Source organism: Mauremys reevesii, linkage group 23 (genome assembly GCF_016161935.1).
Source record: "Mauremys reevesii isolate NIE-2019 linkage group 23, ASM1616193v1, whole genome shotgun sequence".
In the NCBI taxonomy this organism is placed as follows: Eukaryota; Metazoa; Chordata; order Testudines; family Geoemydidae; genus Mauremys; species Mauremys reevesii.
The window spans coordinates 346,990-417,400 of NC_052645.1; the positions used below are offsets into that span (position 1 = coordinate 346,990).

Genomic DNA, 70,411 nt, shown 5'->3' on the forward strand with positions numbered 1-70,411 from the left:
AGAGGGGTGTCTCCTCTCCCAGCCCCTCTCCTGCCCCCATATCCCGCTGCCTCTAGGGTCTATGGGGCTGGGCCCTCCTCCATCTCCTCCCCTGCCCGCAATATCCCTCTGGGGCTCTGTGGGGCTGGGGCTCTCTCCCTGCCCCTGTGCTCCCCCCTGCACACGATGTCCTGGGAGTGACTCACATTCCCTGGACCAACATTTCACACACCCCACCCGACATGTCTCCCTCCACCCCACCCCATTTCCCCTGCACCCCCGGCTGGGTCTCTGCCAATCCCCCTTCTCCCCTCCTGACCCCAATATCTCCCTGCCCCTGCAGGTCTATGGGGCTGGGTCTCTGCCAACCCCCCTTCTCCCCTCATTTCCTGCCTCTGGGGGTCTAAGGAGATGGGTGTCTCCTCTGCCATCCCTTCTCCTACCCCCCCATATCCTGCTGCCTCTAGGGGTCTATGGGGCTGGGTCTCTCCCCCCTCCATCCCCTCCCCTGCCCCCAATATCCCTCTGGGGCTCTGTGGGGCTGGGGCTCTCTCCCTGCCCCTGTGCTCCCCCCTGCACAACATGTCCTGGGAGTGACTCAGATTCCCTGGACCAACATTTCACACCCCCCACCCCCACCCGACATGTCTCCCTCCACCCCACCCCATTTCCCCTGCACCCCAGGCTGGGTCTCTGCCAATCCCCTTCTCCCATCCTGTCCCCAATATCTCCCTGCCCCTGCAGGTCTATGGGCTGGGTCTCTCCCCCTTCTCCCCATCCCCTCCTCCCTTCCCGCAATATCTCCCTGCCCCTGCAGGTCTATGGGGCTGGGCCCTCTCCCCCTTCTCCCCCATCCCTCCTCCTTCCTGCAATATCTCCCTGTCCCTGCAGGTCTATGGGGCTGGGTCTCTCCCTTCCCCCTTCTCCCCATCCTCCTCCCTTCCTGCAATGTCTCCTGCCCCAGTCTGTCTATGGGGCTGGGTCTCTCCTGAAGCCCTGCCCAGCGCGGGGCTCACAGACAATCCCCGCCCGGCGGCTGTGACGTGCGCTGGGGCTGTGACGTGCGCTGACGGGCTCACTCCCCGCAGGCGACTCATTCACTTGAGACCAAAACGACAGAAGGTGTCACGTGTCCATGGGCGGGGCTATGCAGATGAGCAGTGTCTGGCGGCAGGACGGGGAGCAGCGAGAGGAACCGAAGGAGCCCGGCGGAGAGAATTCTCTGCGTGTGGACAGAATCCGGTGTGGGGAGTTCGTGCTGTGGGTGCCTGCGCCGGAGTCACTTCGGGGCAGTGATTGCCACTGAGCTGCATAGTGACCAAAGGGGTGTGAATGGGGTGTGGTGCCTGGCGGGGAGCAGCTCATGGTGATAACGAAAAGGTGGGAGCAGCAGATCCTGTCCTAGCAGGGGGCTGGGTGGGGTTTCTTTGCAACCATGAGTGGGATTGTTGTGGGTGCAATTTGACTCCCCCTTCTGTGGTGGGCGGGGCTTCTACTGTCTGCCTTGGGGAGGTCCATGATGTCACAGCCCATGGTGGAGGGGAGTTTGAATCATGTTTCTGAAGTGGGAGAGCAACTTCCCCGGCTCCCACTCACTCTCCACTAGGGGGCTGGGCTGGGATCTCTAGGGAGGGGAGCACAAGAAAAAACAGTCTCCCCTATGGAACCCAGGAGTCCTGGCTTCCAGTCCCCCTGCTCTAGACCCCCTCCACTCCCAGGACCAGGGTAGAACCCAGGGTCCTGCTGCCCAGCCCTCCCTGCTCTGACCACTCAACCCCACTCTCCCAGGGTGGTGCAGGGTCACTGGGTCCGTGTCTCAGCTCCGCTAAGGGCCGGGACTGATATTCCCAAAGTCCTTCCTTTTGAATCCACCACATCGGCCCCCCCCCCCGCCCGGTCGCTGCCCACCGCCGTGGGGCACCAGCACTGTGCCGGGTCGTGATGGGAAATTGTCCAAGCTGGCCCAGGAGAGACGTGTGTGTCCCTGCTGCCCCTGCTGGTGGGGCTGAGCCCCACTTGTGTGTGTGTGTGTTGGCGGCTTTGCAGAATTTTGTATCCTGCAGCAAGTGACACACACATATTGACGCACAAAGACACTCACACAATCCCAAGAACACTCACACACAACACACCCAGAGGGACATGCTAGCCCAACCCCCAAAGAGAGAAACAATCACACCTCCAGCCACACACACCAGAATATTCACAATCATGCTCAGAGACACAACTGCACGCAGTTCACTCACTGCTCCCAACACAAGGACCTCCTGCCCCATGCAGCCTGCGCCGAGGCCTGTGGAACTCACTGTCACTGGAGTCCCCAAGCACACATCCTCTCCCCTCGTGCTGGATCATCTGCTTGGCCCCCTGCCCTCTCGGGTGCGCCAGCGGCGTGGCTCGGGACTGTGCAACAGCACAGCACCAGGCAACACAGAACGGACACACGCCCTGCCCCACCTCACCTGAGCTGCTCTCCAGGTGCATCGGAGCCCAGCACCCGCACCTGGCCCTCCTGCCCCACAGGGGTGAGCTGCAGCCCCTGCCACACTCCGCAGAGGGGAGAAGGGTCAGGGCAGCCAGCCCTTGTAAGATGGGGAAATCACCACCGGGGTCGACGGTATGGGGGCTGTGACATATAGAGAAACGGTTGTTGCGCAGAAAGAGGGCAGCAGAGCACACGCGCGCACACACACGCACACTTGCAAACATGCACAAACACATGCATGAATCCAGCCACACAAACACACACACACTTGCTAATATACACAAACACCCGCACAAATCCAGCCAACATCAACACAACTGCTAACAGATGCAAACACATGCACAAATCCAGCCACATGAACATACACACTTGCACAGCCACAAACACAACCCCACAGCTGTAATAACACCCCACAAAACCCTTACAGAAAACCACACATATACAAATACATGCAGAAATCAATCCATCCATCCATACACACACACACACACACACACACACACACACACACACACACACACTCCATCCCCATTCTGTGCACACACCTTGGGTCACTGCAACACTGAATACTTCAATTGGATGGGGGGCCCAGCACCATGGCTATTCCCTGCCCCCCAGGGCTCTCAGGGGGTGGATTGGGGCACAGGGGGCACAATCCAGTGCCAGCCAAGGGGAGCGGGGTTAGAGGTGGAGATGAGGCCATGGTTTGTGCACCACTCGGTTCCTGGCACAGTCTCCTTTTAGGATTTGCATTTCTTGGTAGTTTTCACCTCATCACCACTTCCTGCCCAGCTCCCTCCTGCTGTGCAAGATGGTTTGGGGAAGGGGGATGGGAAGAACCCAGGAGTCCTGGCTCCAGCCCCACCTGTGCTAAGCTACGAGACTCCACTCTAACCCCAGTGCTGGGACTGGAACCTAGGAGTCCTGACACCCATCTTCCTTTCCTCTAACCACTCGACCCCACTCCCCTTCTGGGGAGCCAGGACTCCTGTTCTGGCCCCAACTCTGGGAGCAGAGTGGGGTCTAGTGGTTAGAGCAGGAGGAGCCAGGACTCCTGGGTTTTGCTCTCAGTGCTGCTGTGTGACACTGGGTCTGTTTCTCCTCCCACTTTTGGGTATGGAGCCTGTAAACTCTCTGGGGCATGGCATGTATCTTGCTGTGTCTGGGCAGCGCCTGGCCCAACGGGGCCTTGATTCTGCCTTGTCAACGGCAGCGCAGAAAGCCCTAGTGCCAAAAGAAGATGTGTGGGGCGGGGGAAGCTTTGCAAAAATCGGTCACACCAATAGGAAACCAGCCCAAGCAGTTTGTGACTTCACTTCCCAAAATTAGACACACACACACAGAACCCTGCTCAAACCGCCCCCTTTGCCAGTGCACCACCTCACCTCGTCCAGGCAGGTCTAGGTGGGAAGCTCCATGTGGGAGCGGTGATGGACGGCACCATCAAGGCAGGTTCTGCAGATGGTCCTCCAGGTATGGGCGCCTCGGCCCAACTGGCACTGGGCTCACGCTGGGCTGCGCTCAGTTCCTCTCTCTGGTGTGCGCCTGCCCACAAACAACCCCACCCCCTGCTCTTTCCTTCTGGTACAAAAAATATCCTCTTCCTTCGCCCCAGAGAGAGACACCCACGGTGCTGCTCAGCACACGGCTTCCCCCCACCTTCCCCCCATTCCCAGGAGCGTGCGGGAAGGGGGTCAGGATTGGGGAGAGCCCATGTCCCGAGGGGAGGGTATGGGGGGGCTTGTCCCCTCCTCGCAGCATGGAAGTGCCAGTAGACACCTATGGATGGTCCCCCCAAGCAGGGCCAGGACTGAAATGGGAGGCCTGTGCCCCCAACATGGAGAATCTGGGGTGCAACCTTACTTAACGGGTCAGTCTGTCCTTTCTCTGACTCTCCCATTCCAGCTTCAGCTAGCGCTGTGGTTCATCTGCTCTTTTCATTCCTTTCCTTCTCTAGCTTGTATGTTTTTGCTTTCTTTTTCCCTCTACCTTTCATGCTCTTCCTTTCTTTCCTTCTTTTCTAATTTTTTCTCTCCCTTTATTTCTTTCTCTGCCTTCACGTTCTTTTCTCTCTCTCTCTCTCTCTCTCACTCTCACTGGTTATTTTTTCACTCGCTCTTTTCCTCTCTCCTTCCAAGCCAAGTGTGTTCTCTCGCACACAGATTTTGACAGGTTTTCCTCCTGATCAGCAAGTGGATTAAGCACGTCTTCAGTGGGGCTTGGCATGGCAGGAGCAGGCTGGCTGGGTGTCTTTGTGGCTGTCTGGTGGCCATGCATAGGCATGGTCCTGCCCTCCTCTGGCCCTGCCTCAGTTGCTCTGTAGCTTTAAGCCTTCACTTGAGCTGTCAGCACCAGCCGCCTCTGCTCTAGGTGCCCAGAGGAGGAGAGGTGTTGCTGGGTCACTTTACAGATGGCCTCTTCCCTGGTACTGCCCTTGCTCAGCTGCACAGAGGCGCCCATCCCCAATCCCTGCCTGTCACTGCCCAGCAGCCCTCTGGCACCATTCCTGCCTCACTCTCTTCCTGCCATGTTGGGAAAGACAGCTCCCATCTCTTCTTGTTAAAGGTCAGGTGGGCCAACTAGGGGCAGAAGCCCATTCTATGTTTTCCTACTGCAGAGCCCAAGCTCAGGGACTCACCTTGGGTGCAGGCACTGCTGTGCTCCCAGAAAACAAGGCACCACTGCACAAAGACCAAAGAAAGGGCCTGCCAAAGCCTGGGATTGAACCAGGGGCCTTTAGATCTTCAGTCTAACGCTCTCCCAACTGAGCTACTTCAGCAGCTGTATGGAAGTATTTTGGCCTGTTGCTTCTCTGTCTGGGATGTTTTTGTCAGCAGTTGCACACAAAAAGGACAGGAAAACGAACGGCTGCTCCACAGCCCCACCGGAGGAACCCGACACCCTTAGCTGTGGGGAGTAAGAAGTGGCTGTTGGCTGACAGGGCCTGTCCCCGAGGAGCTGGAACAGCAGCTGCCGCCTCCCCCTCGGCTCCAGGCTGTGGGAAATGCTCATTGCCTGGCTGCATGGGCGGCTGCTGCCCGTGCTCTGAGAGCGTCTGTATTGCTCTGTCAACCCCCCGTCTTCACTGAGCCAGTCTGGTAAGGTCCCAAGTGCCCCCTCCGGCCTGGCAGCTGAGAGTCTGTGCAGACATCAGCCCCCCTGCCAGCCCCACAGGCAGCAGCAGCGCCAGCCCCCCAGCACCACAGGGGCACTCAATGCACTTCCTGAGGGGAAATGGCTCCTTGGCATCCAGCTGCTAGAGTGAGAGCCAGGAGAGAGCAGTGTCTGGCTCACCTTGGGGGAGAGAAGAGACCTGGTGAGTGCGGATCTCCCTCAGCCTCCCCCGCAAGGCTGGTCACTTCTATTGTCACTGTGATAGTCAGTGCTTCCCTTCAGGGCCGGACCTAGAGGGGTCTGTGACAAAGCCCCCATTTCCTCCCCAGGCCCTGCCCCACTCCACCTCTTCCCCAAGCCCCCACCCCTATCCCATCTCTTCCAGTCCTGCACCTTCCTGCCCCATTCCTCTCCCTCTCCCACCTCTTCCTCTCCCTGCTCCTCCCCCTCCCCGCCCAGCGCCTCCTGCACCCCACTGAACAGCTGGTCACTGGCAAGTGGGAGGCGCTGAAGGGGAAGAGAAAGAGCTTGGCAGCAAGGCTTCAGGCACTGAGAGTTTGCCTGACCCCTCAGGGACACAGGGTGAGGGGGTGTCCCAGGGATCTCTATGAAAGGAGCAGAACAGGATTTACTTGGGGTGGGGAGAGAATTGAGAGTGTCTCAGGGGGTTGTACAGAGGTATTGCCTGGGTGAGGGATCACAAAACTCAGGCCTCGCTGTGAGCAGGATTTGAACCTGCGCAGGGGAACCCTATTGGATTTCAACTCCAACGCCTTAACCACTCGGCCATCACAGCCGTGAGCACAAAACTGCCCCAATGCCAGAGAAACTGGTAAAGAATCACAATGCCCAGGTGTGAAGTCATCTGAACTACAGGATTCCCACAGCAAACCTGGCTCCCAAAGCACAGGGGGGGATTTGGGGTTTATTCTCTTTGCTTAGCCATGTGCAGTCGCTCATGCTCCAATACGTCTGTTAGTCTATAAGGTGCCACAGGACTCTTTGCTGCTTTTACAGATCCAGACTAACACGGCCCCTCTGATACTCCTAGTGACACTCTCCAATGGACCCCCATCCTCCACCCACCGTGAGGTAGGTAGGAGCGGATCATCATTATCCCTACTTGAAAAAGGGAGAAGCTAAGGCTGAGAAAGGAGAATTAACTTGTCTTAGGTCACACAGCCAGCCAGTGGCAGAGTTGGGAATAGGACCCAAGAGCCCTGATTTTCAAACTAACCATCAGACCTTGAATTTCACACATTGAATGACCTGAATAAAGTGCTCTCAGATGAGCTCCAGACCAACAACAGTGCACAGTAATTATTCAGCAAGCATTTGAGGAGAACTGCAATGTTAGAGAGAATCATAAACTGCTCAGAGACCATTAATGAAGAGAAGCAGCAACATTTGTCAAACGTATGACTGGTTCTGACTTATTTCCTTGGTCTTAAAAGAGAACAAGGACCTGAGTCTCCTCCCTGTCAATAACCCCTGCTCAGCCAATCAGGTAGAGACTGAGGACGGAGGCTGAGGGTTCTCACCAGAGAGCCCAAAGGATGGCCCAGGTCACTGGTGGGGTTCACTGCCCGAGCACTATTTCAGCCCCACATTTTTGGGTGGACCTCCCACAGTGGGAGCTGCAGAGCACTCCCCTGCAACACACACACACACACCGCTCCTGGTGTTGGGAGGGGAACAGGTGAAAGGACAAAAGAAGCAAGAGACAAAGAGAAAGGAGGAAGGGATGGATGGAGGAAAAGGTGAAACAAAAAGGATAAACCCTAATGACCACAGTGATTCTATGGGACAAAATCCCAGGTGCGAAATAAAATTCTGCCTCCTTAAGTTCGTGTTTTCCATGCCTAGAATTCAACTGTCACCAGATGGATCAGACTGAACAGGTTTCAAACCTCGAGGAGGCTCTTACCTTCTAAACTGGGACGTCTGTTTTCTAGTAAAATCACTAAAAGGGAAGGAGAAAAGTCAAAGAGGTTCCTCCTGCGCTCAGGTCCGTGAACCCGAATACTCTCAGTCCTCAAAGAGAGACCTGGAGAAGGAGACTTGCTGAAGCAAAGCCACAGGGTCTCTGAGGTTTCCTGGCCCTCGCCCTGTCCTGCCTGGCTGATGTCAGCATCTCTCTGTGAGGTCACCACCTCCCACCACCTTGACCAATAGTCTGAGGTCCTGCAAAAGCCTTTGTGATGTCACTGACACACCCTCCCTTGTTGTGCTAATGTCCTGCCCCTGGCCAGGCACTTTGGAGGTTTGAGCTACTCCCTGTGGATCACCCCATTCAAGGAGCGTTCGTTCTAGGCAGCAAGCCGGCTAGACAGGAAAACATCAGACGCTGCTCCCAATGCTACACTCAGTTTTTCAGAAATTAGTCGACTTGATGGCCAGAAGAGACCATTAGAGCATCTAATCTGACCCCCTGCATATCACAGGCCTCCTGTATGACACAAGAGCTACTTTGGGGCAAACACATTCCAGAAAGGCATCTAGTCTTCATGAAATGACATCAGGAGATGGCAAATCGACCTCTTTCCTTGGTAACTTGTTCCTGTGGTGAATCATCCTCGCTGTTGAATATTTGCATCTTATTTGTAATATGAATTTGTCTTTTCACCGTCCAGCCACTGGGTCTTGTTATGCCTTTCTCTGCTAGATTCAAGAGCCCTTTCATATCCAATCTTTTCTCTCCATTAAGGCCCCTCAACACTTCAATGAAGTCACCTTTCAATCTTCTTTTGATAAGCTAAACAGGCTGAGCTTGTTCAATAGCTCGCTAGAAGGCATTTTTCTCCAGCCCTCAGAACATTTATTGGCTCTGTTGGTGTCACTAGGCCTAAGTAAACCAAAGTTGTGACTACAGGCCTGAGTGAACCAGAGGTCTTCCATGCTGTGAACTTTAACCAGCCTAAGATGCTAACAGACAGCAAGCAAAATGTGTAACTGTCAGCTGTCTCAGCTTGCAAATGCAGGAGTTTAAAACAGCAGAAGCGGCGGGGAGGAGGGGCAGAGGGGGGAGGAAAATCTGTATGCGTTTGTGCTGTGAAGGCCATAGATAAGCATGCGAATGGGAACTTTTCTAACACGCTGAAATGTAATGTTTAAAGTAACTGCTGTTGGGAAGGGAGGGGTGAGGGGGAAAACCAAACAAAAGGCTTACACAAACAAGTGGGGTATAAATGCTGGGACCCCGCCTGCGCACGGGTGTGCAGGATTTGAGAATGCTTTTTCTCCCTGGCACCTTATTTGGGCTCAAACAAACCTGGTTTTGCTTCTCCACCCTGGTGTGTCAATTAGTGCTACGCACACCGGGCAACGAACCCTGCTGTTGCTCCGCCTCAGGCTCTTTGAGCTGGCAACAGCTCTTTGGTTATCAGACTCCTGAACTGCAGCTGGATGTGACTCTTGTTCTTCTGCACAGCACAGCTCCTGGAGAAGAGGGATCTGCAAATGTACATTCATATGATACCTTTGTTTAATTGATGAAAACATAAATTGACACTTTGAGGACTGAAACTGATTTCAGCTGATAGACAGCTTTGCTAGGTATTTATGCATTTGGACAGTGAAATGTTGAGTGTTTACATCCATATCAAGCAACCCTGTACAGTGGAGCTCCTGAACAGAATGGAGAATGAAAATGAAAATGTTTTCCTTTTTTTAAAAAAAGAAAGAAGGTTATAAGAAAACACTGGGGGTTGAATCAAGGACCACTTGATCTGCAATCAAGCACTTTACCACTCAGCTATACTCCCATGCTGGCAAAAGCATGGACTCATGATCTCCAGGACTTTAAAGGACAGACCCTCCTTCATCGAGGTCCTTTGCCATTCCCAGGCTACAGATGGTTTTAAAAATGGGATTTGATTAAACTTGTTAAATGTGGCAAACACCACAGCTTGCACACCCACCGATATAGCTTCTCCCACTGACATAGCTGCCATCTCTTGGGGAAGTGGATTAACTACACCCACAGGAAAACTCTCTCCCTTTAGCACAGAGCAGTGGTTCTCAAACTGTGAGTCAGGACCCCAAAGTGGGTCATAACCCTGTTTTAATGGGGTCACCAGGGCTGGCATTAGACTTAGGGCCTGGGGCTGAAGCCAAAAGTCTGAGCCCCACCACCCAGGGCTGAATCCCTCAAGCTCTGGTTTTGCCCTCCCCCAACTGGATAAGAGGGCACAGTGTGAAATGTTTGGGGACCACTGGTTTAGGGTGACGTTCTCAATCACTTCTATGAAGTCCAATAAAAGCTATTCCTCACCCACCTACCCCTCCATCAGGACCGACTAGGTATGTTCTGCTGCCCTTCACTCATGCAGGAAGGATAATAACATTTCATTCCACTCAATCCTAAAGTGATTTGTAACCTGCCACCAGCCAAAACTGGTCATTTTTGGGAAAGTGGCCCCATCATGCTGCATATCTAGGCAGAGTAGGTTTGTCTATGCAAACATCGTCTGTTCCTGAAGTCTTTCCCAGCTCCTCACTAGATGTGAGGAGGGAGCCTATTCAGCCCCTGCTTCCGCTTAGTATTTAAAAATGCCTTATTGCCCTGTCTCTGCCGGCCTTAGATTTCTCCTCCTGTCCTTTTCTTTACAGTTCTGATGAGGTGGCTGAGTGGTTAAGGTGATGGACTGCTAATCCATTGTGCTCTACACGCTGTTCGAATCCCATCCTCATCGGATGCATTTAGTCTTCACCCATCCTTTATAGACAACCATCTCCCCCTTTGGTACAATGACAGATCAAACAATGGTACTTCTTGCAAACAGAAACTCAGAACGCCCTTACTTTAAATAAAATGTCTAAATCCCAGATTTCTAAAAAAAAAAAAATTCTCTAGTTCTGTATTTCTTAGTTTTTATCTCAAAAGGGAACATCCTCCTCATCTCCCTCAACCACCCTGGCACCTCCCCAAATTATTAAAATATCCTCAACCCGAGCAAGGCCAGAGCAGTGAACCAGAGCTAGTGTCTAGACCAAGCTGTTCTGAAGGAGGCAACTCCAACATTTTCTCCCTGCTTCCCTTGGCAAGGTCTGACTGAGAAAACAAAATTCCCCAGACTGAAAATTTTCTGCTGAAACACCCATACTAGTCTGTTTGGGGACGTTGATTTGAATCTATTATTATTATTCTCTTCTGATTCATCTCAGTTCAGTGTTTGTCCTCCAGATGTGTTTACAGGTATTGAGGTGTGGGGGAGAGAGGCCAAGTCATGATGTCTCTTCCTCCCTTTCATAGTTTCTTCCAACTTGCTAGGAAGCTCCTTTGCTACGATGTGAGTCAAGCAATGTCAATTTTCGCTGTGCTATCTCGGAGAAGCCTGCATTGTACACGGTTCCTGGGGTAGTCCTTGGGAGTGTGGATCCCTTCAATGGGCCAGCAGCGAGTCCGGCTCCTCCCTTGTCGCACCTGAAAGGCTGGTGGGGGGCATTTCCCAACCTCATAACATATCTCAGTAACGCACACAGAGCAAAACTTCATAACTTCCCAACCAATGCGAGCACACACAATCCAACACGATATTAATGTTCAACAGATCAAGACTTTTGAAATGACACCTCACCAGGCAGACTTTGTACAAACCATCTCATCATTATATGAGAGTGGTGAATATGGGACTTGCAGGGTGCTGCTTTGAGCACAGCGTGCCACACCTGGGCTTCCATTGCAGTGGAGACGTACCCTTAGAGTCCATCTCTCCTGGGATAAAGATGGCAGCAGGGCTGCCCTGGGTCATCTGACTTGGGCTCCTGGAGCTAAAGCTGAGGGGCTAAAAACTGTGGTGCAGATATTTGTGTTCACACTGAAGCCTGGGTTCAGAAACCCTCGCCCCTCATGGGGCCTCAGAGATTGGGCTCAAGCCCATATGTCTGCACTGTAATTTTATAGAGGTTGGGAAGGAGTTTAGCAAGTGGAAATGGTAAAACCTCATTGAGGGGAGTGGATCACTGACCTATCAGCTCTTAACACCCAAACTTTCAGTAACTCTATTATCAGTGCCTGTGAGTGTAATTTAAGCCATAGGTCCATCTAGCTCTGAATCTTGTCTTCTGACAGTAGCCAATACCAGGTGCCCCAAAAGCCACTCCTCAAGGTACCACTGGGAGTTGAACCCAGAATCTTTTGTTTACAGGACAGGTGCTTTAATCAGCTAAACTATGACACCTGTGGTTATTTAAGCCATTGTGTCTGCCCACACCTGAATCTCTGCCAATCCCCACTGGGCCCTGACAAGCTTTGCTCATGTTTGGATTCTGTAAAGCAGAGGAGTAGGTGAAGTTTTGGTCCCAAGGTGTGTGTGTGATTCTTTGGACAGGTCTACACTACAAAATTAGGTTGGAGTAATTACATTACTTAGGCTGACAATGCAGTTATATTAACCTAATTCCAGTGTAAATAGCAGCTCAGCTGTCAGAACTTTCTGGAGCTATGAAAGGGGAGGGACCCAACCTCTGTAGCAGGAATGCAGGGCAGGTGATTTCACGGCAGGCATGGTGGGATACTGGTGGAGGCCAGTTATGGTGATATAATGACCAGCAGCATTTAGACTGACAATTTGTCACTTTGAGTTTGCTGCAAAAAGCTCTAGACCTCTTGTCAAGGTGGTTTTATTTTGTCACCAAAAGAGGGAAGTTTTGTCACCAGACATGGCATTGCAGTGTGTGCACCAGCCACAAGCTGCCGACCGAGGGAGCGTTGTGTGTTTTTCACACACCTGAGCAATATAATGATGCTGAAATAACTTTGTAGTGCAGACCTGGCCAAAGATTCACACACACACACTGTGAAGGAGCAGGGGCTGTCTGTGTGCTGGGTAGGCAGAGACAGGTATGCAGCTGTAACATGAGCCTGGCCTGGGGGAGGGGAGGTCTCACCTCTGGCTGGAGGTAGACAAAAGGGAACGGGGGAGTGGAGGCATTCCTCGGTTTTGGGAGCTGGGAGGTGGGTTTCAGGGGATCCTAGGCTGGGATCCAAGCACCCTGAACCCCCAGAAAGGCCAGATCGAGGGGTCCTGGCTCTGCACACAAGCTGGGCTGTATCCTGTGTTCCGGTTGTTCAATAAACCTTCTGTTTTACTGGCTGGCTGAGAGTCACTGTGAGTTCAGGAAGAGGGGTGCAGGGCCGGACTCCCACACCCGTGACACACACACACAGCTTGCAAGGAAAACCTGACCTGCTCCTCTGCTTCGCAGAATCCAAACACAACCAAAGTTTGTCAGGCCCCAGTGGGGATGGCAGGGAGTCTGGTGTGGGCAGACATGGTAGTTTAGCCACAGGTAGGCACCATGGCTTAGCTGCCTAAAGTGCCTGTCTTGTAAACAGGAAATCCTGGGTTCAACTCCCAGTGGTGACTTGTTGTATAACTCGTGGGGCACCTGGTATTGGCTACTGTCAGAGGACAAAACACAGAGCTAGATGGGCCTTTGGTCCAGCCCAGTATGGCTGTTTAGATTATACTCACAAGCACTGATAACAGAATTACTGAAAGTTTGGGAGTTAAGAGCTGATAGGTCAGTGGTCCAGCTTCTCACAGATGATCCCCTCCTCTGGGACAGGGGCAGGTCTGGGCTCACAGCAAATGCTCATTGTGGCTGCCAGAATCTGTGAGCGGCTCATTTAGTTTACACCGAGGATTGAGTCCTGCTTCGTGCACCGTGTGTGAGAAAGAAAATCCTAAACCGCCTTTGAAATAACGAATGCAGCAGGACGTGTTATTGTCCCTGCCCCAAAGCAGACAGACCAATGGAGAACTGCCATTGAGTCCGGGGTAATACTCCACTGACATTTTACCTTTTTTGCTTGCTAAACTCCCTCCCAACCTCGTGGGGTCCCAGAGCCCAGTATTGAGCTTGATCTGAGATGTCTACAGTGCAAATTTACCACCCCAGAGCCCTAGCCTGGGAGCCTGCACTGGCACAGGGCAGCCATGGGTGTTTCATTGCAGTGTGGACATAGCCTAGCATTATGTCTACACTGCCATTAACACACCCACGTCACTATTCTCAAGCCCTGGGTCAGTTGATTCAGGCTTGTGGGGCTTGTGCTGCAGGGTTATAAAATTACAGTGTAGAGAATTGGGCTTGAGCCCAGCCTCCGAGACCCCATGAGGGGTGAGGGTCTCCAAGCCTGGGCTCCAGTATGAGCTCCAGGATCCCAAATCAGCTCATCCAGGCCAGCCGGGCCAGCGGGATTTTATCACAGTCTAGATGCCCTCTCAGGGTATGTCTACACTGCAATGTAAGCCCAGGGTTAGCAGAAGTCATGTCAGCAGCCCCAACACATAAATGTAAACCACGAGGGAAAGACTCACCCCCCAGATAAGCTGGACAGTGTCCTTTTCCTACAGGTCGTAAGTCCAGCAACCAAACGTCCTTTAACATGAGCCATCCTCTCTGCACCCCACTCACAGCTGTTGTCCTTAGTCAGTGCAAGCCCAGAGGTGCCTCTGTACAGTTCACCCCATCCTGGGTGGAAAAGGGGGAAATAAGAAGGCTCCATACTCACTATGTTGTCTAGGGACTCACTCATCCTCCACAGCCACCCTGTCCTAACGTTGGTCTAACACCTCAATTTTAGTATTGAGACCCAGAGCTTGGCCCACTTGGCTTTGGAACCCTGTCCCCTGCCTAGCAAGTGCTATTGAATTGAGGGTGAGTCCTCAATCGGGGTCTGCCAAGCACAGTTGTGCTGCCCTTGATTCACACAACAAGGATAAAAACCCTTTATTTCTCCTGCCCCTGTAACATGGAGACTGGGAATCCAACACCAGCCACAAGTGATCATTTCGGCAAGCAACCCAACAGATTTCCAACATATTGTAAAATCCACATGCAGACTCCTACACGAAACCTTGCAAGAAAATCTTCCTGAGGGGGTCTGAAGCACCTGCTGCTGGAGGGAAGGAGGGAACCGTGGGTTGGGATTGAGGAGCAGCATGAGGAGGAGGGGGCCTGTGGATGGGGATTGAGGGGCACTGGGAATAGGAGGGGGCTGTGGGTTGGGACAGAGGAGAAGGGTGAAGAGGAGCAGGCTCTGGTTGGGAGTGAGGAGCAGTGAGCATAGGAGGGACTGAGGGCTGGGATTGAGGGGCACTGGGAAAAGAGGGGACATGGGTTTAAGCTGAAGAGCATCCTTGTTTGGGGATCCAACAGGAAAGGGGAAGGCAGCAGGTGATTCTAATTCCTTAGGGATTTTCAGGTGTGTGTGTGTGTGTGTGTGTGTGTGTGTGTGTGTGTGTGTGTGTGTGCGTATACAAGACGCGTGCAGGGGAGGAACATGCTCTATGCCTAGAGACCTTTATTCCTCCAGGCTGCAAGGACAGAGGGGCTGTCAGGAAGTTGCCCCCTCAAACCCACACACAAAAAGGCCCTTCTGAGGAAAGGGAAAATCCTGAAGAGAAAAAGTAACAAAGAGGACATGAGAAAGACAGTTTAAGATCTTGGGCAGTAGTTTATCACCTGACCAGAGACTTGAACTCTGGACCCTCAGATTAAAAGTTTGATGCGCTACTAACTGAGCTAGCCAGGCTGAGAAAGAAACCAAACAAGTTGGTGTAGAGGAGAAACTAATCAAGAAAACAAGAGCGGGAAACAATAGGGGAAACCTGCTGCTCTCTCTGGCCCGGTCAATACTACGATTTTATATCAAATTTAGCAGCGTTAAATCGCATTAACCCTGCACCCGTCCACACAGCGAAGCCCTTTAGATCGATCTAAAGGGCTCTTAATACCGGTATCTGTACTCCTCCCCGACGAGGGGAGTAGCGCTGAAATCGGTATTGCTATTTCGGATTAGGTTAGTGTGGCCGCAATTCAATGGTATTGGCCTCCGGGGGCTATCCCACAGTGCACCATTGTGACCGCTCTGGACAGCAATCTGAACTCGGATGCACTGGCCAGGTTGACAGGAAAAGCCTTGTGAACTTTTGAATTTCATTTCCTGTTTGCCCAGCATGGAGTGCCGATCAGCACAGGTGACCATGCAGTCCCAGAATCCAAAAAGAGCTCCAGCATGGACCGTACAGGAGATACTGAAGCTGATCTCTGTATGGGGAGATGAATCTGTTCTATCAGAACCTGTTCCAAAAGACAAAATGCCAAAGCATTTGAAAAATCTCCAAGGCCATGATAGACAGAGGCCACAACAGGGACTCGACACAGTGCTGAAACTTAAGAGCTGAGAGCTGAGACAAGCGTACCAGAAAGCCAAAGAATGAAATGGACGCTCATGGAGGAGGGGCAACTGACGTCTGTAGCTATCCCACAGTTCCTGCACTCTCCGAAACCATTTGAATTATTGGCTGAGTTCCCAAAGCCTAAAGGGTCAAAAATATTGTTGCAGGTGGTTCAGGGTATATGTTGTCCCCCTTCCTCCCCATGAAAGCAAAGGGAAAAAAATCATTTCTTGCCTTTTTTTCCAATGTCGCTGTATGTCTACTGGATGGTGCTGGCAGATGTGGTGCTGCAGCGCTACACAGCAGTGTCCCCTTCCCTTCTCTAGATGGTATGGTAGGACTGATATCCCTCATCGTTGTCCCATGAGTGCTCCTGGCAGGTCTTGGTGAGGTCAGTTGGGGGTGCCTGGGCAAAAATGGGAATGATTCTCAGGTAATTCTCTTCTTTAAGCTTTGTCTAATGGAGATTCAGTCCTGCCTGGAATATCATAGCAGCTGGAGGCTTCTCTCCCCTCCCCACTTTGAACTCTACTTGCAGAGGCAATAAAGTCAGTGTTGTTTCAAATTCCTGCATTCTTTATTACTTCATCACACAAATGGGGGGATAACTGCCACGGTAGCCCAGGAGGGGTGGGGGAGGAGGGAAGCAATGGATGGGGTTGTTGCAGGGGCACCCCCTAGAATGGCATGCAGCCCATCATTTCTGCAGGATGTCTGGGGCTCTGAGCTGGAATGACCGTTTGTCTCTCTGGTTCTTTAGGAGGCTTGCCTGATAGTCTAGGCAGGACTGACTCTCCCTTCAGACAAAACTTAAAGAAGAGAATGACCTGGGGAGTCATTCCCATTTTTGTCCATATACCCCTGGCCAACCTCACCTAGGCCGGCCAGGAGCATCCAGGACAGCAGCAGACAGTACAGTATAACTGGTAACTATCATTGTAAACTTGCAAAGCAGCAGATGGTACAGTATGGCTGGTAACCATCTTTGTTAACTTGCAAAAGCAAGGGAATGCTGCTGTGTAGTGTTACAGTACCGCGTCTGTCAGCACCATCCAGTAGACATAAAGTGACGGTGACAAAAGGCTGAACGGGTTCCATGATTGCCGTGCTATGGTGTCTGCTCAGGCAATCCAGGGAAAAGGGAGCAAAATGATTGTCTGCTATTGATTTCACAGAGGGAGGATTGACTGATGACATTTACTCAGAATCACCCGCGATGCTGTTTTTGCCCCATCATGCACTGGTATCTCAACCCAGAATTCCAATGGGTGGGGGAGACTGTGGGAACTATGGGATAGCTACCCACAGTGCAATGCTCCAGAAATCGATGCTAACCTCAGTACATGGATGCACACCACCGAATTAATGTGCTTAGTGTGGCCGCAGCACTTGACTTTATATAATATGTTTCCAAAACTGGTTTCTGTAAAATCAGAATAATCCCATAGTGTAGACATACCCTGAGACAGCTTTAGAACCTCTACCCACTATACGGCCAAGGGACAGCTACTCTCAGATCCTGTGTGGATTGTCTGATGTGCTTGGGGCCAAGAGCAACTGCACCCTGCCAGAGCAGGAGAAGTAAAAATAGGGGCTTCCCAAAAAATGGGAAGGGAAGAAGAGAGAAGTGGAGAGGCAAATGGAAAAGGAAAAGAACGTGCAGACACAGAACCCTACCTAAATACTGAAATAGATTACAAGAAAAAAAAGAGAGAGCAGCATAAAGAAATCTTTAAACTCTTTCAGTAAGTACTGAACTAGAAACTTCTAAAACACCATTTTCACACTACCTTTACTTTTTTTAAAGAGAACTGAAGAAAAGCTTTAAACAAGTTCAGATAATACAAAAAAAAGCCAAAACATTTATTTTTAAACTTGTTTTATAAGGACTAACCACTCAGTCTGTGCTCTTTTCCTCTCAGCTTCCCAAAAGGAAAACAAGAACACTCATCACTAGCAGACAGCAGATACATTAAAGCAATACTATCCACTCACTTCATGCTCAGAAAAGAACATTTTAACTCATCCTCGTGGTTAGCGAGATCATACACTTTCAACCACACTTCTCTAGTTCCAAACTATAGAAATGATCCCTGAAAGTACAGTCTTAACAAAACTGTCCTCGGCTACACATCCAGGCTAATATGCACAAGCTTTAATCCCACGGTGAATGTTTTCATACAATGGGTTTCACCCCCAGAGAATTAAAGAACAAAAATCTAAAACCAGGTCCCCATTTCATTAAAGCACAATTGAGACAGCTTTAGCACACTGGCCATTAGAAGATGTTTATGTCGCTATTTACAGAAACACACCTCCTGATTAGCATGTGGAGCTCCTAGCAACTAATCAAACCCTCTTGCTTTGGGATACCTCTCACAGGCTCCTCTGTACCACATGACCGCCTGTCAGGCACAGACAATGCGGACAGGTCAGCCCTTTCTAGCATGCTCCGCAGCTGTTTCTCTCTGGCTTGCTCTCAAGTTCATCTGCACTAGAAGTTTTTGCAGGGTTCTATGTTACCGGTGGTACCTGCACTAAATCAGTGGCTCTCAACCTTTAGAGACACCTGTACCCCTTTCAGGAGTCTGATTTCTCTTGCATTCCCCCAAGTTTTACCTCACTTAAAAACTACTTGCTTACAAAATCAGATGCAATATTTATAAAAATAAATCCCTTGAATATAAGTATTGTACTTACATTTCAGTGTATATAGAGAACAGTATAAACAGATCAACATATGAATTTTAATTTGTTACAAATTTGCTAGTGCTTTCTATGTAGTCTGTTGTAAAACAAGGCAAATATCTAGATGAGTTGCTGTACCCCCTGGAAGACCATTGGATACCCCTGTTTGAGAACCACAGCACTAAATCACCCTTACTTTTAGAACTGGTGCCACTTGACCCAAGGCACTCTGAACCATTTCAGTGCTAGCAGACAGTGGCAACACAGCTGCACTAGGTCTGTTGTTCCTCCCTGCACAATTCCCACTTGGAAAGAAGAGAACTTCTGGTCTGACTTTATTTACTATTGTGAGCTGCATAGGCAACTTTCTCTGTGTTATGTGAGCACCATTCACACAATATATATACTACCTCTGCAGCCATGGGTGGCGGGGAAGCCCCCACAGCCCCACACCACTGTATATGGACCCTGCAGCTCCCAGCTCCTACAAGTAGACCCCAGAGCTCCCAGCCGCTGTGAGCGGACCCAGGATTTCCCAGCAGGCATTGATGGCGTGAGGACCCTGCAGCCCCACGTCATTGCTAATAGACTCTGCAGCTCCTTGGAGCTCCCAGCTGACACAGGCAAGTGAGGAAGCCCCCAGCTCTCAGACACCGCAGGCAGAGCCTGGAGTGCGTAGTCACCATCGGGGGTGAGGAGAAGCCTCAGCCAAATGCCATTGCAGATGGCCCCATAGCTCCCAGCCACTGCAGGTGGATGCCAGAGCCCCCAGCTGCCATCGGGACCCCACGGACCATGGCCACCATGGGCAGCGAGGGGACCCCATGGCCCCCAGCCACCACGGGAAGCGAGGGGACCCCATGGACCCCGGGCGCCATAGGCAGCGAGGGGACCCCGTGGCCCCCAGCTGCCACGGGAAGCGAGGGGACCCCATGGACCCCGGGCGCCATAGGCAGTGAGGGGACCCCACAGCCCCCGGCCGCCACAGGCAGCGAGGGGACCCCATGGACCCTGGGCACCACAGGCAGCGAGGGGACCCCACAGCTCCCAGCCGCCATGGGCGGCGAGGAGACCCCATGGCCCCCGGCCGCCACGGGCAGCGAGGGGACCCCATGGACCCTGGCTGCCATGGGCAGTGAGGGGACCCCATGGCCCCCGGCCGCCACGGGCAGCGAGGGGACCCCCCAGCTCCTGGCCACCAGGGGCAGCGAGGGGACCCCATGGACCCCGGGTGCCATGGGCAGCGAGGGGACCCCCCCGGATCCTGGCCGCCACAGGCAGCGAGGGGACCCCCCAGCTCCTGGCCACCACGGGCAGCGAGGGGACCCCATGGACCCTGGGTGCCATGGGCAGCGAGGGGACCCCCCCGGATCCTGGCCGCCACAGGCAGCGAGGGGACCCCCCAGCTCCTGGCCACCATGGGCAGCGAGGGGACCCCATGGACCCCGGGTGCCATGGGCAGCAAGGGGACCCCATGGACCACGGGTGCCACGGGCAGTGAGGGGACCCCCCAGCTCCCGGCCGCCATGGGCAGCGAGGGGACCCCATGGACCCTGGGTGCCATGGGCAGCGAGGGGACCCCCCCGGATCCTGGCCGCCACAGGCAGCGAGGGGACCCCGCAGCCCCCAGCTGCCACAGGCAGGAACTGTCACCCAGCGACCAGCAGAAAACAGCAGCGGGCGAAGGCATCAAGCAAACTCTCAGCTTCTGCTGCTGCCACTCCTTCAACTGGCTCTCGGTTTGCCCTGTTCACTCTGCGTCGCTGCTGCTCCACGGCATTGTCCATCACCCTGCTGCTGAGAGCTCCTGTGTCGCCACTTCCCCTGCAGTCACCTGCCTGTCTCCTGCGGACACCTAGTGGGGGAACCTCGCTACAAGTGCAGACTGGGCAGCCTCTTTCATTGCAACACCATGGGCAGGGCGAGAACCGCCAGCTGGGGGAGACTAACGCCCTGCCCCGCCCCTTCCACCTGAGGCCCCGCCCCTTCTGCAAACACCCCTGTGCCCAGCGTACACCAGCCCTTAGATCCCTCTTGGTATTTCAATGCAGGCACTGACCTGTGAGAGGAAAACATCAGCTCCAAACACAGAGACTGAATTCCCCACATTTAATCTCGCTGCACTTTCCAGAAAGTCACAAAATTCATTTAGTTCTTGTTAGGACAGAGAAAAAAATAAGTGACACTAAGTTTTTGGCTCAGTTAAATAAAAGTATGTGTTTAATTAACATAGTAAAAATATGTCCTGATTCCGCTAAATAACACCGCAACCGGAAATAAGAAGAGACAAATCTTGTCAGTGACGACTAATTTTGCAAATGCTCTTCCCATTATTAATTTCCACACCACCCCCGTTGGAGGTCTGGGCACCTCCAGTGTCACTGCTCTGCATTCACCTTCCCCTTAGAATTGTTCTCGGACATTCCCAAATTTGGAAATTGTGCAGTTCACAATGTGAACAGTGACCCCGGGTCCTTCCTGCCCCTGCTCTCCTTTGCTCCACCGCAGCTTCTCCCCAGAGTCACCCCAGCACTGCAGTGCAGCCGCCCAGGGTTTTGCAAAAATTAATAATACAGAGTTTGGAGGAAAGTAAACATTTGTGAGTTGTGGAAATAGCAAAAGGCAACAGTTGTGGTGTTACAAGAAGGCAGTTTTTGGTTTAATAATAAAACCCAGTTATATAAAGGTAACTGTATGTGCAGCTCTGTGCACTCACGTTGGATGGAAGCTTAGTAATTAAATTATACAAGAGGGTCAGGTAAAGTGGCTGCTACCATCACTCTGTTTTGTCCCGAGAAGCCTTTACAGCCATTCTGAGGGGAAATGGGCCCTTTGCCCACAGAAATGGTCTATAGGGGACAGCTGCAGGCAGCAGGCGGGGAGATAATCTCATCAAAATGATTTGACTCCTGGGTAATGTAAGCAAAATCTCTAAAGGAATGTCAGGGGTTTCTATTGGCACTTAACTTGCCTGCCCCTGGCTGGCTCTGGTTGTACAAGATGGACGTGTAATCGGGGTACAGTTGTGTAAAAAAAAATTATTGCAGTGCAAGGGCTGTTAGACAAAACAAAATGTTGTGTGTAATTCTGTAAGGTTTTAAAAACCTAAACTGAGACTTATGGTTTGTAATATAATGTCATGAAGGTTAAACTATGGAAGGAATGTGCTTTTTCCCAGGACGTGTGCAGTGTATATTGGAGAAAGGGTAAAAGAAATGCAAACAAAACATGGTACTTAGCTCAAACCCTATTAGGGCTCCAAAGGGATCCACAATAGGTTGTGGTTTCTTTTTCAGATCTGTGTGTTTTGAAGCAGAAGGTGAAAGTGGAAAGTAATCAGAACTCAGGTGGAAGTTGATTGTGTCCCTTTAAGACAGTCTCTGAGCTGCTGATGGCTTTGGATCCAAAAGCCAAGCCCGAAAGCCGGTGTGAATGCAAATGACCTAGCTGATGGGGAAGGAGAGAACTGCTCATCAGTGGCAGCACAAAGGAGCTGCAAATAATAAATACATCTGGTCAGCAAACAAGCTACTGGAAGACTCAGATTGTGGCCCTCCAGGAAAGGGAGATGAAAAACAAGTCAAGTCTGAAAATAAGGGGACAGTTAACCCTAAGGAGTGTGTGTGTGTATGTACAGTGCTAAAGCTAAATCTAAAGCTGTCTCTCAGCTATTACCTGAGGATAAACTTAATGCTTGGTACAGCAGAGAAACTATTGCAAACTTGGTCTGTTGTACAAGAGGGGAAACTGAGGCACACCACTTCATGAATTTCATAAATGACCAGTGAGGGAGTAATTCACTATCTGACTATAGAACAAAATAAGGACAGCCTGGAGGGAATTCTTCTGTTTTTCCTGCAATTAGCAAGGAAATTTGTAAAAGGAAGTGGTATTATTATTATTAAGCACTAATCTGTCCCCACGGGGGTGTGTGTGTGTGTGTGGACATTGTTTCTTTGTTTTTCAGACACTCTACGAGCAAGCTGGTGCCAGCAAAAGACTAAACCATAATACCATGAATCTATGTTTTGTATTGCTTGTCTGTGGTGTTTGTCTTGGTGTTAGCATTGTTGTGTTTCAATGAACAGAAAAACCTCATGACATGAGTGGGGATGGCTTCAAAAGGCTGACCTGGGGGAAGATGTGTGTGGACATTCAAAATGCTCGACAAGGAGGCCAGCACCTGTGTAATAGCTACCGTAGTATCTGGAAGTGAATCGGCAGCTAAGGTGGGCCCCACAAGCCCTATGGGAATAATGAGAAGGGATTTGCTCGCTGGGAATCAATGGAGGTGTGTAAAATGGTGTAAATCCAGAGAAGATGTTTGAATGTGCCCTCCCTGATGGTTGTGGAGGAGCACACCCAATGGCCCATGGTAAGGGGTGGACAATTGGGTGTACTGTGTCTGAGGTGTTTTGCTGGAAATGTACATATTACTGGGGGCACAATTACCCCAGCCCCTAACCAAATTCCACACTACACGCTGCTCTCTGGGCTTTGGCGCACAGATAGATCTGTGAATCTTACTGCTGTGAATAATCGAACCAGCGCATACAGCCTGATTCCACACCATGTGGTTAAGTTGGTTTCGACAATAACCCATTTCTCTGTGGACATTCAATGGACTTATGATATGGACAAAAGCACGAAAACCTGCAGTGGCAGCGTATTGCAACTGGACACGTTAAGAGCTTGATCCCGTCGAAGGAGGAGAGGAGGTGTTTCGGTGGTGGCCGGGATGCTGGACCATGCTGCAGTGCTCAGGTCTCTCTGTGTTGCTGTGGATTATTACAGTGGCTGGTGTATTGCTAAGTATACTTGTGTGACGTTGCCTATGGAAATAACCGAGAAGTAATGGAGTAAGCCCCTCCCCCCTGCACTAGACAACCTGGACCCAACCTTCTCGGGCCCACTATAGTGGGAAGTCTGGAACACTAATTGGAACAGGCTCCTATGAGAGAAGGTGCAGGGCACTGCACTACGCACGGGGCAGTGGGACAAATGGAATATCAGCACCTTCCACCTTGATGCCTGGCCCTATCAGGAAATGTGTCACCATATGTCCTATGTTTTGCCAAGGAGGAGAATGGGAACAGGGACACAGGCAAGGCTCTGTGGTGTCAGGGCTGGGATGGGGACACCGAGGAAGGAAACTGGAATCGTTGCTTGCTGGAAGTTCAACCCAATAAACATCTAATTGTTTGCACCTTGGGACTTTGCGTATTGCTGCTCTGTGTGTACGCAAGAAGGACCCGGTAATGGGAGGGTGAAGGGATAAACCCTCTAACACTAACTAACATCTAACACACATTTCAACCTCTTCTTTTCACACTGTTGCTCATTCTCAGGGGCTGCTTTGTCTCCAGACAGATCCATTCTCTTTCAGGATGGCCTTGCTCTTTCCGTCTGTTTCACTCACTGAGGTGTTGGAGTGAACACTCCCTTCCCTCTAGTCTCAGACAAACACTAGCATTAGCTGTTTGCTACTGAGGGGTTTAGAAAGCATTTGTCAAGATGCCCATTTCTGGGGCATTTTTCCCAAGATCCAATATTTTGCGTTCAAACATCTCCCAGCTTTCTTGGTGAAAATAAGGCTAAGGTTTCCTTGCAATGTAGAGGCAGTTTTTCACCCCAGATGGGACTTGAACCCACAATCTCTGACTTAGAAAGCCATTGCCTTATCCATTAGACCACTGGGGCCCTGTGGAAAAATGGAAATTCCATCTCCTAAATGCATATTTCTCATATTAACTTGGAAGCCAAATAAACTCTTTCTGCACCTTACAGAAATGTCTGCATCCCCTGGCAGCGAGGCTACTGGGGAGGTCGCTTACAGAGCTGAGCACCACCTTTCTGCCAGCCATCTTTAGAGAAGAAGGGTCTTTTCCCTGACAGCCACACAGCGCTGCCTAGCATCCCGAGAGCCTCCCTCGTGTTCTCCCGCAGCAGCCGCCTGCCGGTGTGGGTGGGAAAAGGGGACCAGGAAGCACTGCGGCCTCATTACGGGACAGGAGGCCCTCACCACGCCCAGGCCTGCCTCTTGCCTTCAGCCCAGGCAGCCAGAGGTGCCGGGGAGCTCCCTAGCAGGCCGCCGCCTCAGCCAGGAAATAAGGAAAAGGGGATGAATGAAGAAGTCAGGAAATAACAAGGAAATGAAGAGGTTTGTCGAATGGGTTTCTGCCCGATTTACCATCTTCTCAGCTACCGCTCAAAGTTAAAGACCTAAAGTCGACCTATCGGCATAAGTACAGATGGTTAGGTGGGAATTAAAAGGAGCTGCTGTCACAAGTGTTAGGTGCCTGCAAGCAGCATGCAGACTGTTGAAAAACACCGCAATTAGAGGCTCAGATGAAACGTTTGCCCTAAATCAGAAACGACAATAGGACGACCAGCAGAACGCCACTCTAGGTAAACGGCCGAGTACTGGAGGCTGTTAGAGGCAAAAAGTCATTCCTCAAAATTTGGAAATCAGATCCTAGTGAGGATAATAGGAAGGTGCACAAACTCTGGCCTGTTAAGTGTCAAAGTGTAACAAGTCAGGCCAAGAAAGAATCTGAGAAGCAACGTGCTAAAGATACAAAAGCTAAGCATAAATCCGGTCAATGCGAGTCCTGGCCTGTCCCCGCAGAAAGGTGAACCCCCTCTGTGGCTGGAGTGAGCTCCTCTAAGCCGACCTGCGCCAGGTAGTGCTCATTGTGAAAATGTTTCCTCTGACGGTTGGGAAAACAGGACCAGCGGTGCTCAGGCTGGCTGACACAATTAACCCCCCCAAAACAACAACAACGAACATCATGCAGTCCAGAGGAAGGGAGCCTTTGATCTTCCCTCTCATGCCTTAACTGGGGACCATACACACTAATATAGCAGTAACCAGTGCCACAGAGCACAAAGCCCACCAGAAATGCCCTCCCTGGTCGGAGCTCCACCACCTTCTGTACTCGCACCACGAATGTGACTCCAGCCCCATCATTCTTCCCTGGCCAGGAGGCCCCTCCTCCAATCACCCTCTGCCTATTGAGCTACCCTAGAGTTATTAATGGGCATTTCCTGAACACTCACCATGGCTAAGTCCAGCTGCTCCAAGGCACTGAACATCAAGCACCTCCTCCTGGGCCCCCAAATCCCTTCCACCTTCCACACGGCCACTTTTACAGATGCCCCTTCCCTGGTACTGCCCTTGCTCAGCTGCACAGAGGAGTTTTCATCCCCTATTCCTGCCTGTCACTGCCCAGCAGCCCTCTGGCACCATTCCTGAGGGTCACCCTGCCTTGCTCTCTTCCTGCCATGTTGGGAAAGACAGCTCCCATCTCTCCTTGTTAAAAGTCAGGTGGGCCAACTAGGGGCAGAAGCCCATTCTATGTTTTCCTACAGCAGAGCCCAAGATCAGAGACTCACCTTCAGGGCCACCCAGAGGGGAGGCAAGTGGGGCAATTTGCCTCAGGCCCTGCAGGGGCCCCGTGAGAATACAGTATTGCCACTTTTTTTTTAATGGAAGGGGCCCCCAAAATTGCTTTACCCCAGGGAAATCCTGCTCATCTTGGGTGCAGGCACCACTGGGCTTCTAGAAAACAAGCTGCCCCTGCACAAAGAGGATGAAAACACCTGCCAAAGCTTGGAATTGAACCAGGGACATTTAGATGTTCAGTCTAACGCTCTCCCAACTGAGCTACTTTGGCAGCTGTATGCCAGTGTTTTGGCCTGTTGCTTCTCTGTCCGGGATGTTTTTGCAGCTGTTGCACACAAAAAGGACGTCATTGGGAGGTGCCCATGAAGATAAGACTCGCTTTTGCCTGCCTTGCTCAGCTTGACTTGCTGCCTCACCCCGTTCCTGCCCTAGTGCCCGGGTTGACCTGGTGGGGGAAGGGGACTGGAGGCCAGTGGCATGGGGAGGAAGTTGAGCTGGACCCTGAACTAGACTAGACCCTGGCGGTGAGAGTCTGGCCACCACCTGCCACCCCACCCTGTTGTCCTGGCTTCCCCCACTGGGCGCCATTTAGGGAGGGAAGTGGGGCTTCTGCCTCCCCTCCCCGATTTTCACACCGCAGAGGAGTGTGAACAGGAAAACGAACGGCTGCTCCACACCCCCACCGGAGGCACCCGACTCCCTTAGCTGCTTCCCTGCTCCCCCCCAGCTGTGCTACTGAGTGGAAGCGTCCTGTGCCCATCACACAGAGGTCGATTAATCAAAACCCTCTTCTGCCAGCACCAGGCCTCCTGCTTCTTACACTGGGCCTGCAAGCGAGGGGGCGGCTGGCACAGCGCCAAGAGTCTAACCTGTGAGGCAGGAGGCGGCTGACGCCCGCAGCCTGCTGGGGAGCTCCCAGAAGTTATTAATGGACAGAGACTCCTCAATGCCCTTAGTAACAAGGGTTTGGGGGTCACCGAGGCCAGTAAGGGGGTCACTGTGTCAGCCCTGTAATCCTGGGTGTCAGGTCACTGTGCAGCTTTGATCTAGAGCTCGGATCCCAACAACCGACCAGCAGCCCACAGCCTCCCCCTGGATCTGCCCCACCTGGTTCCTCCTTACAGGCCGACCTTACCCCCCTTCCAGCCCCGGATTCGCCCCCTAATCATCCTACTGCCACTCAGAGCCACAGCCGTGGAGGTGCTGAAGGAGGGAGGGGTGACTCTAGGGTGGGGTTCTTCTCTAAAGGTGGCTGGCAGAAAGGTGGTGCTCAGCTCTGTCAGCGACCTGCCCAGCTGCCTCGCTGCCAGGGGATGCAGACGTTTCTGTAAGGCCATTCAATGGGTATTTGGCTTCTGAGTGAATGAGGAATGTGCAATCATGAGAGGGAATTTCCATCCCTCTTTGCAGTGCTTTTCAGGGCCCCAGTGGCCTAATGGATAAGGCATTGGCTTCCTAAGCCAGAGATTGTGGGTTCAAGTCCCATCTGGGGTGGAAAAACTCCTTTCTTCTTGTAGATTGCAAAGAAGCCTTGGTGTTATTTTCCCCAAGGAAGCTGAGAGACGTTTGAACCCAAAGTACTGGATCTTGGGAGCAATCCCCCAGAAACAGCATCTTCCACTTGACAAACGCTTTCTAAACCCATCAGCAGCAAACAGTTAATACTAGTGTTTGTCTGAGAATAGAGGGAAGGGGAGTGTTTACTCCAAAACATCCATGAGCGAAAGAGACAGAAAGAGCAAGGCAGTTCTGAAAGAGACTGGATCTGTCTGGAGACAAAGCAGAACCTGAGAATGAGCAACAGTGTGAAAAGAAGAACTTCAAATGTGTGTTAGGTGTTAGTTAGGTTGGTCTGACAAATTTCAAGAAAATACCAATGCTCGTAGACTGATGTGGACACTGGCTGCTTCTGATCTTTTACTGAGTTCATTGAGAAATATTTTCCTTAACTATGTTATGGAATATTGGGTGGGCTATGAAGGCACCATTCCTCCTGCTTTCGCCCTTCGAGACAACACAGCTACATGGCATGCAGCCAATGCTCACCTTCCAGTCAACTGCTAGAGAAGACAACACAGACAGGGATGGCAGCAGGGCAGCCTGGAGCTCCACGGAGATGGTGGGACCAGGTCTCATCAACGGGGAGGTGGCCACCCCACCATGCACAAGGCTGAGCCAGCAAGTGCGGTGTGTGCTTCACCATGCCCCTCCTTACTGCACATGGTGGTGGAGGGCAGTTACTGAGTTCGGTTGGTCTGGCAAATTTAGGGCTTGGCTACACTTGCAGATGTAGAGCACTGGGAGTGAAACCACAGCAGGGAAACCGCTGCCGTGTGTTCACACTGACAGCTGCAAGCGCACTGGAGTGGCCACATTAGCAGCTCTGGCAATGCCACAGAGAGCAGTGCAGTGTGTTAGCTATCCCAGTGTGCAAGTGGCTGCAACGTGCTTTTCAAATGGGGGACGGGGGTGGAGTGTGACAGGAAGTGTGTTTTGTGTACGTGGGGGGAGCGACGGTGTGTTTGGGGGGCTGACAGTGTCTCAGCATGCTGTCTTGTGTGTTTGGACAGCAGCAGACCCCCCCTCTCTCAAACACACTCACAACAGCACCACTCCACACTAATGGTTGCTTTGTCCCAGAGCAGATAAGCAGCCGGCTGTAAGAAACGGAGCTTTGAAAGGGGATATCCGCATGCCTGCAGCCGATTTCAAAACAATGACCAGAGTGGGCACTTGACTTCAGGGGATTATGGGACATTTCCTGAGGCCAAACATAGTGCAGTGATGCAACACGTCGTCCACACTGATGCCCGGGCGTTTCAGCAGGGCTCAGCGAGCTTTATACTTCTCATGGAGGTGGATTACCAGGAGCGCTCCAGCTGCAGAGCCCAGGTGCTCCATGTGCCTTGCGAGTGTGGACACCTCAGGAGTTAGGGCACCCGGGGCTGCTTTAATGGGCTCTAACTTGCAAGTGTAGCCAAGCCCCTAGACTATGTCACTTGTGTGACTTACTTGTGCTATTGTAATAAATATAATAGACGTGCAATGGTCAGAAATTGCACCAGCAGAGAAGTATATTGCAGGGAAACCATAAGGAAATTAAGAGTTTAAATTATCCTCCACATGTCCCACATCCCACTAAAATGAATCCAACCCACAGGTCACATGGGCAGAAGTATCAGTGTCAGGATGCTACATTGTTAGCATAGTAAATGAAGCTGCAAAATAAATGTTTAAATGACCTCACTCTATTTTTTACAATCCGGTGTTAAGAGGTAATAGATACAGATGGACACCAGGCAGGGTCGTTTGGAGGATGAAGCCTTTATGCTTCCATCCCCCACCACTCTCAAGTTTTAACCAATTAGGACAAGTCAGCAAATAAGAACCACCTCAGGTATCAGTAACAGCTACAGGTAGCAAAGTCCTACAGGGAGCAGTTTCTGGCACTACACCTGTGCAGCTCTGCTCCCCGGCTCTTCTCGGGCTCCTGCTCTGTCCTTAGCTCTGCCCCACTCTGGCCCAGGCAGTTCCAGCTCCCACGGAGGATGGGACCCCCTGGCCTGGTGACTCCCTCATTACACTGCCTGGCCTGTCAGTGCAGCTAACTTGGAGCTTTGGCCTCTCCCCATTGCCCCAGGGGACTGTCAGTCTCAGGATCCTGATTTCCCATTGGCCCTTCCCCCTTCTATTGGTGCTGGGAACTAGCCAACCAAAAACCCCACTAAGCTTTAGTAAGGGGCCAACAGTCCCTTACACGAGCCGGCCCCGTGAGGGTCACTGATGCACAGAGACAGCAGCATGAGTTGGTCCCATGGTGTAACGGGCAGCACTCAGGACTCTGAATCCTGCAATCTGAGTTCAAATCTCACTGGGACCTTGTGTTGGATTGTGCTAAAGCCCTGGAGTTCACAGGGCTCAACTTCCCTGTCTCCAACTGTACAAGAGCAAATCTTTTCCCTCCTGCTGGGTGACTCGCCCACGAGGGCCAGGTTGTGATGGCAACAATGGGTTGAGGCTCTAAAACTTGTTACCCTGGTTGCTGATGCCTGCAGTCTAGTGGTTTGACCAGATGCTTGGGATTCTCACAGCTTCACCTGATGCCCACAAGTTTGGCCATTTTGCTTGCAGCCACATTACCTCTTGTCCACATGGCACTTGAAGGAAGGAGGGCCAGCAGGGGCGGCTTTAGGAATCCTGCTGCCCCAAGCAGGACGTGCCTGCGGAGGTTCCGCTGGTTCCGCGGCTCCGGTGGAGCATCCGCAGTCATGCCTGCGGCAGGTCCACCTGTCCTGCGGCTCCGGTGGACCTCCCGCAGGCATGACTGCGGAAGGTCCGCCGGAGCCGCCTGCCGGCAAAAGGCCTCCCCAAGTGCGCATTTGGTGCACTGGGGTCTGGAGCCGGCCCTGAGTGCCAGGGCCAGTCTTGATAGTCAGGGCTAGGCAGGATGGAGGAAGAGTCACAGGCTGGAGCCCAACACACCTTTCCTGCTCAGCGCACCTAGAGCAGAGGCGGCTGGTGCTGACAGCTGCAAGGGAAGGCTTAAAAGCTACAGAGCAACTGAGGGCAGGGCAAGAGGAGGAGAGGACCATGGCCAGCAGACGGCCACAAAGACACCCGGCCAGCCTGCTCCCTGCCCAGGGGCGGCAAAGGGATAGACAGGTGGGGTGCATGGATAGAAGAGGCAGCGAGCCTAAAAGCTACAAGGAGTGTGGGGTCTAGTGGTCAGAGCAGAGGAGGGGGGTTGGTGGTCAGAATTCCTGGGTTCTATCTCCAGCCCTGGGAGGAGTGGGGCCAGTGGTTAGAGTGTGTGTCGGGGAGAGCAAATATTGGGACAGTCCCGATAAAATCAGGATGTCTGGTCACCCTACATCAGGCTTCAAGTTAAGAATCATTTCCCTTCCCGCTCTGTGGGAGGGGAGACTTTAAACGCGCCTCTGTGCGACTGCACATGGCTAAGCAAAGAGAACAAACCCCCAATCCCCCCTGTGCTTTGGGAGCCAGGTTTGCGGTGGGAATCCTGTAGTTCAGATGACTTCACGCCTGGGCATTGGGATTCTTTACCAGTTTCTCTGGCATTGGGGTAGCTTTGTGCTCACAGCTGTGATGGCCGAGTGGTTAAGGTGTTGGAGTTGAAATCTCTCCCCACCCCAAGTAAATCCTGTTCTGCTCCTTTCATAGAGATCCCTGGGACACCCCCTCACACTGTGTCCCTGAGGGGTCAGGCAAGCTCTCAGCACCTGAAGCCTCTGCCACTCACCTGGTGCCCCATAGATCAGCCATAGCCCTGGTTCTGCTCCTCTCTCTAGAGTGTGAAAGGAGCCAAGTCAGCGACTCCATGGGAGCTACGGGGCTGCAGAACCAACAGAGCAAAAATAGGTGCTCAGCGCCCACTGGCAACCAGCTCCCGCCCCCCACTACAGGCCTTGCTGACAAGCTCCTCCTCTTCCCCTTCAGCGCCTCCCACTTGCCAGTGATCAGCTGTTCAGTGGGGTGAGGGAGGTGCTGGGCGGGGAGGGGGAGGAGAAGGGACAGTAAGAGGTGGGGGAGGGAGAGGAATGGGGCAGGAAGGTGCAGGGTGCGAAGAGATGGGATAGGGGTGGGGGCTTGGGGGAAGGGGTGGAGTGGGGGCAGGGCCTGGGGAGGAAATGGGGGATTTTTCACAGACCCCTCTAGGGCCGGCCGTGAAGGAAAGCACCGACTATCACAGTGACAATACAACTGACCAGCATTGCGGGGGAGGCTGAGGGAGATCCGCACTCACCAGGTCTCTTCTCTCCCCCACGGTGAGCCAGACACTGCTCTCCCCTGGCTCTCACTCTAGCAGCTGGACGCCAAGGAGCCATTTCCCCACAGGAAGTGCATTGAGTGCCCCTGTGGTGCTGGGGGGCTGGCGCTGCTGCTGCCTGTGGGGCTGGCAGGGGGGCTGATGTCTGCACAGACTCTCAGCTGCCAGGCCGGAGGGGGCACTTGGGACCTTACCAGACTGGCTCAGTGAAGACGGGGGGTTGACAGAGCAATACAGACGCTCTCCAGAGCACGGAGCAGCAGCCGCCCATGCAGCCAGGCAATGAGCATTTCCCACAGCCTGGAGCCAAGGGGGAGGCAGCAGCTGCTGTTCCAGCTCCTCGGGGACAGGCCCTGTCAGCCAACAGCCACTTCTTACTCCCCACAGCTAAGGGCGCCGGGTTCCTCCGGTGGGGGTGTGGAGCAGCCGTTCGTTTTCCTGTCCTTTTTGTGTGCAACTGCTGACAAACACATCCCAGACAGAGAAGCAACAGGCCAAAAAACTATTATGCAGCTGCCGAAGTAGCTCAGTTGGGAGAGCGTTAGACTGAAGATCTAAAGGTCCCTGGTTCAATCCCAGGCTTTGGCGGGTCCTTTCATCTCTCTTTGTGCAGTGGTGGCTTGTTTTGTGGGAGCACAGCAGTGCCTGCACCCAAGGTGAGTCCCTGAGCTTGGTCTCTGCAGTAGGAAAACATAGAATGGGCTTCTGCCCCTAGTTGGCCCACCTGACCTTTAACAAGGAGAGATGGGAGCTGTCTTTCCCAACATGGCAGGAAGAGAGTGAGGCAGGAATGGTGCCAGAGGGCTGCTGGGCAGTGACAGGCAGGGATTGGGGATGGAAGCTCCTCTGCGCAGCTGAGCAAGGGCAGTACCAGGGAAGGGGCCATCTGTAAAAGTGACCCAGCAACACCTCTCCTCCTCTGGGCACCTGGAGCAGAGGCGGCTGGTGCTGACAGCTCCAAGGGAAGGCTTAAAAGCTACAGAGCAACTGAGGTCAGGACTGGAGGAGGGCAGGACCATGCCTATGCATGGCCACCAGACGGCCACAAAGACACCCAGCCAGCCTGCTCCCTGCCATGCCAAACCCCCACTGAAGACGTGCTTAATCCACTTGCTGATCAGGAGGAAAACCTGTCAAAATCTGTGTGCAAGGAGAACACACTTGACCATGCCTAGGTGTGGCTTTCAGACAGGCACAAAAACACCCAGCCAGGCTGCTCCCTGCCATGCCAAACACCCACTGAAGGTCACCAGCATGCGGGGCGGCTGCTGATGCTCTGTGGCAAACGTCCCAAGATGGTAGGAAAGCAGGGCCAGCCCCCATGGTGGGGCCTCTGACTGGTCCCACTTAAGGTGCTGACTTTTGCAGTGGGGCAGGAGATTTTACCCCAAGAGGCTTTTCCCCAGCTGGCGAGAAGCAGAGAAATACCCAGGCTCTGAAGACGCTATGTAGCAAGTACCCTCCAGCACAGGGACAGGCGCACACGCTAGCCCGGGAAGCCGCCCACTTTCTTTGGCAAGTCAGGAAGGGCAAAGGCTGGAAGCGCCTGGGGCTCATGCCCCAGCCTTTGTGACTCCCACCCCCCAACTCCTTCCCGGGGCTCTACCTGAAGTCAGAGCATTGGCCTGAGCGGCCAAGAAGAGTTTCTAGCCTTGAACGGAGCAGGATGTTCAGCACAACTGCAGAAACACAACCACCAAGGGACTTGACCCCTCAGTTTTCTGATCCACACTCAGACACCTTATCCATTAGGCCACCTGGTAACATGATAAAAACCCCTCCAAGCCCTTCTTTGGAAAAGGGGGACATTGTTCTTCTCAGGTCATCTGCTGAGGGGGGCCGAGACTCTCTGGGCACAAGAAGTCGAGTTCCCAGCGACAAGGGAGACCTAATTCTCTGGAGCCAGGTGCAGGGCTTTGGCAGGGAGGCTCAGGCATGGGGGATTGGGGTGCAGCGGACGGACCGGCTGTCTAGATGTGAGATTTAGTCGTACTGAGGCACAGGAGGGAGGAGGAGGAGGAATCCTGCTGACAGGCAGTGGCTGTGCAGAAAAAGAAGAGGGGTTCTGGGGACTTTTTTTGCCTCTCATTTGCCGGCCTGCTCACTCTTGTGCTGAACGGTGAAGATGATCTCAACAAGCCCAGGTAGCTCAGTTGGTAAAACATCAGGCTCTTAATCTGAGGGTCCAGGGTTCAAGCCCCTGTCTGGGTGCTCAGCTTTTAAGTTGCCTTGTGTGCCAGGAGCCAAATGATTCCTGGTGCTGTCCACCAGCCACATGCGCATTCCCAGAAGCTGTGGCCATTTCCTGGAAAGGTTCCTTTCCTCAGGAATCAGGAGAGAGGCCACATCCACAGGAGCAGGCCTAGAACACAGTGTCTCTGGCTGGCAGGAAGCGCTGTGGGGCCAGGTGCTGACAAAGCCCAGAGGGGGAGCAGCAGAGATGGGGGGAAGGGAGACAGAGAAGCAATGAGGACAGAGCACAAGTGTACAGGGGGTTCAGGTCTGGCTATTGTGGGGAACTTCCCTGGTTTATACACGACCCTGGTGCAATTGGCCAGAGAAAGGATCTGAGTCCCCACCCCCTTACCCAGAGGCTGCCTGACCTCAAGGAGGCTCTTTCTACTCTGGTGTGTGGCAGAGACCTCGTAACCCCAACAAGGCTGGGACCAGGAATCCTGGGGGGTTTGATGACTCCCAATCTTGTCATGATCACTTGAACGGGGGCTACAGTGTCTCCACTCTGGGCACTTCCCTGACCCACTCCTCATTGCATGTGCTTCAAGCAAACACCATTTACTACCCAGCAATCAATGTAAAACACAAGGAAAGATGGGAAAGGAAAACACGTCACCCTGTTCTGTGGCGCAGGGAGATCACAACCAGCGTCTCTGGAGGGTCAGGGCAGGTCACAGTCTCTCCCGCACATGTTCCAGGCCTCCTCCCCAGGCCCTGGCTGTGCTGCAGGGACACCACGGGCTGGACACTTGCTCTGGCAGTGGCCATGTGCTCTAGGTGACAGGCCCCTTGCTCCCAGTGTCAGCCCCCATGTAGGGGATATGATCCCCCCACCCCCAAAAGTCTGGCCTGCAAGGTCTCTTGACGGGTGGCATCTCCTTGCACTGGGCCTTCTGCCCAGGGTCCCCCTCGCTCTCCCACGCTGCTCACTGCACCCACCTCCAGCCCCAGTGCTGCTGCTGCTCTGCCTCCAGCTCCCTGGGCTGCTCCTCTGGCTCCACTTGCTGCAGCCCTTCTCCTAGCACAGATCTGCTCCCTGGGCAGCTTCTACAGCTCGTGCTGCTGCGGCTCAGCTCCCAGCACAGATCAGCTCTGGTTCTCCCCGGCTGGTGCAGCTGTGCTCCCTGGCTCTTCTCGGGCTCCTGCTCTCTCCTTAGCTCTGCCCCACTCTGGCCCAGGCAGTTCCAGCTCCCACGGAGGATGGGACCCCCAGGCCTGGTGACTCCCTCATTACAATGCCTGGCCTGTCAGTGCAGCTAACTTGGAGCTTTGGCCTCTCCCCGTTGCCCAGGCGCCTGTCAGTCTCAGGGGCCTGATTTCCCATTGGCCCTTCCCCCTTCTACTGGGACTGGGAACTAGCCAACCAAAATCCCCACTAAGCTTTAATAAGGGGCCAACAGTCCCTTACTTGAGCAGGCCCCATAAGGGTCACTGATGGCCAGAGAAGGCAGAATGAGCTGGTCCCATGGTGTAATGGGCAGCACTCAGGACTCTGAATCCTGCAATCTGAGTTCAAATCTCAGTGGGACCTTGTGGTAAAGCCCTGGAGCTCACACTGCTCCACTTCCCTGTCTCCAGCTCTGCAAGAGCCATTTTTTCCCCTCCTGCTGGATGGGTCAGGGCTCTAGAACTGGCACCTGAGGGTTGGGATTCTCACGGCTTCACCTGGTGCCCACAAGTCTGGCACTTGCCACTGTGCTTTCCCTCTTGCCCACCTGGCGCTTGAAAGAAGCAGGGCCAGGGCCAGGCTTCATAGTCAGGGCTGGGCAGGCGGAAGCCCAGCACCTCTCCTCCTCTGGGCACCTGGAGTAGAGGTGGCTGGTGCTGACTGCTCCAAGGGAAGGCTTAAAAGCCACAGAGGCCAGGGCAAGAGGAGGAGAGGACCATGCCTATGTGTGGCCAGCAGACAGCCACAGGGCCAGCCTGCTCCCTGCTGTGCTGAACCCCACTGAAGGCCACCCACAGACCAGCATGCAGGGCGGCTGCTGATGCTCTGTGGCCAACATCAGAAGAGGGTAGGAAAGCAGGGCCAGCCCCCCTGGTGGGGCCTCTGACCGTTCCCACTCATGGTGCTCACTTTGGCAGTGGAGCCGCCCACTTTCTTTGGCAAGTCAGGAAGGGCAAAGGCGAGACTGGAAGCACCTGGGGCTCATGCCCCAGCCTTTGTGACACCCACCCCCCAACTCCTTCCCGGGGCTCTAGCTGAAGCCGGAGCATTGGCCTGAGCCGCCAAGAAGAGGTTCCAGCCCTGAAGGGAGCAGGACTTGCAGCACAAAGTGAGCACAACCACGAGGGGACTCAAATCCTGAATCATCCGATCCACAGGGAGATGCCTTATCCTTTAGGCCACATGATGAGGGGGTCTAAACACTTCTTTGGAAAAGCCGGACACTGTGTTTCTCAGGTCATCTGCTGAGGGGGCCGAGACTCTCTGGGCACAAGAAGTTAAGTTCCCAGCGACACGTGAGACTTAACTGTATGGGGCCAGGTGCAGGGCTTTGGCAGGGAGGCTCGGGCATTGGGGATTGAGGTGCAGCGGATGGACCGGCTGTCTAGGCACAGAGATTTAGTCTCCCTGAGGAGGAGGAGGAATCCTTCTGACAGGCAGTGGCTGTGCAGAAAAAGAGGAGGGGTTCCTGGTACTTTTTTTGCCTCTCTTTTGCCTGCGTGCTCACTCTTGCCTGAACACTGGGATAATCACTGTTGTGGTGAATGGTGAAGCTTGCTCCTTACAAGCCCAGGTAGCTCAGGTGGTAGAGCATCAGGCTCTTAATCTGAGGGTCCAGGCTTCAAGCCCCTGTCTGGGCGCTCAGCTTTTAAGTTGCCTTGTGTGCCAGGAGCCAAACTCTGTTCACAGCCACACAGGGATTCCCAGAAGCTGTGGCCATTTCCTGGAAAGGTTCCTTTCCTTAGCAAGCAGGAGAGAGGCTGCAGGTGCAGATAGCGCAGTCTCTTGCTGCCAGGAAGTGCTGTGGGGCCAGGTGCTGAGAAAGCCCAGAGGGGGAGCAGCAGAGATGAGGGGAAGAGAGACAGAGAAGCAATGAGAACAGAGCACAAGTGTAAAGGGGGCATCTGGTCTGGCTATTGTGGCAAACTTCCCTGGTTTATACATGACCCTGGTGGAATTGGCCTGTGGAAGGATCTGAGTCCCCACCCGCTTACCCAGAGGCTGCCTGACCTCGAGGACTGTTAGGATACAGAGATTCAGGCCTGTCTGCAGAGGTCTGTACTTTAAGAATTTAGGTGTATTTTTATCACTTAGCTAGTTATAAAGATATAAAAGAGAGAATAAAAAATCACTGTCTGTCTGTGTAATGGCCTTCTCTTACTGTGACAGTCTGAGGCCTGGTTCTTCGGCTAAGCAGCAAAGGCAGCCATAAGGTGGGAAGTGTATGGTCACATCCTCACATTCCCAACTAGTCACATTGAAATAAGGTGCTATTGGGCTGTGAGGAATACAATCCTGCCCTGATATTCCATCACCTCCAGAGAAAGGGAAATTTAGTTTGGTAGCATCCTGTCTGGCAAGAACTCACTTATCAATAGACCCAGCTGGAAAACCCTGTCTATTGTGACTCAGCAAGGTCACAAGGCATATCTGTAGTTGTGAAATCCTCCCTTCTGTATTGTTTTGTATGTTTATTTGCATGGTCTCTGTCTGGGTCTGTGATTGTTTCTGTCTGCTGTATAATTAATTTTGTTGGGTGTGACCAGTGAAGGAGGTGGAATATAACCATGTTACAGTATATTAGGACTGGTTAGTCTAGAGAAGGAGTGAGGGTACCAGGCAGTGTGGCGGTCGGGGCCACGTGGTGAGTGCCCCGCTGAAGCGCTGGCCGCCCCCCTTCTCTCTCCCCCCACTCCCTCCCCTTCCCCCCCGCTAGACCGGGTGCGCACTGTGCAGCACAGGGACTCCACTGGCTCTGGCCGCCATGGAGGGTTTTTTGTTTTGTTTTTTCCCTGCTTTGCCGGCCGTGCCGTTGTTTTTCCCCCCACCCCCTTGCTTTGTTGCTCCAGCCCCCCCCCCCATTTTTGTGTTGTCCCCCCCAACTTTTCCGCTCCAGCTGCGCCGTATCCGCCCCCCCACACCCCCGCTTTGCTGCTCCAGCCGTGCCGTTTTTTCCCCCGCTGTTTTGTTGCTTGGGGCGGCAAAAAAGCCAGAGCCGGCCCTGCCCACACCTGACTCCCTGCCATCTCTACCGGGACCTGACAAGCTTTGCTTGTGTTTGGATTCTGCAAAGCAGAGGAGCAGGTGAGGTTTTCCTTGCAAGCTCTGTGTGTGTGTGTGTGTGTGTGTGTGTGTGTGTGAGTCAATCTTTGGCCAGGTCTGCACTACAAAGTTGTTTCAGCAGAATTATATTGCTCAGGTGTGTGAAAAACACACTAAGCTCCCTCAGTCAGCAGCTTGTGGCTGGTGCACACACTGCAATGCCCTGTCTGGTGACAAAACTGCCCTGTTTTGCTGACAAAATAAAATGACTTTGATGAGAGGTCTAGAGCTTTTTGCAGCAAACTTAAAGTGACAGAGTAGACGCTGCTGTTCATTATATCACCATAACTGGCCTCCTCCAGTATCCCACAATGCCCGCCGTGAACTCACCTGCCCTGCATTCCTGCTACAGAGCCATGGCCCCTCCCCTTTCATAGCTCCGGGAAGTTCTCACAGCTGAGCCTGCTGCTCTGCTGCGGCAGCCAGGAGCAAATCACTGCCGTGGATGCTGCTCTCTCCCGCCCTGCGAACACAGAGCAGGGTGGCGGGAACTTCCATACATTGGGGGGGGGGCACCGGCATCCGAACGGTGATGCCACCATGACACCCCTTCCCTCGAGGAGGCTCTTACCTTCTAAACAAGGTCGGCTGTTTTCTTGTAAAATCACTGAAAGGGAAGGAGAAAACTCGAAAGAGGTTCCTCCTGGCGCTCACGTCCGTGAACCCGAATACTCTCTCAGTCCTCAAAGAGAGACCTGGAGAAGGAGACTTGCTGAAGCAAAGCCACAGGGTCTCTGAGGTTTCCCTGGCCCCTCGCCCCTGTCCTGCCTGGCTGATGTCAGCATCTCTCTGTGAGGTCACCACCTCCCCACCACCTTTGACCAATAGTCTGAGGTCCTGCAAAAGGCCTTTGTGATGTCACTGCCACACCCCTCCCTTGCTGTGCTAATGTCCTGCCCCTGGCCAGGCACTTTGGAGGTTTGAGCTACTCCCTGTGGATCACCCCACTCAAGGAGCATTCGTTCTAGGCAGCAAGCCGGCTAGACAGGAAAACATCAGATGCTGCTCCCAATGCTACACTCAAGTTTTTCAGAAATTAGTCGACTTTATGGCCAGAAGAGACCATTAGAGCATCTAATCTGACCCCCTGCATATCACAGGCCTCCTGTATGACACAAGAGCTACTTTTGGGGGCAACATATTCCAGAAAGGCATCTAGTCTTCATTGATTGACATCAAGAGATGGAGAATCCACCACTTTCCTTGGTAGCTTGTTCCTGTGATTGAATCATCCTCTCCGTTGAATATTTGTGCCTTAGTTATAATATGAATTTGTCTCTTTTCACCTTCCAGCCATTGGGTCTTGTTATGCCTTTCTCTGCTCGATTAAAGAGCCCTTTAATACCCAATATTTTCTCTCCATTAAGGCACTTCAACACTTCCATGAAGTCACCTTTCAATCTTCTTTTGATAAGCTAAACAGGTTGAGCTCATTCAATAGCTCACTAGAAGGCATTTTTCTCCAGCCCTCAGAACATTTGGTGGCTCTTTGCTGCCCCAGCTCCAATTTCACAACATATTTTTCAAATGAGGACACCAAAACTGGAGGCAGCATTACAGTATCAGTCTCACTGATGCCGTGTCACTTCCTGTGACGTTATTGACATAATCTATAACTGTATAGATCATTGTTGCGACCACTGTTCTATATTTTCAGCCAATATTGTCGAAAGGTTGTTGTGTAAGGGGTCTATGGAGAGGTTCTGATTGGCTGATTATAATGATGCTATCTCTAGATGTGTATCATTTTTGTAGTTGATGTTATGAATATTGGCTCTATGCTGCCCATATTTCAAACTTGTGCTCTGCTTCCGGGGAACACCCCAGACAAGTTGGTGTCAGTTCTGTCTAGCCTGTTTGATGGCTCATTAAGGACCATCAGCTGTACAATCGACCCATTGAGAGAAGGCAGATATGCCTTGTGCCTCAGCAAGGTCTGCAGGGACCTGCCTATGGACAGAACTTTAAGGTTTTTCTATGCCAGGTGCTGTATAGAGTGTCCTTGGGACAAAGACTACATGGCAAGAGACTATAAAAGGCTGATGCCTCGCCTCCATCTTGTCTTCAGTCCTGCTTCATACCTCTGGATGGACTTTGCTACAAACTGAAGCTCTCTACAAAGGACTGAATGACCCCTTATTTTTTCTCTGGCCTAGCAAGAATGAATTGAATTTCGTGACTTTCTGGAAAGTGCAGCGAGATTAAATGTGGGGAATTCAGTCTCTGTGTTTGTGAGCTGATGTTTTCCTCTCACAGGTCAGTGCCTGCATTGAAATACCAAGAGGGATCTAAGGGCTGGTGTACGCTGGGCACTGAACTGGCAGAGCGACGTCTCTCAGGGTGTGACCCCCCCAACCCATATAGTTAAGGTGACCTAAGCCCTGGTTAGATAGTGCTAAATAAAAGGAAGAATTGTTCTGCCCATGGAGTTCTTACAGGGATGGGAAAACACCTCCAGTCACTGTCTACTCCAAAGTGCTATAGCAGTGCCACAGCAGCCTTTTAAGTGTAGACAGAGTGAAAGTAGATCTGGCTCCACTTTGCACTCTGGATGCTCAGGCACTAAGACTAGAGTAATAATAACAACAGTACAGTGCCTGCATAGTTGGCAGGATTTGAACTTGTGCAGGGTGACCCCAATAGATGCCTAACCCATTCCCTTAATGACTTGGCCACAACTACTTGATATAGAGCTGTTCTATTACATGATGATTCTGTTCTCACTGAATTGTCACTTCAAATTGCTCAGACCAGCTTCCCCAGCACACTCACGGCTGTGCATTAGTGTACTTGTGTCCTTGGGTGAACAGCAAGAATTCCTGCCCATTTCCCTTCCAGCTGGAGCAGGATGAGAGTGTGTTTGTGTGAATGACATTGCTGAAGATTGTTGTTCATTCCCCACTCTGACAATTCAGACAGTCCCTTTCCTAGTCAAATCTCCAGCACATCATTCCAATAGCTGGGAGCAGGATTTCTCTGGGGCACTGAAATTTTTTCAGGGGGCTGGTGCATGAACTCAGCCTTGCATTCCACCCTTGATGTTTCATGGACTAACAACAGCAGCAGAAAGAAAGAGCCGAGCCAATATCTCCCTGGCAGGGATGCAGGTGCCATGATCCCGCTGTCTGACTATCGCCAGTGCAGGAGTGAAGGGTTCACTGGCATCGAATGCCCTGGCTCAGACCAGAGACACAGGAAGATTTTGCTGTTCATGGATCTGTGCAAAGGAAATTGTGTCTCTGTGTGAAATTGAGGCAGGAAATGAAACATCCACATGGTGGCCCAATGCTCTAGGGAATGTGGGAGAAGGACTCGGGCTGAGAAATGATTTAACAGGGGTTTGTATTTATTGCCCTGATTAAAATCTATGGCTAAAAGGCAGCCACTGTTGTTAGTACTTGTACCTGTGTAGGGACACCCCAGTGGGTGTCAAGTCCATTGTCTTCACAGGGGCAGTCAATTATTTTATCAAGGTACAAATTTCTTGGCCAAGGTATAGTCAAGGTCTAGACTCCAGAGAAAACAATACACTGCTGATAAGAGGAAGTACATAAAAAGATTTTGCAGCCACCATGGGCATAACTATGATGTGTCGTGTTTCACTCTCCTTTCCCTTTGGTGCCACCTCCTTTCCCTTTGGCCTTGTAGTTGACCAAGGGCAAAGCTGAACATCTCCTCAGACACCAGGGAGTGTTTATGTCCATTCCTGCAAGCTACACAGGGGTTTGATGTTGCTGCTTTCAATCCTCCGGCTCTGCCGGGATAAGGAACAATTCAGGCTGTCACTGAACTGAAGGAGGAAGATCAGTTTTTGACAGGGAGAGGGACGCCTCCTCTTAAAGGGGTTTGTCTGGCTGGCAGTCCTGGTTCCCAGGTCTTGCCCGTGCGGCTCCAGCAGTTTTGGGACTGGGTCACTCCCTTGGCCCCACCTGCTGCCCCCAGGCGCTTTCCCCCCCGCCCAGGGGCCCCGTCAGTGCAGCGGGGCTGGGCCGCCGCGGCCGGCTCGCACCAGTGGCTGCCGGCCCTCCCCATGGCAGGGCAGGGTGGGGCTGTGCCTCCGCGCGCTGCCCTGTCCCGAGCCCCTGCAGCCAATGGGACACTGTGGGGTGATGCCTGGGGCAGCAGCACATGGAGGCCCCCCAGCCTGCCCCACCTTGGAGCCCCAGGGAAGCGCCACACTCCTGACCCCCTCCCAGAGCCTGCACCCCGGTCCACACACGCCTGCCCCCAACTCCCTCCCACATCCTGTGCCCTCTCCCTCCACACACACCCTCCCGCCTGCCCCAATCTCCCTCCCAGAGCCTGCACCCCCCCCCCACCGCCGGCTCCCCCTGCCCCAGCCCAGAGCCTGCACCCAGCACCCAAACTCCCAGAGCCATGACAAGGAATTTTTGTGCCCAAGGCAAGGGCCGGCTCCAGGCTCTTTGGCGGCAGGTCCCTGAGTTCCTGTTGGAGGGAAGGACCTGCCACTGAATTGCCACCGCCGCTTCATTCATCCTTCGGTGGCAATTTGGCAGCGGGTCCCTGAGTCCCTCTCGGAGAGAAGGACCCACTGCCGAATTGCTGCCGAAGAAGTGGCAGCGGTAGAGCTGCCGCCGAAGCGCCGCTGATCGGGGTAGAGCTGCGCCCCTCCACTTTGCACGCCCGAGGCAAGTGCCTCACTCGCCTCGCCCATGTTACGGTGCTGCAAACTCCATCCCAGAGCCTGCCCCCCAGAACCCCTCCCCCACCCAAACTCCCTCCCAGAGACCAGCCTCTCACCCCTTCTGCACCCAAACTCCCCCCAGAGCCTGCACCCCTCCTGCACCCCAATCCCCAGCCCAGGGCCTGCACCCTAGACCTCCTCCCCCCACCCAAACTCCCTCCCAGAGCCTTAGGCAGGTTGGGGAATGGAGTTTTGGGGGGCAGGTTCTGGGCAGTATGAGTGACATTGGCCCACTGGGAGGACTGGAGGACTGGCCCTGGCCCTAAGGTAAATTGAGGTTGAGACCCTGCTTTAAGGGATTGGAGCAATGCTGGAGAGACTGACGGGCAGGGAGCTGGGGAGCTGTGTGTGCTCCAAGGAGAGTTGTTGTTGTGCTCTGGTGACACAGAGCGGGGGTGGGGAGTTTGTAAGCTGTGGTGTTTGTACAGAGATAAAGTTTACTAACCCCCACATTAAAAACTGTTCCTGCTCTGGGCTATACCTGACACCCTTTGTTGAGAGTATAGCTCAGTGGGTGAATGTTTCCCTACAGCATAATGGGTTCCTAGTTCCAATCCAAGTGATTCCCTTAAAAAGCTTTTTCAAATGAAAATCGATTTCCAGACCCATCTCCAGTATGTTCAGGAGTTTGCTGAAGGCAGGGAGTGGCGGGGTTGAAATGAATTTAAACTCTCAGCATTTTCCTGTGCAACTGAATAAAGACCTAGTAGAGCTGTCCAGCAGCTGAAATCAGTTCCAGTCCTCGGCGTCTCTAAAGCCTGGTCTACACTAGGCGTTTAAACCGGTTTTAGGAGCATAAAACCGATTTAACGCCACACCCGTCCACACTAGGAGGCACCTTATATCAATTTTAATGGCTCTTTAAATCGGTTTCTGTACTCCTCCCCGACGAGAGGAGTAGCGCTAATATCGGGATTAACATATCGGAATAGGGTTAGTGTGGCCACAAATCGACGGTATTGGCCTCCGGGCGGTATCCCACAGTGCACCACTGTGACTGCTCTGGACAGCACTCTGAACTCTGATGCACTGGCCAGGTAGACAGGAAAAGCCCCACGAACTTTTGAAATTCATTTCCTGCTTCCCCAGCGTGGAGAGCTCATCAGCACAGGTGACCACGCACAGCTCATCTGCACAGGTAACAATGCAGTCTCCTGAGAATCGAAAAAGAGCCCCAGCATGGACTGCACGGGAGGTACTGGATCTGATCGCTATATGGGGAGAGGATTCAGTGCTAACAGAACTGCGTTCCAAAAGACGGAATGAAAAAGTATTTGAAAGAATTTCTAAGGCTATGACGGATAAAGGCCACAGCAGGGACTCACTGCAGTGCAGAGTGAAAGTTAAGGAGCTCAGACAAGCCTACCAGAAAACCAAAGAAGCAAACGGTAGGTCCGGGGCAGGTCGAAAAACATGCCGCTTCTATGCTGAGCTGCATGCAATTTTAGGGGGCTGCGCCACAAGTACCCCACCCCTGACCGTGGATTCTGATGTGGGGGTCGTAATCTCTGCCATGTCTGAGGACTTTGCGGACGGGGAAGATGAAGATGAAGAAGAGGAGGACGACCTAGTAGAGAGCACACAGCACTCCATGAGCCCCAGCAGCCAGGAGCTTTTTCTCACCCTGACGGAATTACCCTCCTCCCAGCCCTCCCAAGCAACTATCCCAGACAATGACGCCATGGAAGGGACCTCTGGTGAGTGAACCTTTGCAAATAGCAAACATTGTTTTTTAAGCAAGCGTTTTTTAATGATTGATTTGCCCTGAGGACTTGGGACGCATTCGCAGACAGTATAGTTACTTAGAAAAGTTTGTTAACATGTCCGGGGATTGAACGGAAATCCTCCGGGGCATCTCGATGAAGCGCTCCTGGAGGTACTCCAGAAGCCTTTGCAGAAGGTTTCTGGGCAAGGCAGCCTTGTTCCGCCCACCATGGTAGGAAACTTTACCATGCCATGCATGTAGCAAGTAATCAGGTATCATTGCATGGCAAAGCATAGCAGCGTATGGTCCCGGTGACTGCTGGCATTCAAGAAGCATCCGTTCTTTATCTCGCTGTGTGATCCTCAGCAAAGTGATATCGTTCAGGATAACCTGGTTAAAAATCAGGAATTTAAGTAAGGGGATGGCCATTTTCCTACTGGGTTCGTGGACTGCAGCAGCTTAAAAAAACTTTCCTGCACTTAGCCAAGCGGGGAGGAGGAGTGAAATGCCGATGATCTTTTCGTGGTTGGTCAGCGGGGATCTTCCCCAAGCTACCAGCCACGCAGTGGGTGGGGGGGGGTGGGAAGGGTGTTGATTAGCAGGGAGCTAGCATGGTATTAGCCATGCGTTGGGGGGAGGGGTAAATCACTACAGAAGCCGAAAGACAGTGGCTTACCATGGCCGCATGCAAGCTGAATTCTGATGCCCGGACCTGTGTCTGTGAGATCTGTAACTCCAGAGCTGCAGGCGCTCAGTATTAAGATGAAAAATGCGACCTTGTAGGGAAATCACATGTGCTATGTAAGGTGAATAGTGCTGTTCACTGTGAAAGAGTATAACCATTGTTCTGTAAAATGTATCTTTTAAAATATTTCTCTCCCTCATGCAGCTGCAAATTTTTCAAGTGTCCCTCCTTCATCCCAAAGGCTAGCACAGATAAGGCGGAGGACAAAGACGATGCGAGATGAAATGTTCTCAGATATTATGGAAGTTACACGCAAGGAAAGAGCTCATCTGAATGAGTGGAAGGACGTGGTATCAAATTACAGGAAAGATGCCAGTGAACGTGAGGACAGGAAAGACACCGGAGATGAGAGGTGGCGGCAGGAAGACCAGCAGGAAAATCAGCGGTGGCGGCAGGAAGATCAGCGGTGGCAGGATGCAACTCTGGGGCTGCTGCATGATCAAACTGACATGCTCCAGCGTCTGGTGGAGCTTCAGGAACAGCAGCAGGATCACAGAGTGCCGCTGCAGCCCCTGTATAACCACCCTCAACCCTCACCATGTTCCACATCCTCCTCACCCAGACGTGTAAGAACGCGTGGGGGGAGGCTCCATGCACCCACCCACTCCACCCCCGTGGACAGCCCAACCAGAAGGCTGTCGTTACTGTGAAATTTTTAAATGGCCTTTTCCTTCCCTCCTATTCTCCTCCCAAACCACACCCTTACTTCTCTCCCTCTTTTTATAATGAATTAATAAAGAATTCCTGATTTTTATACTATAGTGACTTTATTTGCACAAGTCAGCTGTACTCGATGGGGGAGGGTGAGTTGCTTACAGGGACTGAGTCAATCAAGGGGGTTGGGTGTTCATCAACAAACACAGCAGTCACAGTGTACCCTGGCCATTGATGAAGCTCGTTTTCAAAGCTTCTCTGATGCGCACCGCTTCCTGGTGTGCTCTTCTAATCTCCCTGGTGTCTGGCTGCGCGTAATCAGCGACCAGGTGATTTGCCTCAGCCTCCCACCCCGCCATAAAGGTCTCCCCCTTACTCTCACAGAGATTGTGGAGAATACAGCAAGCAGCAATAACATAGGGGACATTGGTTTGGCTGAGGTCTGAGCGAGTCAGTAATGTGCGCCAGCGCGCCTTTAAACGGCCAAATGCACATTCCACCACCATTCTGCACTTGCTCAGCCTGTAATTGAACAGATCCTGACCACTGTCCAGGCTGCCTGTGTATGGCTTCATGAGCCATGGCATCAAGGGGTAGGCTGGGTCCCCCAGGATAACGACAGGCATTTCAACATCCCCAACTGTTATTTTCTGGTCTGGGAAGTAATTCCCTTGCTGCAGCCGTTTAAACAGAGTAGTGCTTCTGAATACGCGAGCGTCATGAACTCTCCCTGGCCATCCCACGTGGATGTTGGTGAAACGTCCCTTGTGATCCACCAGTGCTTGCAGCACCATTGAAAAGTACCCCTTCCGGTTTACGTACTAGATGCCCTGGCACTCCGGTGCCAAGATAGGGATATGGGTTCCATCTATCGCACCCCCACAGTTAGGGAATCCCAGTGCAGGAAAGCCATCCACTATGGCCTGCACGTTTCCCAGAGTCACAACCTTTCGTAGCAGCAGCTTAGTGATTGCTTTGGCTACTTGCATCACAGCAGCCCCCACAGTAGATTTTCCAACTCCAAATTGATTCCCGACTGACCGGTAGCTGTCTGGCGTTGCAAGCTTCCACAGGGCTATCACCACTCGCTTCTCTACTGTGAGGGCTGCTCTCATCTTGGTATTATGGCATTTCAGGGCAGGGGCAAGCAAGTCACAAAGTTCCATGAAAGTGCCCTTACGCATGCGAAAGTTTCGCAGCCACTGGGAATCGTCCCACACCTGCAACACAATGCGGTCCCACCAGTCTGTGCTTGTTTCCTGGGCCCAAAATCGGCGTTCAATGGATAGAATCTGCCCCATTACCATCAGGATCTCCAAAGCGCAGGGGCCCGCGGTTTGAGAGAATTCTGTGTCTACGTCCTCATCACTGTCATCGCCGCGCTGCCGTATCCGCCTCCTCCTCGCCTCGGTTTGAAGGTCCTGGTTCACCATATACTGCACGAGAGTGCGCGAGGTGTTTAAAACATCCACGATTGCGGTATTGAGCTGAGCAGGGTCCATGCTTGCTGTGCTATGGCGTCTGCACAGTTCACCAAGCAAAAAAGGCGCGAAACGGTTGTCTGCTGCTTTCAGGGAGGGAGGGGTGAGGCTGTACCCAGAACCACCCGCGACAATGATTTTTGCCCCATCAGGCACTGGGATCTCAACCCGGAAATTCCAACGAGGGGGGGAGGCTGCGGGAACTATGGGATAGCTACGGGATAGCTACCCACAGTGCAACGCTCCAGAAATCGACGCTAGCCTCGGACCGTGGACGCACACCACCGATTTAATGTGTTTAGTGTGGCCGCACGCAATCAATTTTATACAATCTGTTTTGCTAAACCGGTTTATGTAAATTCAGAATAATTCCGTAGTGTAGACATACCCTGTGTGTCAGTGTAGATGCTGCTGTTCATTATATCACCATAACTGGCCTCCTCCAGTATCCCACAATGCCCGCCGTGAACTCGCCTGCCCTGCATTCCTGCTACAGAGCCATGGGCCCCTCCCCTTTAATTGCTCTGGGAAGTCCTGACAGCTGAGCCTGCTGCTCTGCCCCGGCAGCCAGGAGCAAATCACTGCCGTGGATGCTGCTCTCTCCCGCACTGCGAACACAAAGCCGGTGGCGGGAACTTCCTTACATGGGGGGCCACCGGCATCTGAACTGTGACACCCCCAGGACACCCCTTCCCTCGAGGAGGCTCTTACCTTCTAAACAGGGACGGATGTTTTCTAGTAAAATCACTAAAAGGGAAGGAGAAAACTCAAAAGAGGTTCCTCCTGGCACTCACGTACGTGAACCCGAATACTCTCTCAGTCCTCAAAGAGAGACCTCGAGACGGAGACTTGCTGAAGCAAAGCCACAGGGTCTCTGAGGTTTCCCTGGCCCCTCGCCCCTGTCTTGCCTGGCTGATGTCAGCATCTCTCTGTGAGGTCACCACCTCCCCACCACCTTTGACCAATAGTCTGAGGTCCTGCAAAAGGCCTTTGTGATGTCACTGCCACACCCCTCCCTTGCTATGCTAATGTCCTGCCCCTGGCCAGGCACTTTGGAGGTTTGAGCTACTCCCTGTGGATCACCCCACTCAAGGAGCGTTCGTTCTAGGCAGCAAGCCGGCTAGACAGTAAAACATCAGATGCTGCTCCCAATGCTACACTCAGTTTTTCAGAAATTAGTCAACTTTATGGCCAGAAGAGACCATTAGAGCAGCTAATCTGACCCCCTGCATATCACAGGCCTCCTGTATGACACAATAGCTACTTTTGGGGCAAACACATTCCAGAAAGGCAGCTAGTCTTCATTAAATGACATCAGGAGATGGAGAATCCACCAATTTCCTTGGTGGCTCTTTGCTGCCCCAGCTCCAATTTCACAACATCTTTTTCAAATGAGGACACCAAAACTGGAGGCAGTATTCCAGTATCAGTCTCACTGATGCCGTGTCACCTCCTGTGATGTTATTGACATAATCTGTAACTGCATAGATCACCATGGGACCACTGTTCTATATTTGCAGCCAATATGTTAGAAAGGTTGTCGTGTAAGGGGTCTATGGAGAGGTTCTGATTGGCTGATTATAATGATGCTATCTCTAGATGTGTATCATTTTTGTAGTTGATGTTATGAATATTGGCTCTATGCTGCCCATATTTCAAACTTGTGCTGTGCTTCCAGGGAACACCCCAGACAAGTTGGTGTCAGTTCTGTCTAGCCTGTTTGATGGGTCATTAAGGAACATCAGCTGTACAATCGACCCATTGAGAGAAGGCAGATACGCCTTGTGCCTCAGCAAGGTGTGCAGGGACCTGCCTGTGGACAGAACTCTTAAGTTTTTCTATGCCACATGCTGCATAGAGTGTCCTTGAGACAAAGAAAGCAAAGACCACATGGCAAGAGACTATACAAGGCTGATGCTTCATCTCCATCTTGTCTTCAATCCTGCTTCATACCTCTGGAGGGACTTTGCTACAAACTGAAGCTCTAGACAAAGGACTGAATGACCCATCCCAGCTGTGGATGGACTCCAGAGACTTGATTTGAACCTGCAGTTTATTCCATCACTGCTACAAGCCTGAACCAAGAACTTTGCCATTACTGGATGTGAAGGGTTAAAATCCATGTGCATTTTGTATAACAACCTGGTCTTTGGATTGTGCCAGCTCTTTTCCAGACCCAAAGTCCAGAGTATGGTCAACGGACCAGAGGCCTAGCAAATCATGATCAGCTAAGAGAAAGCTGGGTAAACAGAAAGCCTTGCTTGCTAAGATAGGCCTGGTCAGCAAATTGCCAGGTTTTGGAGCTAAGAACTAAAGAATTGTGTCTTGTTCAGAGCTACAGATTGAACAAAGAATCCCTGTTCCTATTGTGTTAGTCTCTTCTATAGGGAGACGTTCTTCCCACAGATCCAGCCTTGAGTTTATGAGAAGTTGGCACATGTCAGTATAAGATACGACATCCTTCCACCTCCCTTCCCAGGGACCATGTAGTAAGTTTTTTGGCAGAAGGGGGTTGTAGTGAAAGGAAGTTTGAGAAACTCTGGCATAGAGCAGCTCCATTAATGAGCTGCAGTGACATAGACTCAATGTTTGAAATGTTGACATGTCCTTAGCCTCTGAATACGTCTAGACTTGGTGCACTGTGGGTGATAATAATAATAATTGGTGCACTGTGTCTGTGTGTGGTCTGACACTGAAAGTACAACCATGAAGATACCACACACCAGCCTTGCCTTGCTGGAAAGAATCAAGCCTCCACTGAAAGACACCCATGGTTTTCTAGCCCAGCTCCCTAAGCCCTCAGCCACAACCACTTAACACAGGGGCCTTTCTATACTCTGGTTCTGTTCTCACTGAAGGGTCATTTCCAATGGTTTGCTCAGACCAGCTTCCCCAGCACACTCACTGCTGTGCAGCTCTGTACGTGTGGCCATGGCTGAACAGCAAGAATTCCTGCCCATTTCCCTACTGGCTGGATATGGTTAGAGTGTGTTTGTGGTTAAAGATGTTGCTGTAGATTGTTCATTCCCTGCCTTGGCAAATCAGACAGTCCCTTTTCCCGTCATATCGCCAGCACCTCTGTGAGTCCAATAGCAGGGCAGGTTTTCTCTGGGCACTGAGATTTTTCAGGGAGTTGGTGGCTCCTTTCTTTCCTCACCCTGGAGTAAACTCAGCTTTTTATTCCATCCTTGATAACTCATGGAATAACAACAGCAGCATGAAGAGGAGAGGGAATATCTCACTGCCGGGGGTGGTGGGGGAAGGTGGACACGTCCCCTCTGTCTGACCATTGCCATTGCAGGAGAGAAGGTTTCAATGGAATCGAATGCCCTGGCTCAGACAAGAGACACAGGGAGTTTTTGCTGTTCTTGGATCTGTACAAAGGAAATTGTGTTTCTGTGTGAAAATGGGGAGGGAAATGAAACACCCATATGGTGGTGCCTAAGGCAGAAGGGTCCCCTAATGGATTAGAACAGGACACGTTCTCAAGCAGCACGTTTCTTAGTTTGCCCATCTGTCAATTTTGATTATTATCGATGGAAATATTTTGCCATTGGGTCGTGTGTTTACACAGAAATTGACATTTACCAACAAACACGTAATTCTTCCAGTCCTGCCGAGTCTGCCGGTGGTGAGTTTAGAGGGACACATTCCCTCTTCCCACTCCCCATGCCAGGCCTGGACTCTCCATGCTGCCCACTTCCCACACAGCCGGGATCCTTCCCTGATCTCCCCTCAGAGCTCTGCCCCCCACCCAGTGGCGTAGCCAGGTTTTCAGCATAGGGGGAGCAAAAAACATAAAAAGGCGCCCCCCCCTTGGCTCCCCCTCTGGCCACGCCCCCTTGGCTCCCCCTCAGACCAGACCAGACCCTCCACCCGCTCACCTTCCCTCCTGCGCTGCCGCCTGTCCCCGGCTCCTGTCCCAGGGCTTGGGTGTGTGTGCACCGGCCGGCAGGCGCCGCTTCCACGCCGGCCTGCTGTCCTGCGACTCCTCCAGCAGTGTGGTGGGCAGCGCCAGCTGGCAGGCGCGGCTTCCACACCGGCCTGCCGCTGCCGTCCTACGGCTCCTCTGGCCATGCAGCCAGCAGACGCTGCTTCTCTGCTTGCCAGCCTGATGGGAAGAGGCTGCTTCTGCTGAATCCCGCCAGCTATGCTACTGCCCCCACCCCCACTTCTGGGATCCCCTCTGAACACTGTCCAACTCCCCTGCTGGCAGGATCCCTTCCCATTCCTTTCATTTCCTCCCTCCCTTCTGAGCAAAAGCTCTGGACTGTTCCCACACTGGGAATTGAACCCAGGCCGCCTGGGTGAAAAAACAGGAATCCTGACCACTAGACCATATGTGACTTGCAGAGGCACTAATGCATTTACACATTCACTAACCCATTCACATATTCACATTCAGGTTTCAGAGTAGCAGCCGTGTTAGTCTGTATCTGCAAAAAGAACAGGAGTACTTGTGGCACCTTAGAGACTAACACATTTATTTTAGCATGAGCTTTCGTGAGCTGCAGCTCACGAAAGCTCATGCTAAAATAAATGTGTTAGTCTTTAAGGTGCCACAAGTACTCCTGTTCTATATTCACATTCAGTAACATTTAAAAGTAGCCGTTCAAAAAACTTCAAAAACAGACGTCAAAGCGAATCTGCAGAGTTACAATTTATTTGCAAACTTAACACCATTAATTTGAGCTTGAATAGGGACTGGGAGTGGTTGGCTCACTACAAAAGCAATTTTCCCTCTCTTGGTATTGACACCTCCCCATCAATTATTGGGAGTGAACCACATCCACCCTTACTGAATTGGCCTATAACACTGGTTCTCCTTGTAAGGTAACTCCCTTCATGTCATGTTCCAATATATATTTATGTCTGTATCTGCAATTTTCACCCCAAGCATCTGGGGAAGTGGGTTTTTGACCCACGAATGCTTATGCCCAAATAAATCTGTTAGTCCTTAAGGTGTCACCGGACTCCTCACTGTTTTCGTGAAATAAAAGCAAAACACATTCTAAGCTGATCTTAACCCTTTCAATGCCCTTACAAACTTAGATGCTTCTCACTACAGGCTGGCTGGTTGCTTTTCAGCCAGGCTCTCCCCTTTCATCAGCTCTTCAGTCGCTTGGTGTGGTGATGGCTGTAGGTGGAAGAGAGAGATAAAGCATAGCGAATGTCTCTCCTTTTATCATGTCCTTTCTTCCCCATTGGCTTTGTGGCCCTCTTCAGAGTCAGGTGAGCATCACTGCGTCTCTCCAAGCAAGGCTGAGCAATTCCCCGTGTGTGGCCTCATGCAGGTGATGGCTGATTCCCCCAACTTACAGCATAGTGACAACCACACTACACAATTCTCATAACTTCATATGCATGAATGGTATACATAGATCGGTAGAGAAATGACTTTCAGCAGATCATATCCTTTCCCCTGATATCTTACAAGTCATGCTCTATATGTAAGATCATGATTATATGAAAATGAGGAATATGGGGGTTACAGCCCGCTCCCCCAAAGGTATAGAATGTGACACTGAGATTCTATTTTCATTTATAAAAGCAGCAAAGAATCCTGTGGCACCTTATAGACTAACAGACGTTTTGGAGCATGAGCTTTCGTGGGTGAATACCCTTCGTCGGATGCAAGTCTTGCATCCGACGAAGTGGGCATTGTGATAGATCCAGGCCAGGTGGGTACAGCAGAATAGCAGAAGGCAGATATACTGGCCACTGGATTAACAGTTTTCTGTTCCCTGACTGACCAGAGCAGGGGCTGCACCAGGCTAATGAGAACACCTGACTCTAATTAAGCTGTAAAGAGTCAGGTGAGGCCATTCAGTTAATGTGACCACCTGACTCTAATTAAGGCCCTGCTGATACTATAAAAAGGGCTCACTCCAGTCAGGCAGGGGAGTCAGGGAGCCAGAGGAGACGAAGTGTGGCTGAAGGGCTGGTTACTGAAGACACCCTCAAACCATCGTTAAAGGAGCCCTAAGGTAAGGGTGAAGAAGGGAGAAGCAGGAGAGCTGTGGGGAAGTGGCCCAGGGAAATGCAGCAACTCTGGCAGTGAAAGGTTGGCTGCCAACAACTGCTACCATTAGGGTCCCTGGGCTAGAACCCGGAGTAGAGGGTGGGCCCGGGTTCCCCCCAACCCACCACTACAGGAACAGCTCCTGGGAGGGGAAGTCAGGTCCCTGTTAGGACAGGAGGCTGAACAGAGACTGTGGGAGTTCTCTCCCCAACCTCCTTGCAGCCTATGATGAAAAGGGCTCAGTAGACTGTAACTCTGGCCCTAGACAGAGAAGGGCTACATGGAGGGTCGCAGTGAGCCACTGAGGCAGCATAAACCACCTAGAAGCACAGGACCCATGGGAGCAAGGTCAGAGCTCTGCCACAGTATTCACCCACGAAAGCTCATGCTCCAAAACGTCTGTTAGTCTATAAGATGCCACAGGACTCTTTGCTGCTTTTACAGATCCAGACTAACATGGCTACCCCTCTGATATTTTCATTTATGTAACCAACTTTGACCTCTCTGCCTAACACTCATAATCACTTACAATCTATCTTTCTGTAGTTAATAAACTTATTTTAATGTTTTATACTTACTTGTGAAATTGTCTAAAGTGCTTGGGAAAGCTGCTCAGATTAAAAGGCTGGTGCATGTTCACTTTCTTTTGAGGAAGGGGTGAATTAATTAATGAGCTTGCACTTTTCAAGAGGTTTTGAGCAGTGTAAGACGGTACATTTCTGAGGTGCAAGGCTGAGGGCTGGGGAGATATGCTGGTGTCTCTCTATGTATAATTGAGGAGTGATTTACAGAGCTTTCATGCAACTTAGTTGGGTGCATTGCTGCATGTTGTTGGCTGAGTGATCACAGCACACGGAGGGGGTTTTGCTGCTTGTCACTAGTGCAGCATTGTAAGACACAGCCCAGACTGGAGAGAGAAGAGGACACAGCAGTTCCACAGTTTGGGCTTGTACCCCACAGATCCCACCACACAGAGATCCTGCTGTGACCAGTCATGGTAATACTGTGCTTAGTGCTCTGCTTTGTAGCTTCAACAACTGCACATGCAAGATGAGTTTCAGTGACCTTGACTTTGTTTCCATGTTTTGACAGTTGTCAGCAAAAAGACCCGTTTCTTTTGCAAGCATTTGTATGGCTAGCCAGAGTCGAGCTTCTCCGTTAACAAAAAAGATTGACCAAAAGGGGACAAGAGGAGGCACGTTCAGCAAGGCAGCACTGGATGCTGGATCCTGAATCTGCTCTTTATCCAGCAGCTCTCTTGGCAAGCCCTGCCATGGTGCCATGCTCTGGGACTTCTCCCCTAACTGTTCCATTTTTCATCAACAATAACATGAAAGGTGAAAAGACAGTAATTCTCCATTTCCTGCAAGCCCTCCAGAGAACCCTCTAGAAGGGGCTCTGTGCACAGATATCCCCAGCGAATCGCATGGGTGCCCAACACAGCCTCTCCTGTCACAACATATTGCAGCCGGAGCAACCTCCTTGCCAATGCCAATAGCCTTTTGATCAACTCCAGACTGAGGATTTGATTCTCTCCAACGCTCCGCTGGAAAGAAGCCTTTTCCCTTCACAAGCAATTACTTGGATCGTCAAGGGAGGTCTCTTCTGTAACCTAGAAGGACACAGGAAAATGTGAGCAGAGGAGACAACAGCTATAGAACAAGGCACCACTGGAAGTTGAACCCAGGATCTCCTGTTTACTAGGCAGGTGCTTTAGCCAGCTAAGCCATGGTGCCTTCCCAAGGGAGCATTTGCAACCACTACACTTGATGGTCCAAGACTACACCTTCAAATTCCAAAGTAAAAATGTTCCTCATTTCCATCAAGACTTGCAGACCTTGAGCAGGCTGGCTCAGTGCACAGAAAGCCACAGCTGAGCTGACAGAGGGCTTCTAACATGTGCTTCTCCCACAAGCTGCTGTGATCAGATACTGATTAGTGCTCTGTGTTCCACTCACAGCAACTTCAGCTCAACTCTGAGTCATGGTAACCTTTCCATCAGCTCCAGACTTACCATTTAACACTTTCCAAGACTTAGCTGCAAGGAAGGTTCTCTGTGTCTTGAATAAGCACTTACAAGGATTGTGTAGTGAGGTCTTTTATTTTTATGAGAAGAAATAAAAGAAAGGAGCCTGACAGAAAAGCCAGGTTCCACAAGGAAGAACTGGCAGGCCAAGCCAGGATCTCCTGGTGAGTAGGACGGCTCTTCAGCCAGCTCTGCCCAAAGATCACTATCTAGAGGCCACTTCCCACAGAGACTGATTATGGTTACAGACCCATCCTGAAATTGGAGCAGGATATTTTAAAGCTTATCCTCACAGTAAAGCAACACAATTCAACCATGTCAGCACAGAGGAGAAAGCACTCCTTCATTTCACAGTTATTGCTACTGATCTCACTGATAAACTTCCTTTTCTCGGGGCTGCTCCCAGCACTTTAGGGAGTTTTTCCTCTTCTCCCTTCCAGCTGTGGTTACGGGACTGCAGCAGCTCCCCGGATGGCCAGCTTTGCTCTTTCACTTACAGCCTTCACTTCTTTGGCTGAAGCTGTGTTTGCCACCAGTTTAATCCATAGCTGAGACCACAGGTACCAGCAGCTAGTTACAAAGGCTCAATTCCCATCACCATCAGTGGGAGGTTATCCTGGGCTGCCAGGGCTGCAGGATTTGGCCCATGGACAGTCAAGTGGTTACAGCAGTTACATTCTTACGTGGTGAGTCCTGCAGCCTATTACCAAACTGCTCTGCCATAGTCTGCAGGGGGCCTGACTTGCTGAGAATCTGGCAGAGGAGAGACCCTGGAGTAGAGAAGGAAAATGTCCTCAGCAGTCACAGCTGGCAGGAACAGCAAAGACTGAGTATCAGACACACTTTTTCACCAGGACAATAAATGTGCACAACCCCCTGATATATTCTCTGTTCACTCCCCCCTCCCAAGGAAGCCCTATTCTGCTCTATTACACTCTCATGGGATGAGAGGGAAGGTCCTCTCATGGGTAAATAACTGGTTACAAGGTAGGAATAAATTGTGAGTTTTCAAAATGGAGAGAGGTCAATAGCGGTGTCCCCCAGGAGGTCTGGGACAAGTACTATTCAACATATTCATAAACGATCTGGAAAAAGGGGTAAACAGCGAGGTGGCTAAATTTGCAGATGATCCAAAACTACTCAGGAAAGTTGAGTCCAAAACAGCCTGCGAAGAGTTACAAAAAGAGCTCACAAAACTGGGTGAAAGGGCAACAAAATGACAGATTTGTTGATAAATGCAAAGTGATGCACATTGGAAAACATAATCCCAGCTCTACATATAAAATGACGAGGCCAAAAATAGTTGTTGCCACTCAAGTGAGGGATTTTGGAGTCACTGTGGATAGTTCTCTGAAAACATCCACTCAGTGTGCAACGACGGGCAAAAAAGCAAAGAGAATCTTGGGAATCATTAAGAAAGGGATAGCGAATAAGACAGAAAATATCATATTGCTTATGGCCGACCACATGCATTGGCCTCCCCTCAGGCAGGGGACTTATAGGCCCTTCTGCCAGTTGGTGTTGGCAGCAGCAAGGGCTGGGTTCAATGTCTAGGGGAGGAGAGCAGCAGAGAGGGAGGAGGAGAGAGAGTCCCAAGAGCAGAGTGCAAACCAACCAGCTGAGGGTCTCACAGGAGTCCTGAAATAACAGTAGCTCCAGGTCCCATCAGGGCCGCCCAGATGGTGGAGTAAGTGGGGCAATTTGCCCTGGTCTCGCAGGCCCTCACAAGAGTTTTTTGGGGCTCCTGGAGCGGGGTCCTTCACTAACTCCGGGAGCTCTGGAAAACTCTCGTGGGGTCCGGGCCTCCGGAGATTCTTCCACTCTGGGTCTTCGGCGGCAATTCGGCGGCGGGGGGTCCTTCATGAATGAAAAGTGACTTCATTGAAGTGTTGAAGTGCCTTAATGAAGAGAAAAGATTGGGTATGAAAGGGCTCTTTAATCTCGCAGAGAAAGGCATAACAAGACCCAATGGCTGGAAGGTGAAAAGAGACAAATTCATATTACAACTAAGGCACAAATATTCAACAGCGAGGATGATTCACCACAGGAACAAGCTACCAAGGAAAGTGGTGGATTCTTCATCTCTTGATGTCATTTAATGAAGACTAGCTGCCTTTCTGGAATGTGTTTGCCCCAAAAGTAGCTATTGTGTCATACAGGAGGCCTGTGATATGCATGGGGTCAGATTAGATGTTCTAATGGTCTCTTCTGGCCATAAAGTCAACTAATTTCTGAAAAACTGAGTGTAGCATTGGGAGCAGCATCTGATGTTTTCCTGTCTAGCTGGCTTGCTTCCTAGAACGAACGCTCCTTGAGTGGGCTGATCCACAGGGAGTAGCTCAAACCTCCAAAGTGCCTGGCCAGGGGCAGGACATTAGCACAGCAAGGGAGGGGTGTGGCAGTGACATCACAAAGGCCTTTTGCAGGACCTCAGACTATTGGTCAAGGGTGGTGGGGAGGTGGTGACCTCACAGAGAGATGCTGACATCAGCCAGGCAGGACAGGGGTGAGGGGCCAGGGAAACCTCAGAGACCCCTGTGGCTTTGCTTCAGCAAGTCTCCTTCTCCAGGTCTCTCTTTGAGGACTGAGAGAGTATTCGGGTTCACGAATGTGAGCGCCAGAAGGAGCCTTTTTTGAGTTTTCTCCTTCCCTTTTAGTGATTTTACTAGAAAACAGATGTCCCTGTTTAGAAGGTAAGAGCCTCCTCGAGGGAAGGGGTGTCCTGGGGGTGTCACAATTCGGATGCCGGTGCCCCCCCCCCCCCCACAATGTAAGGAAGTTCCCGCCACCCTGCTCTGTGTTCGCAGGGCGGGAGAGAGCAGCATCCATGGCAGTGATTTGCTCCTGGCTGCCGGAGCAGAGCAGCAGGCTCAACTGTGAGAACTTCCCAGAGCGATGAAAGGGGGGGGGGGCATGGCTCTGTAGCAGGAATGCAGGGCAGGCGAGTTCACGGCGGGCATTGTGGGATACTGGGGAAGGCCAGTTATGGTGATATAATGAACAGCAGCATCTACTCTGTCACTTTAAGTTTGCTGCAAAAAGCTCTAGACCTCTCATCGAAGTCGTTTTATTTTGTCAACAAAACAGGGCAGTTTTGTCGCCAGACGTGGCATTGCAGTGTGTACACCGGCCACAAGCTGCCGACCGAGGGAGCGTTGTGTGTTTTTCACACACCTGAGCAATATAATTCTGCTGAAACAACTTTGTAGTGCAGACCTGGCCAAAGATTCACTCACACACAACTTGCAAGGAAAACCTCACCTGCTCCTCTGCTTTGCAGAATCCAAACACAAGTAAAGCTTGTCAGGCCCCTGTAACAATGGCAGGAGTCAGGTGTGGGCAGGGCCGGCAATGCCTTTTTTGCCACCCCAAGCAAAAAAAAATGGGGTGGGGCCACCGGAGCAACAAAACAGGGGGGGAAAACGGCACGGGTGGAGCGGCACAGTGGGGGTGTGGGGGGGGATACGGTGCGGCTGAAGTGGCAAAGCGGGGACACGACGAGGCTGGAGTGGCAAAGTGGCGGGGACAACACAAAAATGGTGGGGCTGGAGCAGCAAAGCAGGGGATGAGGGGAAGAACAACGGCGCGGCCGGTAAAGCAGGGAAAAAACAAAAAAAAACCCTACAGGGCGGCCGGAGCCAGGGGACTCCCTGTGCTGCAGAGTGCGCGCCCGGTCTAGTGGGGAAGGGAGGGAGTGGGGAGAGAGAAGGGGGTGGCCAGCGCTCAGCCGACACTCACCACGCGGCCCCGACCGCCACACTGCCTGGTACCCTCACTCCTTCTCTAGACTAACCAGTCCTAATATACTGTAACATGGTTATATTCCACCTCCTTCACTGGTTACACCCAACAAAATTAATTATACAGCAGACAGAAACAATCACAGACCCAGACAGAGACCATGCAAATAAACATACAAAACAATACAGAAGGGAGGATTTCACAACTACATCTATACAGACATAAGGGTTTTCCAGCTGTGTCTATTGATAAGTGAGTTCTTGCCAGACAGGATGCTACCAAACTAAGTTTCCCTTTCTCTGGAGGTGATAGGAATATCAGGGCAGGATTGTATTCCTAACAGCCCAATCGCACCTTATTTCAATGTGACTAGTTGGGAATGTGAGGATGTGACCATACACTTCCCAGCTTATGGCTGCCTTTGTTGCTTAGCCGAAGAACCAGGCCTCAGACTGTCACAGTGAGAGAAGGCCATTACACAGACAGACAGTGATTTTTTATTCTCTCTTTTATATCTTTATAACTAGCTAAGTGATAAAAATACACCTAAATTCTTAAAGTACAGGCCTCTGCAGACAGGCCTGAATCTCTGTATCCTAACAGTCCTCGAGGTCAGGCAGCCTCTGGGTAAGGGGGTGGGGACTCAGATCCTTTCTACAGCCAATTCCACCAGGGTCATGTATAAACCAGGGAAATTCCCCACAATAGCCAGACCAGATGCCCCCTGTACACTTGGGCTCTGTCTTCATTGCTTCTCTCTCTCACTTCCCCCCACCTCTGCTGCTCCCCCTCTGGGCTTTCTCAGCACCTGGCCCCACAGCACTTCCTGGCAGCCAGAGACACTGTGTTCTAGGCCTGCTCCTGTGGATGTGGCCTCTCTCCTGCTTGCTAAGGAAAGGAACCTTTCCAGGAAATGGCCCCAGCTTCTGGGAATCCCTGTGTGGCTGTGAACAGCGTTTGGCTCCTGGCACACAAGGCAACTTAAAAGCTGGGTGTCAAGACAGGGGCTTGAATCCTGGACCCTCAGATTAAGAGCCTGATGCTCTACCAACTGAGCTACCTGGGCTTGTTAGGAAACATCTTCACCATTCACCACAAGAGTGATTATCCCAGTGTGCAGGCAAGAGTGAGCAGGCAGGCAAAAGAGAGGCAAAAAAAGTCCCAGGAACCCCTCCTCTTTTTCTGCACAGCCACTGCCTGTCAGCAGGATTCCTCCTCCTCCTCAGGGAGACTAAATCTCTGTGCCTAGACAGCTGGTCCATCCGCTGCACCTCAATCCCCAATGCCCGAGCCTCCCTGCCAAAGCCCTGCACCTGGCTCCATACAATTAAGTCTCACTTGTCGCTGGGAACTTAACTTCTTGTGCCCAGAGTGTCTCAGCCCCCTCAGTAGATGACCTGAGAAACATCAGCAGCCGCCCTGCATGCTGGTCTGTGGGTGGCCTTCAGCACAGCAGGGAGCAGGCTGGCCCTGTGGCTGTCTGCTGGCCACACATAGGCATGGTCCTCTCCTCCTCTTGCCCTGGCCTCTGTGGCTTTTAAGCCTTCCCTTGGAGCTGTCAGCACCAGCCGCCTCTGCTCTAGGTGCGCAGAGGAGGAGAGGTGCTGGGCTCCCACCTGCCCAGCCCTGCTTCCTTCAAGCACAGTGGCAAGTGCCAGACTTGTGGGCACCAGGTGAAGCCGTGAGAATCCCAACCCTCAGGTGTCAGTTCTAGAGCCCTGACCCATCCAGCAGGAGGGGAAAAAATTGCTCTTGCAGAGCTGGAGACAGGGAAGTGGAGCAGTATGAGCTCAAGGGCTTTACCACAAGGTCCCACTGAGATTTAAACTCAGATTGCAGGATTCAGAGTCCCGAGTGCTGCCCATTACACCATGGGACCAGCTCATGCTGCCTTCTCTGGCCATCAGTGACCCTCATGGGGCCGGCTCATGTAAGGGACTGTTGGCCCCTTACTAAAGCTTAGTGGGGGGGTTTGGTTGGCTAGTTCCCAGTCCCAGTAGAAGGGGAAAGGGCCAATGGGAAATCAGGACCCTGAGACTGACAGTCCCCTGGGCAATGGGGAGAGGCCAAAGCTCCAAGTTAGCCGCACTGACAGGCCAGGCAGTGTAATGAGGGAGTCACCAGGCCAGGGGGTCCCATCCTCCGTGGGAGCTGGCCCTGCCTGGGCCAGAGTGGGGCAGAGCTAAGGAGAGAGCAGGAGCCCGAGAAGAGCCGGGGAGCAGAGCTGCGCAGGTGTAGTGCCAGAAACTGCTCCCTGTAGGACTTTGCTACCTGCAGCAGTTACTGAGACCTAAGGTTTTTCTTATTTGCTGACTTGTCCTAATTGGCTAAAACTTGACAGTGGTGGGGGATGGAAGCATAAAGGCTTCATCCTCCAAACGACCCTGCCTGGTGTCCATCTGTATCTATTACCTCTTAACACAGGATTGTAAAAAATAGAATGAGGTCATTTAAACATCATTTATTTTGCAGCTTCATTTACTATGCTAACAATGTAGCATCCTGACACCGATACTTCTGCCCATGTGACCTGTAGGTTGGATTCATTTTAGTGGGATGTGGGACATGTGGAGGATAATTTAAACTCTTAATTTCCTTAGGGTTTCCCTTCAATATACTTCTCTGCTGGTGCAATTTCTGACCATTGCACGTCTATTGTATTTATTACAATAGCACAAGTAAGTCACACAAGTGACATAGTCTAAGGGCTTGGCTACACTTGCAAGTTAGAGCCCATTAAAGCAGCCCCGGGTGCCCTAACTCCTGAGGTGTCCACACTCGCAAGGCACATGGAGCACCTGGGCTCTGTAGGTGGAGCGCTCCTGGTAATCCACCTCCATGAGAAGCATAAAGCTCGCTGAGCCCTGCTGAAATCCCCGGGCATCAGTGTGGATGACGTGTTGCGTCACTGCACTGTGTTTGGCCTCAGGAAATGTCCCATAATCCCCTGAAGTCAAGTGCCCACTCTGGTCATTGTTTTGAAATCGGCTGCAGGCATGCGGATATCCCCTTTCAAAGCTCCGTTTCTGACAGCCGGCTGCTTATCTGCTCTGGGACAAAGCAACCATTAGTGTGGAATGCTGCTGCTGTTGTGAGTGTGTATGAGGGGAGGTAGGGGTCTGCTGCTGTCTGAACACACAAGACAGCATGCTGACACACTCTCAGCCCCCCAAACACACTGTCGCTCCCCCCACGTTCACACAACACACTCCCTGTCACACTCCACCCCCGTCCCCCATTTGAAAAGCACATTGCAGCCACTTGCACACTGGGATAGCTAACACACTGCACTGCTCTCTGTGGCATTGCCAGAGCTGCTAATGTGGCCACTCCAGTGCGCTTGCAGCTGTCAGTGTGAACACACGGCAGCGGTTTCCCTGCTGTGGTTTAACTCCCAGCGCTCTACCTCTGCAAATGTAGCCAAGCCCTAAATTTCCCAAACCAACCGAACTCAGTAACTGCCCTCCACCACCACATGCAGGGAGTAAGGGCACCGTGGAGCACACGCCGCACTTACTGGCACAGCCTTGTGCATGCTGGGGTGGCCACCTCCCCATTGATGAGACCTGGTCCCACCATCTCCGCGGAGCTCCAGTCTGCCCTGCTGCCATCCCTGTCTGTGTTGTCTTCTCTAGCAGTTGACTGGAAGGTGAGCACTGGCCGCATGCCATGTAGCCGTGTTGTCTCAAAGGGCGAAAGCAGGAGGAATGGTGCCTTCATAGCCCACCCAATGTTCCATAACATAGTTAAGGAAAATATTTCTCAATGAATTCTCAGTAAAAGGTCAGTAGCAGCCAGTGTCCGCATCAGTGTACGAGCATTGGTATTTTCTTGAAATTTGTCAGACCAACCTATCTAACACCTAACACACATTTGAAGTTCTTCTTTTCACACTGTTGCTCATTCTCAGGTTCTGCTTTGTCTCCAGACAGATCCATTCTCTTTCAGGACAGCCTTGTTCTTTCTGTCTGTGTCACTCACTGAGGTGTCGGAGTAAACACTCCCCTTCCTTCTATTCTCAGACAAACACTAGTATTAAGTGTTTGCTACTGATGTGTCTAGAAAGGATTTGTGAAGTGGAAGATGCTGTTTCTGGGGGATTGCTCCCAAGATCCAGTACTTTGGGTTTAAACGTCTCCCAAATTCCTTGGGGAAAATAACACCAGGGCTTTGTTGCAATATACAAGAAAGAAGGAGTTTTGCCACCCCAGATGGGACTTGAATCCACAATCTCTGGTTTCAGAAGCCAATGTCTTGTCCATTAGGCCACTGGGGCCCTAAAGAGCAGTAGAAAGAAGGATGGAAATTCCCTCTCAGGATTGCACATTCCTCATTCATTCAGCAGCAAAATACCCATTTAATCGCCTTACAGAAACATCTGCACCCCCTGGCAGCGAGGCACCTGGGCAGGTGGCTGACAGAGCTGAGCACCACCTTTCTGCCAGCCACCTTTAGAGAAGAACCCCACCCTGGAGTCACCCCTCCCTCCTTCAGCACCTCCACGGCTGTGGCTGTGAGTGGCAGTAGGATGATTGGGGGCGAATCCGGGGCTGGAAGGGGGGTAAGGTCGGCCTGTAAGGAGGAACCAGGTGGGGCAGACCCAGGGGGAGGCTGTGGGCTGCTGGTCGGTTGTAGGGATCTGAGCTCTAGATCAAAGCTGCACAGTGACCTGACACCCAGGGTTATAGGGCCGACATAGTGACCCCCTTACTGGCCTCAGTGAGCCCCAAACCCTTGTTACTAAGGGCATTGAGGAGTCTCTGTCCTTTAATAACTTCTGGGAGCTCCCAGCAGGCTGCGGGCATCAGCCGCCTCCTGCCTCACAGGTTAGACTCTTGGTGCTGTGCCCGCCGCCCCCTCGCTTGCAGGCCCAGTGTAAGAAGCAGGAGGCCCGGTGCTGGCAGAAGAGGGTTTTGATTAATCGAGCTCTGTGTGATGGGCACAGGACGCTTCCACTCAGTAGCACAGCTGGGGGGAGCAGGGAAGCAGCTAAGGGCGCCGGGTTCCTCTGGTGGGGGGGTGGAGCAGCCGTTCGTTTTCCTGTTCGCACTCCTCTGTGGTGTGAAAATCAGGGAGGGGAGGCAGAAGCCCACTTCCTCCCGAAATGACGTCCAGTGGGAAGCCAGGACAACAGAGTGGGGTGGCAAGTGGTGGCCAGACTCTCCCCACGCCACTGTCCCCAGTCCCCTTCCACCACCAGGTCAACCGGGCACTAGGGCAGGAACAGGGTGAGGCAGCAGGTCAAGCTGAGCAAGGCAGGCAAAAGCGAGTCTTGTCTTCATGGGCACCTCACAATGACGTCCTTTTTGTGCAACTTCTGCAAAAACCATCACGGACAGAGAAGCAATAGGCCAAAACACTGCTTTACAGCTGCCAAAGTAGCTCAGTTGGGAGAGTGTTAGGGCTTGTCTACACTACAGGACTATTTCGAATCTACTTAAGTCGAATTTGTGGATTCGACCTTAATAAGTCGAATTTGTGTATCCATACTAAATACACAAATTCGAACTTCTGAGTCCACATTCACGGGGCCAGCTTCGACTTTGGAAGCGGTGCACTGTGGGAAGCTATCCCACAGTTCCCGCACTCCCGCTGTCCATTGGAATTGGGATTTCCCCCCAATGCATGCTGGGGGGAAAAATGTGTCGAGGGTGGTTTTGGGTAACTGTCGTCATTGAACCGTCAATCACGCCCTCCCTGTCTTCCTTGAAAGCGCCGGCGGGAAATCTGTTCGCGCCCTTGTCTGGTCGGTTACAGCGCGGACACCACAGCACTGCGAGCATGGAGCCCGCTGCGATCATCGCTGCACTTATGGCCGTTGTCAACTCCTCGCACCTTATCGTCCACCTCTTCCACAGTCAGCTGCTGAGAAACCGGGCGAGGAGGCTCCGGCAGCGCGGTGAGGAGAGTGGCGCAGACCTCTCACAAAGCAGGGTACGCCGGGCAGTGGAGATCATGGTGGCAATGGGTCAAGTTCATGGTGTGGAACGGCGATTCTGGGCCCGGGAAACAAGCACGGACTGGTGGGACCGCATAGTGCTGCAGGTCTGGGATGACACAGAGTGGCTGCGAAACTTCAGGATGCGTAAGGGCACTTTCCTTGAACTGTGTGACTTGCTGGCCCCTGCCCTGAAGCGCCAGGACACACGGATGCGAGCAGCCCTGAGTGTGCAGAAGCGAGTGGCCATAGCCCTCTGGAAACTTGCCACGCCAGACAGCTACCGGTCAGTAGCGAACCACTTTGGCGTGGGCAAATCTACCGTGGGGATTGCTGTCATTCAAGTAGCCCACGCAATCGTTGAGCAACTGCTCTCAAAGGTAGTGACTCTCGGAAATGTCCAGGTCATCATAGATGGCTTCGCCGCGATGGGATTCCCAAACTGCAGTGGGGCTATAGATGGGACTCACATCCCTATCCTGGCACCAGCCCACCAGGCCAGCGAGTACATTAACCGAAAGGGCTACTTTTCAATGGTGCTGCAAGCTGTGGTGGACCATAGGGGACGTTTTACCAACATCAACGTCGGGTGGGCGGGCAAGGTTCATGACGCGCGTGTGTTCAGGAACTCTGGTCTGTTTAGACGCCTCCAGGCAGGCACTTTCTTCCCGGACCACAAAATAACAGTTGGGGATATGCAGATGCCTACAGTGATCCTCGGGACCCGGCCTACCCGCTAATGCCCTGGCTCATGAAGCCCTATACAGGTGCCTTGGACAGTGAAAAGGAACTCTTCAACTACCGGCTGAGCAAGTGCAGAATGGTGGTGGAGTGTGCTTTCGGACGTCTCAAGGGGAGATGGCGGACCTTACTGACTCGCTCGGACATCAGCGAAAAGAATATCCCCGTAGTTATTGCTGCTTGCTGTGTGCTCCACAATCTCTGTGAGAGCAAGGGCGAGACCTTTTTGGCCGCTTGGGAGGTTGAGGCAAATCGCCTGGCTGCTGTTTACGAACAGCCAGACACCCGTGCTGAGAGAATATCCCAGCGGGAAGCGATATGCATCAGGGAGGCTTTGAAAGCGAGTTTCCTCGCAGAGCAGGGTAACCTGTGACTGTCCACTTGATTTTAAGAGAGCCTGATCATAAACCAAGTTTCCCCCACTTCCGAAGGACGTTTTAAAACTAAGGACATGTTTTAGTAATTAATAATAAATCTTTTGTTGACTTTGCATTTCTGTTTCTTGGTTGAAACATGGAAGCATTCTGTGCTGGGTAAGGTGTGCACTGATGGGTGGGTTTGCAGGAAGGGGCGAGGGTGCCGTCTTTGGATAGGGGTTAACATGACGGCTGTGGGTTTGGGCGTTGGAAGGTGAGGGTGTGGGGAAGGGTGAGTATCTGCCCCTGGATGAGGTCTCTTTTTGGGGCTCAGGGCACCGGGGAGGATCGTGACTACGGTCCAAGTGCATGTGAAGGGAAGCCTGCCTTTACATTCGGGGATGGCAGGCACCAGGACCCTGCACAAGCATACACATCAAGGAAAGACCCGGGGCAGCATACACCACACAGACTGTCCCTGGTGCCTAGTGACTGCAGTCTGTGTGTGCCCTGCAGTTGACCCTGCAGCCAAGTCTGTAGCATGGCACTGTGGGCTATGCACTGAAATTACAATTCCCCCCCCCCACACACACAGAACAACAGAAAGTCTTCTGACACCAGAAACGTGACGGAAACAGTCAGTAACACCAAACCGCTTTTAATAATGTAGTACACAGTGGGGGGTTTGAACTTGGAGTTGGGACTGGTTGATGCTGTAAGGAAAGAGCTTGTACAAATTTACAGCGCAAGAGTTGTCTCGAACATTATCTGTGTGCTGCGCTGCAGGGACAGTTCTCACGGCCCCTACCGCCCCTCCTTCTTGTAACTTTGGGTGAGGGGGGGACAGGACTTCTTGGCGTTGGAGGGCGGTTGCAGATGCACTGCAGGGGGGCTCTCTCCTCCTGCCTGCGGTCTTGCAGAACATCTACAAGGCGCCGGAGCGTGTCCGTTTGCTCCCTCATTAGACCAAGCAGCGTTTGAGTCGCCTGCTGGTCTTCCTGCCGCCACCTATCCTCCCGTTCCAGGTGTGTGCGATGCTGCTGACACAGGCTCTCCCTCGACTGTCTCTGCTCTGCCGCCTCTGCTCTGGAGCTGGCCATCAGTTCCTGGAACATGTCGTCCCTAGTCTTTTTCTTTCGGCGTCTAATCTGAGCCAGCCTCTGCGAGGGGGATGCCGGGGCAGTCTGGGAAGGAGCCGAAGCTGTGTGATGCGAAAAAGTAGGTGATTTCCTTGAACAAATACATGTTTGCCAACAGTAAACACAGTCTAGTCAGTTTCAGTTAAGAAGACCAAAGAGGGAACCAAGTCTCAGGAGATCTCAGAACTAGTCCGAGATTTCGGAATACGCTCTCATTGGCGGCGCCATTGCACTGGATAGCGCACAAGCGAGGAGAGACAGCTGCATCCCTCTTGCACAAAGTCCTGGTAAGCCTTACAGTACAGAGTGCTTATCAGTTAGTGCTTAGCTGTGCTCTCCGCTGGAGGCAATGTGCAAAGCAGAAAAGATTACCGTTTTGCGGCACCTCCCGCCAGTGAACGGGAAAGATCACTGTATGCTTTTCCTCTGTGGCCTCCAACACGTGGCTGTTATGCGAGGGTCATTCTTATGCAAAGTAAAAGTCTGTTAAGCGAGGGTCATTCTTATGCAAAGTAAAACTCTGTTAAGCGAGGGTCATTCTTATGCAAAGTAAAAGTCTACCATTCACAATAGTAACAGTACACTAATTCCACTAATTAGATGCAGCACTTCCACAATGGCATCACCCTGAGGCGTGTCAGGAGGACTCAGAGAGAGCGGATGCTAACAGAAGCCCTGCACAGACCAGGACCCTACGCTGCCATGCTCGTCGAGGCGATGGTCCCCCTTTACCTGAGGATGGCCTGGCGCGGAAGAGTGTGCTTCAACGGAGCACCCAACAAGGCACCTCTACCAAGGAACCTCCTGCTGAGGCTTTTCCAGCTGCTCTCGGAGAGCTTTTTTGAACTGTCCCCAGAGGACTATTGCTCCATTCCTATGTGTGTAGACCTGCTGTTTGTATAGTTTCATATTTAAAAATGTTTATATAGTATTTCTATTTTTTATATATATCCCTGTTTCTTAAAAAAATAAATGTTTCCCTGTTTGTAGCACTTACCGACTGATCCTTCCCCTGATTCCGAGTCCGGGTTCACGGGCGGGGACGGTTGGTAGGGGATCTCTGTGAGGGTGATGAAGAGATCCTGGCTGTCAGGGAAAGCGGGAGTGGGTTCGATGTCGCCTGCGCCGTCCTCAAAAGACCCTTCCTCATCTTCCCCATCGGCGAACAGGGAGGAGGAACTGTCCCGGTACACTATTCCGTCCTCGGAGTCCACCGTCACTGGTGGGGCACTGGTGGCAGACCCACCTAGAATGGCATGCAGTGCCTCGTAGAAGCGGCATGTCTGGGGCTGGGCTCCGGAGCGTCTGTTTGCCGCTCTGACTTTTTGATACCCTTGTCTTAGGTCCTTCACTTTCACGCGGCACTGCATCGCATCCCGGCTGTATCCTTTCTCTTTCATGGCTTTAGAGACCTTCTCGAAGGTCTTCGCGTTCCGCTTGTTGGAGCGCAGCTCAGAGCACAGACTCCTCGCCCCACACAGCGATCAGATCCTGGACTTCCCGGTCAGTCCATGCTGGGGACCTCTTTCTATTCTGGGATTGCCCAGACTCCTCTGCTGGAGAGCTCTGCATCGTTGCAGGTGCTGCGGAGCTCGCCCCGATGTGCAACCAGAACGTCAGATTCAAACCGCCCAGACAGGAAAATGAATTCAAATTTTCGCGGGTCATTTCCTGTGTGGCTGGCCAGAGAATCCAAGCTCGGACTGCTGTCCAGAGCGTCAACAGAGTGGTGCACTGTGGGATAGCTCCCGGAGCTGCTAAGTTCGATTAGCATCCACACCAAGCCTAATTCGAGCTAGCAAGTGCGAATTTAGCGTTACTCCACCTGCCGGGGTGGAGTACCAAATTCGAACTAAAGAGCCCTCTAGTTCGAATTAAATGGCTTCCTGGTGTGGACGGTTGAGCGGTTAGTTCGAATTAACGCTGATAAATTTGAATTAAAGTCCTAGTGTAGACCAGGCCTGACTGAAAATCTAAAGGTCCCTGGTTCAATCCCAGGCTTTGGCAGGCCTTTGGATCTTTCCTTGGGCAGGGGTGGCTTGTTTTCTGGGAGGCCAGCAGCACCTTTATCTGAGGCAAGTACCTGATTTTGAGCTCCCAAGCAGGATAACAGAGAGCATGGGCTTCTTCCCCTAGTTGGCCCACCTGACCTATAACAATGAGAAATGGGAGCTGTCTTTCCCACATGACTTATTTGTCGACCCCATCCCCAAGCCCAAGCTGGCATAGCTAGCGCAGACTGGGCAGTTCATTGCATGAGAGACACTGTCCCAAAGCAGGACTAATGCTTAGAGCTGGTTATCAGTGATTTCAGATCTGCTGGTCTGCAGCAAGACTCTCCATTAAGTCTTAACCAGCTCTGTTATTACACAGGGAAGAACAAAAGGGTGAAATGGGGCCTGGAACCCTTAAGAAGAATCCACCCCACCAAGTACAACACTTGTCGCTCTCTGCTCTCAACCCCACTGAGAATGTTTTGGGGTCACTCCTTGCCTGTATCAACCTAGGGGTTTTGGAGAATCCCTATTAACAGGTGCTCCAGTGGCACAATTGGTTAGTGCACAGTACTTATAGGGCAGTCCTGAGAGGTGCTATGCTGAGGTTGTGAGTTCAAACCTGGCCTAGAGCACTGGTTTTCATTAACCAAGTGGCTTCACCCCCTTATTTACTCCTCTGGAATGTAGAATTCCAGCCCAGGGGACACTGAGGCAGGGGAGGAGTCAAAAATGCCCCCTTCACTTATTACCTCCTCTCCAGAGTGCAGGTCAGAATCTACAATCCTTTCTCCCCCACCAGCCCCTGTGCCAGGATCCCTCAAGCAGAGCCTGGAGTCCTGCCCATCCTTGACCCCTGAGCCTGGAGGGAGAGAAGCAAGGAGCCATTGTTAGAGGGCTTTCCCTTCCCCTGCCCACTTCCCGCCCATCTCCTCATTCCCTTCATGGACCCCTGGGATGTGAGTAATTCTGTATTTGAGTGGCTCTCCCTCCCGGCCAATGAGCTTGGC

General features: G+C 52.1%; 9 non-coding genes across 9 annotated transcripts; 5 read left to right on the forward strand and 4 right to left on the reverse strand.

The window, feature by feature from the left end:
• Positions 1-5,170: 5,170 nt before the first annotated feature.
• TRNAF-GAA lies at positions 5,171-5,243 on the reverse strand. Its single transcript has one exon. It is a non-coding gene; the product is annotated as a tRNA-Phe (tRNA).
• A 1,049-nt stretch (positions 5,244-6,292) lies between these two features.
• On the reverse strand, positions 6,293-6,374 carry TRNAS-UGA. The gene has a single exon. It is a non-coding gene; the product is annotated as a tRNA-Ser (tRNA).
• Positions 6,375-17,660: 11,286 nt separating this feature from the next.
• LOC120389520 lies at positions 17,661-17,877 on the reverse strand. The gene has a single exon (XR_005590992.1). It is a non-coding gene; the product is annotated as a small nucleolar RNA U3 (small nucleolar RNA).
• A 9,405-nt stretch (positions 17,878-27,282) lies between these two features.
• Positions 27,283-27,355, forward strand: TRNAR-CCU. The gene has a single exon. It is a non-coding gene; the product is annotated as a tRNA-Arg (tRNA).
• A 4,809-nt stretch (positions 27,356-32,164) lies between these two features.
• TRNAF-GAA lies at positions 32,165-32,237 on the forward strand. Its single transcript has one exon. It is a non-coding gene; the product is annotated as a tRNA-Phe (tRNA).
• A 1,550-nt stretch (positions 32,238-33,787) lies between these two features.
• Positions 33,788-33,860, forward strand: TRNAK-CUU. Its single transcript has one exon. It is a non-coding gene; the product is annotated as a tRNA-Lys (tRNA).
• Positions 33,861-35,343: 1,483 nt separating this feature from the next.
• Positions 35,344-35,415, forward strand: TRNAQ-CUG. Its single transcript has one exon. It is a non-coding gene; the product is annotated as a tRNA-Gln (tRNA).
• Positions 35,416-36,619: 1,204 nt separating this feature from the next.
• On the forward strand, positions 36,620-36,692 carry TRNAK-CUU. The gene has a single exon. It is a non-coding gene; the product is annotated as a tRNA-Lys (tRNA).
• An 18,436-nt stretch (positions 36,693-55,128) lies between these two features.
• Positions 55,129-55,202, reverse strand: TRNAT-AGU. The gene has a single exon. It is a non-coding gene; the product is annotated as a tRNA-Thr (tRNA).
• Positions 55,203-70,411: the final 15,209 nt, after the last annotated feature.